This window comes from Entelurus aequoreus, unplaced genomic scaffold (assembly GCF_033978785.1).
Source record: "Entelurus aequoreus isolate RoL-2023_Sb unplaced genomic scaffold, RoL_Eaeq_v1.1 HiC_scaffold_104, whole genome shotgun sequence".
Taxonomy (NCBI): Eukaryota; Metazoa; Chordata; class Actinopteri; order Syngnathiformes; family Syngnathidae; genus Entelurus; species Entelurus aequoreus.
The window spans coordinates 26,643-90,000 of NW_026908036.1; the positions used below are offsets into that span (position 1 = coordinate 26,643).

General features: G+C 43.4%; 3 protein-coding genes across 5 annotated transcripts in view; 1 reads left to right on the forward strand and 2 right to left on the reverse strand.

The window, feature by feature from the left end:
* Positions 1 to 5,988, reverse strand: part of LOC133645453 (uncharacterized) — a 6,101-nt gene extending 113 nt beyond the window's left edge. Inside the window, exons 1-5 of the mRNA XM_062040287.1 lie at positions 5,889 to 5,988; positions 4,605 to 4,666; positions 4,466 to 4,517; positions 4,088 to 4,281; positions 1 to 3,931 (exon numbers count right to left, since the gene is read on the reverse strand). The exon at positions 1 to 3,931 is cut by the window's left edge and continues 113 nt beyond it. Coding sequence (XP_061896271.1) covers positions 3,344 to 3,931; positions 4,088 to 4,281; positions 4,466 to 4,517; positions 4,605 to 4,666; positions 5,889 to 5,988 — 996 coding nt within the window. The 3' untranslated portion in view covers positions 1 to 3,343. The remainder of the gene's footprint in view (positions 3,932 to 4,087; positions 4,282 to 4,465; positions 4,518 to 4,604; positions 4,667 to 5,888) is intronic.
* Positions 5,989 to 19,108: 13,120 nt separating this feature from the next.
* Positions 19,109 to 38,401, reverse strand: LOC133645454 (collagen alpha-2(I) chain-like). Of its 2 annotated transcripts, none has more exons than XM_062040289.1 (10): positions 38,364 to 38,401; positions 31,410 to 31,454; positions 31,303 to 31,342; positions 31,190 to 31,243; positions 31,053 to 31,124; positions 22,815 to 22,955; positions 21,043 to 21,167; positions 20,071 to 20,145; positions 19,835 to 19,968; positions 19,109 to 19,654 (listed from the first exon to the last, which is right to left on the reverse strand). In XM_062040289.1, the coding sequence occupies exons 1-8, from the start codon at positions 38,381 to 38,383 to the stop codon at positions 20,106 to 20,108; spliced, it is 537 nt and encodes a 178-aa protein (XP_061896273.1). In that variant the 5' UTR covers positions 38,384 to 38,401; the 3' UTR covers positions 19,109 to 19,654; positions 19,835 to 19,968; positions 20,071 to 20,105. The 2 variants fall into 2 exon arrangements, with proteins under 2 accessions (XP_061896273.1, XP_061896272.1); XM_062040288.1 differs by having other exon boundaries at positions 20,063 to 20,145; positions 38,364 to 38,398.
* A 2,208-nt stretch (positions 38,402 to 40,609) lies between these two features.
* LOC133645455 (uncharacterized) lies at positions 40,610 to 49,127 on the forward strand. 2 transcript variants are annotated; one of them, XM_062040290.1, is made up of 3 exons: positions 40,610 to 40,904; positions 44,952 to 46,770; positions 47,829 to 49,127. In XM_062040290.1, the coding sequence occupies exons 1-3, from the start codon at positions 40,867 to 40,869 to the stop codon at positions 48,384 to 48,386; spliced, it is 2,415 nt and encodes an 804-aa protein (XP_061896274.1). In that variant the 5' UTR covers positions 40,610 to 40,866; the 3' UTR covers positions 48,387 to 49,127. The 2 variants fall into 2 exon arrangements, with proteins under 2 accessions (XP_061896274.1, XP_061896275.1); XM_062040291.1 differs by having other exon boundaries at positions 40,870 to 41,011; positions 47,829 to 49,126.
* Positions 49,128 to 63,358: the final 14,231 nt, after the last annotated feature.

A 63,358-nucleotide genomic window follows, 5' to 3' on the forward strand; every position in this document is an offset into this window, starting at 1 on the left:
ACCCTCCCTATCCCAGGGGGACTCATAGGGCAAATCATAGGGGTAACAAACAACACAAAACAGCACGGGGAAAACGCCGCAAAGAAAGAACAGCCAAGATTAACCAGGCACATCCCCCCAGGGCATCTTCTCCTGACAATCTGGACCCCGACTTTAGCTCCATAGCTAGAATTATGTACAACATCATTAAAGTGGTACATCATCTAAAAAACGTCAGCAAGGAACAACAACCACTTACCATCACTAGGATGGAACTTGCTTTGACGACGGGAATCAGACCAGCTGTTACCAACCCCGACACAGAAGACCGGATAAAGGGTAATGCAAAAAATTGGGCACATTCTACAATTATAATTCTTAGGGAACATTACCATAAAACACTGCAATCAGAAGCTGATAAACTGGGGGAATTTATTTCACACAATTGGGAAGCCCCATTCAAAGTGGCCTCGGCGTGGGCCAAGACACACCTAGGGCGCAGGCTGACGACTGAGACGCTCCAGCAGGCCCAGTCTCAGGTGGACTCGGTCTTGGTTGACACCCGGGCCGTTGAGGAGGTGTTGCCCCCAGCGCGGCGCCGACGTACCGAGCCTCGAGCGGACTCGGACTCGTTGGACAACCGCGTTGTCATGGAGGTGGTGCACCCCTCGCTGCCCCCGCCGGTCATTCTACCAACTGCCGCTGCACACGCCACGGTGTCCACCATGACCGACCCCATTACCAGGGAGTGGTCCCCTGAGGTGGAGCAGGATCGGGACCCGCGTGGACGGGTGACTCCGGTCCCTTTCCCGGTCTTGTCGCCTTCCTCTCCGGCTACCGAACCATCTGTGGCCCAGAGAGCAACGCGACCTCGCAAGCCGTGCAGCAGACCTGCCGACGACGCTATCGTCGAGGCACCTTTGGTCCGGCCGCATGGGCCGCGATCGCGGGTCGGTGCTGAGATCGGGGTCCTCCCGGTGGTCTCCGACACGCCGCCTCGCCCGGCTCCACCTGTTGAACACAGTGCGTTGATTTTGATACATGGGGATGAGAATGTGCGGGGGACTCCTGACCAGCCAGAGACGGACCAACACTTACCTGAGCAGTCGGGGTCGCCCACACGGGATCAGTCTTCCCCGGACACGCCTCCACCCTGGTACCTACTCTACCCTGAGCGGTCACAGGAACCCCTCCCGGACCCGCCCATCCCGGACGCGCCTCCTCCGGACACGCCTCCTCCGGACGCGCCTCTTCCGGACACGCCTCTTCCGGACACGCCTCTTCCGGACACGCCCCTCCCGGACACGCCCCTCTTGGACCTACCCGTCCCGGATCCACTCCTCCCGGGCGTGCCCCTCCCGGAGACGTCCGTCCCAGACAGGCCTGTCCTGGGTCTGAGAACCCCAAGTTGGGCCCAACTGTTTTCTGGAAGCCAGAAAAAAACAAAAACAGTCACTTCGACTTCACAGCCGACAGAAGACAATAGTACGGCGCAGGTTACCACGCCTACGAGTCCGAGCACTGCCAGAAAGCCCACTGTGCACATCAACTCGGATCGAAAAATGATGGATTGGCACCTGTCTGTCAGCAGGAAGGTCGTGGTGATCGGGGACTCTAACCTCAAGCACCTCCCAGCCTTTCGTCACCAGGACATCCAGATCGACAGCTACCCGGGGGCCAGATTTCTCCATGCAGAGGCCATCCTGAAAAAAACAGCAGTTAGTCCTGAGGTTGAGAAGGTGGTCTTAGCATTCGGTATCAATAATAGGGAACAAAAACCCAAGGTTACCACCTTCAAACAGCTCCGGAGGGCCCTTAAAGCGGCCAAAACGACCTTCCCTAATGCCGAAGTCTTCATCCCCCTCCTCAATTTCTCGGAATCCCTGCCCGAGGAACACAAGGACAACCTCCGGCTGATTAACAATTACATCCAAACCCGCCTCCAATTCTTCCCGGCACTCGCCGACGACGATTTTGAAACGGGGAGGGACAAGATCCATTGGACAAAGGACACAGCCAAGAACATGATGAGGCACTGGTATCACTGTTTAAACTTGACCTCCCCAAAAGCCCGACCTTTCGGGGGGGAAACATAAACACAAACAAAAACATCGTAAATTTATCAAAAAATTTCCTACTTACCTCATCGCAGCATTCCCTCCTCGACAAGGGCCTCAGTTTCGTCCCGTCCACCAGCCTCAGTCCAGAGTGGCACCATCAAGTAAAATTCGACCTGCAGGAATATCATAGAAGTGTCAAAACTGCGGTTTTCTATGAAAAGCAAGAGTCTCTTGGGCCGCGACCTTTCACCCCGAGGTCCGATTGGGAGCCCTCACCGGGACTGCTTCCTCCAGAGGTCCAAACGCTGGTCCTGGCGGACGAACACCCGTCGCTCCTATCGGGCTGCGCCCTCGCGGTCGCGCCCAACCTGACGCGGGACGAAACAGAGGCCCTGCATAGCCTGAAAAACAACAGGAACATAATTATTAAGCCGGCAGACAAGGGTAGCGCAGTGGTCATCATGGATAGGTCTCAATATGTCTGGGAGGGCACCAGACAATTGAGTGACACCACCTACTACCAACCATTGGCCACGCCCATTTACCCACAAACGATCCCTATGGTCGAAAACATAGTCAAAAATTTAATGAAAAAACGATTCATTAACCACAAACAAAAGACTTACCTCTTGGGCGAATCGGAGCCCCGCCCCCGTAGGTTCTACTTGCTCCCCAAGATCCACAAGGAACGACACAAGTGGAGCCGACCCTACGAGATACCCCCGGGCAGGCCCATTGTGTCCGACTGCGGCAGTGAAACCTACAGGACGGCGGCGTTTATAGATTACTTTTTGACCCCACTCTCCATTAAACACGAGAGTTATCTTAAGGACACATATGACTTTATTGACAAAATTAAAAATTTGATCATTCCCCAAGAGGCAATCTTGTTTACCATTGATATTGATAGTTTGTACACGAATATTGACATTGACCAGGGCATCCAAGCCGTCAAAAACATTTTTTATAAATACCGAGATGTTAGCAGGCCCGAGAAGGAACTCCTCCAGCTTCTCGACATCAACCTCAGGAGGAACGACTTTGAGTTCAATGGCCGGTTCTTTCTACAGATCAAGGGCACGGCCATGGGCAAAAAGTTTGCTCCGGCCTATGCTAACATCTTCATGGCAGAATGGGAGACCTCTGCCCTTGCTGCCTGCGCAATCAGGCCCCTCCATTATTTCAGGTATTTGGATGATATCTGGGGGGTGTGGACTCATTCCATGGAGGAATTTGAGGGGTTCCGCCACACCCTGAATACCCACAACCCCAGTATCACCATTAAGTCCACCACCAGCCCCACGTCAGTGGACTTCCTGGACACTACCACCTTCAAGGGTCCGGATTTCACCTCCACTCACCATTTGGACATTAAGGTGTTTTTTAAAGAGACGGATACCCATGCCCTCCTCCACAAAACCAGCTTCCACCCCCGACACACCTACGCGGGATTGGTGAAGTCCCAGCTGCTGAGGTTCCACCGGATCTGCACCAGGCGGGAGGACTTTGTAACGGCCATGGGAGCCCAGTTCACGGCCCTGAGGAAGAGAGGGTATTCCAGATCCTTCCTCAGGAGACAGTTCAGGTGCTTCCTGGACCAGAAGAAGCCTCCCCCTGGTAAACACATGATCCCCCTCATTACAACCTTCTCGCCTGCGGCGGTACAGGTTTCCAGAAGGGTCAAGGGTAACTTTTGTACCTTTGTGGAGAAAAGCGGCAAACTGAAGGACTATTATCTGGTCTCGGCCTACCGCAAAAATCCCAGCCTGGGTGATCTGCTTGTCAGGGCTCGGATCAGTTCCACCGGAGATCCGCCCTCGGCCCGGAGCAGCGCTCCCTTGCGGAACATCCCTTGGCTGGTCAATCGCCACAGCGGTAAGGTCTTCCGGCCGCTGTGCAGAGGAGACGGGCAGGTCAAAAATTGCGTGTATGTTATCCTCTGCCAGCGTTGCCGTGCTATGTATGTTGGTGAAACGGGTAACACCATCGCCACCCGTTTCCACCAACATAAATATAACATTGTCCGGCAGAAGAACACCACCACCTACCTTGTCCAACACTTTATCCGGCACGGGTGGGCTTCTGTCCGGGCGTGTGTGGTCCAAGCCAACTCCAGATGGAGTGCCGCCCAACGGAGGCGGGCGGAAGGCCTCTGGATCCACAGACTGGGTACTAGACACCCGGGGGGGCTCAATGAGACGTGAGTGCGAGCCCGCTGGGCCATAGACGGACCGTGCACACCCTTCTTATTCTTTTTTTTCGCTCTTTTCTATCGCCCCACCCCCACCCTTAGCCCTAACCCTAACCAACTCTCTTTCTCTATGCCTAACCCTAACCAACTCTTTTTCTTTATGCCTAACCCTAACCCTAACTCTAAACCTAACCCTAACCCTAACCCTAACCCTAACCCCAACCCCAACCCTAACCCGCCTGTGCCTCTGGTCCACTCACGGCTCGCGCTCTGCCTTGTGGGCCCACCTGGGCCATTGGTGTACACACAAACAACAAAAACAACATCATATTATTCCCACTTACCCTACTTACCTGCATTGTACAGCTACTTACCTGGGTATTCGGACATTCCGGCGCTGGGGGGGCCCTGGATGTCCCAGCACTCCTACGAGGACCTGCAAAAAAATACAAAAAACATCTTAAAAAATCACAAAAAACCTCAAAAATTCACAAAAACACATTAAAAAACCTGAAAAACTTCCTAAAAACATTGTTGGACCTGTTCGGACTCCATAAAGGAGCCATACTTACCTTGGTCCACGGCTTGGTTCACTGTGCAACTAATAGTGAATTTTTCTAACCTTTTTTTTATATATGGTATAGTATATATCTGTATATGTGGACATAATTGTACATATATATATATATTATATATATATATATAATTTTTTTTATTATATTTTATTATTGATCTTTATTTTAATTCACTATTATAAGCAATTCTATAGGGGTTAATTGTGCTTGGGGCCACACATTCCTGCAGTCACGTGGTTTATCAGTGGAGATTTTTGGCTTTGCAAAAATAATTCCTTATTTTCTGCCAGCCATGACTCCACCCCACCTCTCGCAGCCAATGGCCTCACTTGCCATCGAACCACCAGAGGAGCAACAGCTCACGAAATTGCACGAACAAGCCGATTTTCACACTCATTCAGTTAGACAAGTCTTACGCCTGAAGAAGGTACAGAGAGTACCGAAACGTTGCGAAACAAGACTTGCATTTATCACAAATTTACACTATTTTACCTCCTTTTCTCCCATTTTCCCTCTTTCCCTTTAATTCGGTGCCGTGGCGAGCTGGTCTCCCACGAGGCGAAAAGTCCGTTGACAATTCGCTTACTTACGTTCAGTTTTACAACCCTAAGTTTCTTAGCTAGTTAGTTCAACCCCTTTCCTTGGGGATTTTTTTATCGTTCTTCGCAGAACCGCCCTTAGTTGTTTGTTAATTTGTTTTTTTGTCGAGAGTGCTTCGCATTCTCGGCCATCTTGAGACATCCGGTCCGGGCGGAAGTGCGCCACACAGCGGGCGGAAGCTCGCCGGTTTTCTCTTGTTTCACTTTATATATATATATTTATTATTTCCCATACAATTTTAATTTCTATTTCACCCTACTTACCTTAGTCCCTAATATAATTTTAGCCTACCCACCTTATTCTAATCACCAAAATAACGCATTTTCCAAAAAATGACGGCGTGGGAGGACGAGGAATGGCACCAGGTCCGTCCGCGCGGACGGAAACAGTGCCAGCAGCGCGAGATGGTTCGCGTTCCCGATCCCCGCATCATAACGACCGCCATTACGGCCAAAACACACAATTTTCCGGCCGTTTCAGCACCTAACATATGCTGAAGTGACTCGAGGTTGGCCTCATGATCACGATCATTGTTGCGGGCGGCCATGGCCGCCCCCAAGGGGACACGCGTCGCCGTGATCATGACGCGCGGCACCTTGTGATCATGACGCGCGTCACCGTGATCATGACGCGCGTCACCGTGAGCATGACGCGCGTCACCGTGATCGCGACGCGCATCACCGTGATCGCGACGCGCGTGACCGTAATCATGGCGCGCGTGACCGTGATCGTGGCGCGCGTGACCGGGATCATGACGCGCGTGACCGGGATCATGACGCTCGTGACCGGGATCATGACACGCGTGGCCGGGATCTTGACGCGCGTCGCCGGGATCATGACGCGCGTCACCGGATCATAACGCGCGTGAGATACGAGACAGCGCCCCACAGTGGCGAAACTACGACACTGCACGCCAAAATAATAACACATTTTTCAGAGGCTTCCCAACCGCAACATCCCAATTTTCCGGCAGATGACATGCCCCGCCAAAACAGGGGAAATTTCCACCTACCCATGATAACCCTCCCTATCCCAGGGGACTCATAGGGCAAATCATAGGGGTAACAAACAACACAAAACAGCACGGGGAAAACGCCGCAAAGAAAGAACAGCCAAGATTAACCAGGGCACATCCCCCCAGGGCATCTTCTCCTGACAATCTGGACCCCGACTTTAGCTCCATAGCTAGAATTATGTACAACATCATTAAAGTGGTACATCATCTAAAAAACGTCAGCAAGGAACAACAACCACTTACCATCACTAGGATGGAACTTGCTTTGACGACGGGAATCAGACCAGCTGTTACCAACCCCGACACAGAAGACCGGATAAAGGGTAATGCAAAAAATTGGGCACATTCTACAATTATAATTCTTAGGGAACATTACCATAAAACACTGCAATCAGAAGCTGATAAACTGGGGGAATTTATTTCACACAATTGGGAAGCCCCATTCAAAGTGGCCTCGGCGTGGGCCAAGACACACCTAGGGCGCAGGCTGACGACTGAGACGCTCCAGCAGGCCCAGTCTCAGGTGGACTCGGTCTTGGTTGACACCCGGGCCGTTGAGGAGGTGTTGCCCCCAGCGCGGCGCCGACGTACCGAGCCTCGAGCGGGACTCGGACTCGTTGGACAACCGCGTTGTCATGGAGGTGGTGCACCCCTCGCTGCCCCCGCCGGTCATTCTACCAACTGCCGCTGCACACGCCACGGTGTCCACCATGACCGACCCCCATTACCAGGGAGTGGTCCCCTGAGGTGGAGCAGGATCGGGACCCGCGTGGACGGGTGACTCCGGTCCCTTTCCCGGTCTTGTCGCCTTCCTCTCCGGCTACCGAACCATCTGTGGCCCAGAGAGCAACGCGACCTCGCAAGCCGTGCAGCAGACCTGCCGACGACGCTATCGTCGAGGCACCTTTGGTCCGGCCGCATGGGCCGCGATCGCGGGTCGGTGCTGAGATCGGGGTCCTCCCGGTGGTCTCCGACACGCCGCCTCGCCCGGCTCCACCTGTTGAACACAGTGCGTTGATTTTGATACATGGGGATGAGAATGTGCGGGGGACTCCTGACCAGCCAGAGACGGACCAACACTTACCTGAGCAGTCGGGGTCGCCCACACGGGATCAGTCTTCCCCGGACACGCCTCCACCCTGGTACCTACTCTACCCTGAGCGGTCACAGGAACCCCTCCCGGACCCGCCCATCCCGGACGCGCCTCCTCCGGACACGCCTCCTCCGGACGCGCCTCTTCCGGACACGCCTCTTCCGGACACGCCTCTTCCGGACACGCCCCTCCCGGACACGCCCCTCTTGGACCTACCCGTCCCGGATCCACTCCTCCCGGGCGTGCCCCTCCCGGAGACGTCCGTCCCAGACAGGCCTGTCCTGGGTCTGAGAACCCCAAGTTGGGCCCAACTGTTTTCTGGAAGCCAGAAAAAAACAAAAACAGTCACTTCGACTTCACAGCCGACAGAAGACAATAGTACGGCGCAGGTTACCACGCCTACGAGTCCGAGCACTGCCAGAAAGCCCACTGTGCACATCAACTCGGATCGAAAAATGATGGATTGGCACCTGTCTGTCAGCAGGAAGGTCGTGGTGATCGGGGACTCTAACCTCAAGCACCTCCCAGCCTTTCGTCACCAGGACATCCAGATCGACAGCTACCCGGGGGCCAGATTTCTCCATGCAGAGGCCATCCTGAAAAAAACAGCAGTTAGTCCTGAGGTTGAGAAGGTGGTCTTAGCATTCGGTATCAATAATAGGGAACAAAAACCCAAGGTTACCACCTTCAAACAGCTCCGGAGGGCCCTTAAAGCGGCCAAAACGACCTTCCCTAATGCCGAAGTCTTCATCCCCCTCCTCAATTTCTCGGAATCCCTGCCCGAGGAACACAAGGACAACCTCCGGCTGATTAACAATTACATCCAAACCCGCCTCCAATTCTTCCCGGCACTCGCCGACGACGATTTTGAAACGGGGAGGGACAAGATCCATTGGACAAAGGACACAGCCAAGAACATGATGAGGCACTGGTATCACTGTTTAAACTTGACCTCCCCAAAAGCCCGACCTTTCGGGGGGGAAACATAAACACAAACAAAAACATCGTAAATTTATCAAAAAATTTCCTACTTACCTCATCGCAGCATTCCCTCCTCGACAAGGGCCTCAGTTTCGTCCCGTCCACCAGCCTCAGTCCAGAGTGGCACCATCAAGTAAAATTCGACCTGCAGGAATATCATAGAAGTGTCAAAACTGCGGTTTTCTATGAAAAGCAAGAGTCTCTTGGGCCGCGACCTTTCACCCCGAGGTCCGATTGGGAGCCCTCACCGGGACTGCTTCCTCCAGAGGTCCAAACGCTGGTCCTGGCGGACGAACACCCGTCGCTCCTATCGGGCTGCGCCCTCGCGGTCGCGCCCAACCTGACGCGGGACGAAACAGAGGCCCTGCATAGCCTGAAAAACAACAGGAACATAATTATTAAGCCGGCAGACAAGGGTAGCGCAGTGGTCATCATGGATAGGTCTCAATATGTCTGGGAGGGCACCAGACAATTGAGTGACACCACCTACTACCAACCATTGGCCACGCCCATTTACCCACAAACGATCCCTATGGTCGAAAACATAGTCAAAAATTTAATGAAAAAACGATTCATTAACCACAAACAAAAGACTTACCTCTTGGGCGAATCGGAGCCCCGCCCCCGTAGGTTCTACTTGCTCCCCAAGATCCACAAGGAACGACACAAGTGGAGCCGACCCTACGAGATACCCCCGGGCAGGCCCATTGTGTCCGACTGCGGCAGTGAAACCTACAGGACGGCGGCGTTTATAGATTACTTTTTGACCCCACTCTCCATTAAACACGAGAGTTATCTTAAGGACACATATGACTTTATTGACAAAATTAAAAATTTGATCATTCCCCAAGAGGCAATCTTGTTTACCATTGATATTGATAGTTTGTACACGAATATTGACATTGACCAGGGCATCCAAGCCGTCAAAAACATTTTTTATAAATACCGAGATGTTAGCAGGCCCGAGAAGGAACTCCTCCAGCTTCTCGACATCAACCTCAGGAGGAACGACTTTGAGTTCAATGGCCGGTTCTTTCTACAGATCAAGGGCACGGCCATGGGCAAAAAGTTTGCTCCGGCCTATGCTAACATCTTCATGGCAGAATGGGAGACCTCTGCCCTTGCTGCCTGCGCAATCAGGCCCCTCCATTATTTCAGGTATTTGGATGATATCTGGGGGGTGTGGACTCATTCCATGGAGGAATTTGAGGGGTTCCGCCACACCCTGAATACCCACAACCCCAGTATCACCATTAAGTCCACCACCAGCCCCACGTCAGTGGACTTCCTGGACACTACCACCTTCAAGGGTCCGGATTTCACCTCCACTCACCATTTGGACATTAAGGTGTTTTTTAAAGAGACGGATACCCATGCCCTCCTCCACAAAACCAGCTTCCACCCCCGACACACCTACGCGGGATTGGTGAAGTCCCAGCTGCTGAGGTTCCACCGGATCTGCACCAGGCGGGAGGACTTTGTAACGGCCATGGGAGCCCAGTTCACGGCCCTGAGGAAGAGAGGGTATTCCAGATCCTTCCTCAGGAGACAGTTCAGGTGCTTCCTGGACCAGAAGAAGCCTCCCCCTGGTAAACACATGATCCCCCTCATTACAACCTTCTCGCCTGCGGCGGTACAGGTTTCCAGAAGGGTCAAGGGTAACTTTTGTACCTTTGTGGAGAAAAGCGGCAAACTGAAGGACTATTATCTGGTCTCGGCCTACCGCAAAAATCCCAGCCTGGGTGATCTGCTTGTCAGGGCTCGGATCAGTTCCACCGGAGATCCGCCCTCGGCCCGGAGCAGCGCTCCCTTGCGGAACATCCCTTGGCTGGTCAATCGCCACAGCGGTAAGGTCTTCCGGCCGCTGTGCAGAGGAGACGGGCAGGTCAAAAATTGCGTGTATGTTATCCTCTGCCAGCGTTGCCGTGCTATGTATGTTGGTGAAACGGGTAACACCATCGCCACCCGTTTCCACCAACATAAATATAACATTGTCCGGCAGAAGAACACCACCACCTACCTTGTCCAACACTTTATCCGGCACGGGTGGGCTTCTGTCCGGGCGTGTGTGGTCCAAGCCAACTCCAGATGGAGTGCCGCCCAACGGAGGCGGGCGGAAGGCCTCTGGATCCACAGACTGGGTACTAGACACCCGGGGGGGCTCAATGAGACGTGAGTGCGAGCCCGCTGGGCCATAGACGGACCGTGCACACCCTTCTTATTCTTTTTTTTCGCTCTTTTCTATCGCCCCACCCCCACCCTTAGCCCTAACCCTAACCAACTCTCTTTCTCTATGCCTAACCCTAACCAACTCTTTTTCTTTATGCCTAACCCTAACCCTAACTCTAAACCTAACCCTAACCCTAACCCTAACCCTAACCCCAACCCCAACCCTAACCCTAACCCTAACCCTAACCCTAACCCTAACCCTAACCCTAACCCTAACCCTAACCCCTAACTTGAAAGACTTGTTTTAAACACATTGTAAATAGGAGTTTGAGGGAGATCAAGGCATATATCTTTTTGCCTTGATGTGGAGGGTGTCAGCCCCGCCCCCTTCCTGCTCAAAACCTCCTCCATTCCTGAGACAGGCACATCTCCCTCACAGCGCTCGATGAGAGGACATCACGCTGCAGAGAAAACATGGAGAAGCCAAAGCCAGCCTGATGAGGCTTGACAAGCCGAAACGCGTCGCTGGAATCAGGTCCAACAATGTGTTTGACATCACATCTAATGCTTTTGTGATTTCTTTCTTGCAGGGTGCCCTGAGGGCCTACCGTTGGAGCTTGACGTTACCGGCACGGGCTGAAGCAGGACAGTGCATCCTTGCCCATCCCCCTACCCCTAACCCTAACCCAACAACACCTAACTTGGCCAGTGCCGCCAGTCCGTGCGCAGGTGTCTTGTCTCCTCGGTGGACCTGACGGGTGCCTTGTGGGTGAGTTGTCCTTTTGCGGCAGGTGTGATGGGGGCAGCAAGTCATAAACTTGAAAGACTTGTTTTAAACACATTGTAAATAGGAGTTTGAGGGAGATCAAGGCATATATCTTTTTGCCTTGATGTGGAGGGTGTCAGCCCCGCCCCCTTCCTGCTCAAAACCTCCTCCATTCCTGAGACAGGCACATCTCCCTCACAGCGCTCGATGAGAGGACATCACGCTGCAGAGAAAACATGGAGAAGCCAAAGCCAGCCTGATGAGGCTTGACAAGCCGAAACGCGTCGCTGGAATCAGGTCCAACAATGTGTTTGACATCACATCTAATGCTTTTGTGATTTCTTTCTTGCAGGGTGCCCTGAGGGCCTACCGTTGGAGCTTGACGTTACCGGCACGGGCTGAAGCAGGACAGTGCATCCTTGCCCATCCCCCTACCCCTAACCCTAACCCAACAACACCTAACTTGGCCAGTGCCGCCAGTCCGTGCGCAGGTGTCTTGTCTCCTCGGTGGACCTGACGGGTGCCTTGTGGGTGAGTTGTCCTTTTGCGGCAGGTGTGATGGGGGCAGCAAGTCATAAACTTGAAAGACTTGTTTTAAACACATTGTAAATAGGAGTTTGAGGGAGATCAAGGCATATATCTTTTTGCCTTGATGTGGAGGGTGTCAGCCCCGCCCCCTTCCTGCTCAAAACCTCCTCCATTCCTGAGACAGGCACATCTCCCTCACAGCGCTCGATGAGAGGACATCACGCTGCAGAGAAAACATGGAGAAGCCAAAGCCAGCCTGATGAGGCTTGACAAGCCGAAACGCGTCGCTGGAATCAGGTCCAACAATGTGTTTGACATCACATCTAATGCTTTTGTGATTTCTTTCTTGCAGGGTGCCCTGAGGGCCTACCGTTGGAGCTTGACGTTACCGGCACGGGCTGAAGCAGGACAGTGCATCCTTGCCCATCCCCCTACCCCTAACCCTAACCCAACAACACCTAACTTGGCCAGTGCCGCCAGTCCGTGCGCAGGTGTCTTGTCTCCTCGGTGGACCTGACGGGTGCCTTGTGGGTGAGTTGTCCTTTTGCGGCAGGTGTGATGGGGGCAGCAAGTCATAAACTTGAAAGACTTGTTTTAAACACATTGTAAATAGGAGTTTGAGGGAGATCAAGGCATATATCTTTTTGCCTTGATGTGGAGGGTGTCAGCCCCGCCCCCTTCCTGCTCAAAACCTCCTCCATTCCTGAGACAGGCACATCTCCCTCACAGCGCTCGATGAGAGGACATCACGCTGCAGAGAAAACATGGAGAAGCCAAAGCCAGCCTGATGAGGCTTGACAAGCCGAAACGCGTCGCTGGAATCAGGTCCAACAATGTGTTTGACATCACATCTAATGCTTTTGTGATTTCTTTCTTGCAGGGTGCCCTGAGGGCCTACCGTTGGAGCTTGACGTTACCGGCACGGGCTGAAGCAGGACAGTGCATCCTTGCCCATCCCCCTACCCCTAACCCTAACCCAACAACACCTAACTTGGCCAGTGCCGCCAGTCCGTGCGCAGGTGTCTTGTCTCCTCGGTGGACCTGACGGGTGCCTTGTGGGTGAGTTGTCCTTTTGCGGCAGGTGTGATGGGGGCAGCAAGTCATAAACTTGAAAGACTTGTTTTAAACACATTGTAAATAGGAGTTTGAGGGAGATCAAGGCATATATCTTTTTGCCTTGATGTGGAGGGTGTCAGCCCCGCCCCCTTCCTGCTCAAAACCTCCTCCATTCCTGAGACAGGCACATCTCCCTCACAGCGCTCGATGAGAGGACATCACGCTGCAGAGAAAACATGGAGAAGCCAAAGCCAGCCTGATGAGGCTTGACAAGCCGAAACGCGTCGCTGGAATCAGGTCCAACAATGTGTTTGACATCACATCTAATGCTTTTGTGATTTCTTTCTTGCAGGGTGCCCTGAGGGCCTACCGTTGGAGCTTGACGTTACCGGCACGGGCTGAAGCAGGACAGTGCATCCTTGCCCATCCCCCTACCCCTAACCCTAACCCAACAACACCTAACTTGGCCAGTGCCGCCAGTCCGTGCGCAGGTGTCTTGTCTCCTCGGTGGACCTGACGGGTGCCTTGTGGGTGAGTTGTCCTTTTGCGGCAGGTGTGATGGGGGCAGCAAGTCATAAACTTGAAAGACTTGTTTTAAACACATTGTAAATAGGAGTTTGAGGGAGATCAAGGCATATATCTTTTTGCCTTGATGTGGAGGGTGTCAGCCCCGCCCCCTTCCTGCTCAAAACCTCCTCCATTCCTGAGACAGGCACATCTCCCTCACAGCGCTCGATGAGAGGACATCACGCTGCAGAGAAAACATGGAGAAGCCAAAGCCAGCCTGATGAGGCTTGACAAGCCGAAACGCGTCGCTGGAATCAGGTCCAACAATGTGTTTGACATCACATCTAATGCTTTTGTGATTTCTTTCTTGCAGGGTGCCCTGAGGGCCTACCGTTGGAGCTTGACGTTACCGGCACGGGCTGAAGCAGGACAGTGCATCCTTGCCCATCCCCATTCCCCTAACCCTAACCCAACAACACCTAACCCTAACCCTAACCCTAACCCTAACCCTAACCCTAACCCCTAACCCTAACCCTAACCCTAACCCTAACCCTAACCCTAACCCTAACCCTAACCCTAACACCCTAACCCTAACCCTAACCCTAACCCTAACCCTAACCCTAACCCTAACCCTAACCCTAACCCTAACCCTAACCAGGTGTGAGCTGTAGCCCCGCCCCCTGCAGAGCTCTAGTAAAATCCTCCCCCTTCCACAGCTCCATTTGGAAAAAGGCTCCAGCGGATGAGGTGGCCATCTTGCTGGAGACCTCAAGTGTGGAAGCTTTACATGCCTGATGAGGCCAAACAGGCCGAAACGCGTCGCATGTTCATAAAAATAATGAAGAAATTGGTTGATGTGTCTGACACCGCTCTCGGCGTTGTCCGATTGGGGTCCCCTGGGGGGGTGTGCTCTGGGTGTGGGGTCACTCTGGCAGGCTGTAGACGGACAGCGCATATTCCCTTTTCCCTCCCCCTAACCCTAACCCTAACCCCCCAACACCTAACTAGCCAGTGCCTCCAGTCTGCCGTTGGGGTGGCATCCTGCCCTTTGTGCGCCCCCCCCTTGGGGCTCTGTTGGGCATTGCTGGGATGTGGTGAAGGGCTGATGATAATCAGACACATTCTAAAATTGGGGTCAGAGGTCACAGACGCCGAGGAACCATCTGGACGTGTGTTTATGAAATACTTACCTGGATTTGTTTGAGTTTTCCTGTATATTTTTGCAGTGATACTTACCTGTACATATTTTGCAGTGTTTTTCCTATCTGTATATACTTTGCAGTGATTTGTTTAGTTTAGTGTGTGGTGTGATTATTGTCTTATTTTGGATTGATTTTCCCACACCTGGCTTCTTCCTCGGCTCTCTGACGAGCAAACTAAACGACTGCAGGTGTGAGCTGTAGCCCCGCCCCCTGCAGAGCTCTAGTAAAATCCTCCCCCTTCCACAGCTCCATTTGGAAAAAGGCTCCAGCGGATGAGGTGGCCATCTTGCTGGAGACCTCAAGTGTGGAAGCTTTACATGCCTGATGAGGCCAAACAGGCCGAAACGCGTCGCATGTTCATAAAAATAATGAAGAAATTGGTTGATGTGTCTGACACCGCTCTCGGCGTTGTCCGATTGGGGTCCCCTGGGGGGGTGTGCTCTGGGTGTGGGGTCACTCTGGCAGGCTGTAGACGGACAGCGCATATTCCCTTTTCCCTCCCCCTAACCCTAACCCTAACCCCCCAACACCTAACCCTAACCCTAACCCTAACCCTAACCCTAACCCCTAACCCTAACCCTAACCCTAACCCTAACCCTAACCCTAACCCTAACCCTAACCCTAACCCTCAATGAGACGTGAGTGCGAGCCCGCTGGGCCATAGACGGACCGTGCACACCCTTCTTATTCTTTTTTTCGCTCTTTTCTATCGCCCCACCCCCACCCTTAGCCCTAACCCTAACCAACTCTCTTTCTCTATGCCTAACCCTAACCAACTCTTTTTCTTTATGCCTAACCCTAACCCTAACTCTAAACCTAACCCTAACCCTAACCCTAACCCTAACCCCAACCCCAACCCCAACCCTAACCCTAACCCTAACCCTAACCCTAACCCTAACCCTAACCCTAACCCTAACCCTTTTAAACACATTGTAAATAGGAGTTTGAGGGAGATCAAGGCATATATCTTTTTGCCTTGATGTGGAGGGTGTCAGCCCCGCCCCCTTCCTGCTCAAAACCTCCTCCATTCCTGAGACAGGCACATCTCCCTCACAGCGCTCGATGAGAGGACATCACGCTGCAGAGAAAACATGGAGAAGCCAAAGCCAGCCTGATGAGGCTTGACAGGCCGAAACGCGTCGCTGGAATCAGGTCCAACATGTGTTTGACATCACATCTAATGCTTTTGTGATTTCTTTCTTGCAGGGTGCCCTGAGGGCCTACCGTTGGAGCTTGACGTTACCGGCACGGGCTGAAGCAGGACAGTGCATCCTTGCCCATCCCCCTTACCCTAACCCTAACCCAACAACACCTAACCCTAACCCTAACCCTAACCCTAACCCTAACCCCTCCCCCAACCCTAACCCTAACCCTCCCCCAACCCTAACCCTAACCCTAACCCTAACCCTAACCCTAACCCTAACCCTCTTCACTTGTGTTTGGGTCAAAACTTCTATTTTGAAGGCCAACTTGTGTATGACGTGGACCCCACCCCTTTATTCGAATGTTTTACGGCTATTGACACCTTACGACTGCACTACCTCTTGCAAACGGCAAGGTTAAAAGGCTGACCTTAGCCTACAGTATATTGGGACCTTTACTGTTCCTAATATACATAAACGACATGTCATCGGCATGTGACTGTGAATTGTTTTTGTTTGCGGATGACTCTGCCCTGCTGGTATCCGGCAAGGACAAGTCACAGGTGGAGAAAATCCTCAGTGCTGAGCTCTGTAGAATTTGCACCTGGCTCGCTGACAACAAGCTATCCATCCACTTGGGTAAAACAGAATCCATCCTGTTTGGGTCCCACATCAAACTTAAGAGAGTCAATCACTTCACCATAAAAGTAGGTGACAGTGTCATCACCAGGAAAGATGAGGTCACCTACCTAGGTTCCATTCTAGAGGCTAACCTTTCCTGTGATAAAATGGCAACCAAGGTAATCAAAAAGGTTAACCAACGAACGAGATTTCTCTACAGAATTTCCTCTCTGGTCAACAAAAGCACCTTGAGGATTCTGGCGGGAACTCTCGTTCAACCCTTTTTCGATTACGCATGCACCTCCTGGTACCCTAGCACCTCCAAAACCCTCAAATCTAAACTCCAAACATCTCAGAACAAGCTAGTCAGGTTACTTCTAGACCTCCACCCCAGATCCCACCTCACTCCTACCCACTTCTCTAAAGTGGGCTGGCTCAAGGTGGAGGACAGAGTTAAACAACTTGCACTGAGCCTAGTCTATAAAATCCGCTACACCTCCCTGATACCGAAGTACATGTCAAACTACTTCCTTAACGTAAATGACCGCCATAACCACAACACCAGGGGGTGCTCCACTAACCACGTTAAACCCAGATTCCGAACTAACAAAGGTCTTAACTCATTCTCTTTCTATGCCACATCAATGTGGAATGCGCTCCCAACAGGTATAAAAGAAAGGGCATCTCTATCCTCCTTCAAAACCGCTATAAAAGTTCACCTCCAGGCAGCTTCAACCCTAAACTAACACCCTCCCCGGATTGCTAATAATCAAATGTAAACAATCAAATGCAGATTCTTTTTCTTATGCCTTCTGATCTCTCTCTCTCTCTCTCTCTCTCTCTCTATGTCCACTACTTGATGTCCATATCCCCCCCCCCCCCCACCCCACCCCCCCTCCACACTCCTGATTGTAAATAATGTAAATAATTCAATGTGATTATCTTGTGCGATGACTGTATTATGATGATAGTATATATGATAGTATATATCTGTATCATGAATCAATTTAAGTGGACCCCGACTTAAACAAGTTGAAAAACTTATTCGGGTGTTACCATTTAGTGGTCAATTGTACGGAATATGTACTTCACTGTGCAACCTACTAATAAAAGTCTCAATCAATCAATCAATCAATACCTGTCGTGCTAACCTGCTAACTCTTTACAAACGAGTCAGGCCTGATGAAGGTATTCTACCGAAACGTTGCCATCTGACTCGTTTCATGTAAATATACTTCTTTTCTACTTTTCATATTTTTTATACACATTGTAGTATTTTTTCTCTGTTTGTTTACTCACCGAGTCCAGCTGGCCTGGGCGAGGAGCGACGCTTTCGTTCCTCTAGTCGCTATTTTCTGTAAATAAACAGCCTATTTTTGATACTACATGTGCTATGATTATTCACGATATTGTCCGGTGGCTTATTAGCGCGATGTTTAGCATATTTTTGCAACCAAAGACATCGGTTGCTTGCTAAATGCTATCAGCCATAGACCGGAAGTGCTCCCCTTGACCCCGGCGGAAGTCCCGCCCACGAGCACGCCGTTCCTCTTTGTTTACAAAAGGAACGGATAAAGACAATTTTTGTTTTTACAAAGCGAACGCATTTTTGTTTCGCAAACCATTTTCACTACCATCTACACCAGCGGCATTAAAATTATAATTTTAAATAATGTCACGATGGTACGATGGTGCACGGCTTCCTGTTTGGTCGGGGCGAAGGCGCGGACCGGGACAGCAGGCTGCGCCTCCAGAGTGGCCTACTTATTCAGAGGATTATTATGATGACCATCAGGATTATTATGATTATGAGGATAATTTTCCTGAGCCGCACGAGCAGCTGCCCCCAATGACTTATGCGGATGTGGTACGGGGATACCTCAATTCCCTTCCCGTTCGCCCCTACCCGCAGACACGCCGCCATTTTGAAGACGAATTCCAAGAGGAGCGCGCCAGCGCCCCCCAGTGGAATGATGTGGGTGGAACACACGCCCAGCACAAAATAACTTTGTGCCTTCAAGACATCACTCTCCTGGATATTTGAGACCACATTTTTCACCTCCAAGACGTCCCCGCAATCCTCCTCGTCCACTCGGGAGGCGCCAGGACTCTTCCAGGAGGGAGGGGCCGCGTCAATATTCCAGCAGAGACAGGGACTTTGTACCTTCAAGGCAATATGTCTTACCGGAATATTCACCTCAAGGACGTCCCCGCGTTCCTCCCCGTCCCAAGAAGAAGGGCAAAAAGGGCAAGAAGCAACAGAACGCTTCTCGGAAGAAGGCACCCCCGGACAATTCCCCAATTTCCATGGAGGGGAATTTAAAAGCCCAGTGTTTTTATAACATTGTTAAAATCACACATCACCTTATCAATGTTACTAAAGACACTTACCCCCAATCCATAATAAAAATGCGTGAGACGCTGGCCACTATGATTAAACCAGCGGTCACCAACATTGAGATTGAGGTTTTGATCAGGGCCAATGCCAATACTTGGGCATCAACAACTGTCGAAATTTTAAGACAACATTACAATGACACTCTGGAAAAAGAATTGGGCAAGATAACCAGTTTTATTCACGAGAGTTGGAGACCCGCTTTTGAGCTGGCTGTTACATGGGCAAAAAAACACTTGGGGAAGAGATTGTTGGGGGACACCCTCAAGCAGGCCGAGGCCCTCATTGTCGCAGCCTTTGCCGACCCCTCTGTCAACGCTGGGGGGGCACGCCCGGCCCAGCCCTTACCAGTCCAGGCTGCCACCCCGGCACCGGAGGTGGTACACCCGGCCCGGTCTATACCGGTCCAGACTACCACCCTGGTATCGGTGGGTACCCTCACTGACCCTATGGGCCCAGTTGGGGCTCCTGACTTGGCACGGGCAAGAAGCCCCCCAGCTCAGATAGTCACTCGGGCTTCGGTGGCTACCAGCACCGACGCTGTCGCCCCAGATTGGTCTCCCGAGGCGGACCGTCCAGCAATCCCTCCAATCCGGATGGCCCCCATCTTCCTTCCTCGCCGGCCGCCGACTCCTGCAGTGGCGGAACCTCCCAAGGAGCAGAGGATGACCACGCGCCGAGCTCCGGACAGCAGACCCGCCAAAGACAGCATCGGTGAGGATCTCCCGACCCGGCCCATTCCTGCACGTCGCAGGCTACTTCCTCTGGGATCACCTGCAAGACAAGACACACAGGACACCCCCACTCAGACCGAGGACGACGATGAATCACCACGTGGGTCCACAGTCTCTGGGCAAAACAACACCCAGGATACCCCCACAAGTGGGTTCACAGTCTCCGGGGAAAGCAAAACCCAGGAGACCCCCACTCAGACTGAGTACTACGGTTACTCACCAATGGGGCCCACGCTTCATTCGCCCCTCCTCATTGATCTTCAGGACCAGGAACAGGGACAGGATCTTGCTTCGATGCTGTCCCCAAGCATCTCTCCTGTGGCCGCCGCTACCCCCGTCTCATCCCCGCTCCAGCTTCACATGGAAGATGAGACGACACCACAAGGTGAATTTTCACCACAGGGGCCCACACTTTCCGGGACCCCTAGGGAGGACTGTGAAGACTCACCTTCATACCTTTTGCGGAAGACGCTCCCTGGGGAGATGCTTCCTCAGGAGTCCCCCGATTGGTCACATTTGTTCCCCGGGACACTAAAAAAGAAACCACATGGGGAGCCTTTGGTCCCAGGTACTCCACTGTCTATTTCAGATTGTGTCCAGTTGGTAGAGGATGTTACCTGCTCCTCCCCCCGTAGACCCACTAGACATATGGGCTCTCAGAGGAGGATGATGGATTGGAAGTTGTCGGCCACCAAGAAGTACTTGATGATCGGCGACTGCAATCTCTCTCATCTTCCTCCTTTTTATATCGACGACCTTCAGATCGATAGTTACCCGGACGCCAATTTTCGACACGCGGAGGCCATCCTGCGCAAAACCATAATTGCTGTCCCGGTGGAAGTGTTGGTACTTTCCTTTGGGATCCATCACCGTGAGCAGAAAGTGAAGGAGACTGCTATTAAGCAGCTCCAAGGGGCACTCAGGGCAGCCGCGCTTACCTTCCCACGGGCCCGAGTGCTAATCCCCCTGATCAATTTTTCGGCAGCCCTGCCCGCTGAGCAAAAAGCCAACCTTGGGCTGCTGAATCTTTGCATCAGGAACAATTACGCTCACATCCCGGCTCTCGACGGCCGGGACTTTGAGACCCAACCTGACCTGATCCACTGGACTCAGGACACTGCCAAGTCGATGCTCAAGCACTGGCTTGAGTTTTTAAACTTGGCATCCCCATAATCCCGTTGGTTCGGGGGGGTAATAAGAACGTGATAAATTTGGCCCGTAATTTCACGCCAACCCCGTCACACATCTCCCTCCTTAATAAGGGCCTCAACTTTATTCCTTCCACTAACCTCAGTAGCGACTGGCATCATCAACTTCAATTTGACCTCCAGCGCTACCATAGACGTGTCAAACTTGAGGTGTATTATGAGAATCAAGATTCTCCAGGACCCACACCTTTCACAGCCCGCTCCGGCTGGGAGCCCTCACCTGGACTTATGCCTCCGGAATTCCAGGCTATGGTCCGGTCCGATGGGCTTTCCGTGTCCGGTTCGGGCTGCGCACCTGCGGTCGCTCCCAATTTGACACCGGAAGAAGTTGAGGCCCTTCAAAATCTAAAAAGAAACAAGCACATTGTCATCAAACCAGCTGACAAGGGGAGTGCTGTTGTCATTTTTGACAGGTCACAATATTTATGGGAGGGTTCCCGGCAGTTGAGTGACATGACGTATTACAAACCACTGCCGGAACCAATTTATCCCCAGACCATCCCCATGGTAGGCAAGATTCTGGATAATCTTCGCCTCAAAAAATTCATAAATTTTAAACAACAGAGGTATCTCATGGGGGAGCGTGATCCTCGCCCCCGCAGGTTTTACATGCTCCCTAAAATTCACAAGGAGCCAGACAAGTGGAGCAAGCCCCACGAGATCCCTCCGGGCCGCCCCATTGTGTCTGACTGCGGCAGCGAGACGTACAGAACGGCAGAGTTTATCGACCATTTTTTAACTCCGCTCTCCGTTCTGCACGACAGCTACCTCAGAGATACCTATGACTTTATAGATAAAATCAAGAGTGTGAACATTCCCCCAGATGCCATCCTGTTCACCATAGACATTGACAGCCTGTATACAAACATCGACATCGATGAGGGTATTCAGGCTGTCAAAAATGTCTTCTACAAGTACCGCGACGTCAGCAGGCCCGAGAAGGAGATCCTACAGCTCCTTGAAATTAATTTGAGGAGAAACGACTTTGAGTTTGACGGTCGTTTCTACCTCCAAATTAAGGGCACTGCTATGGGCAAGAAATTTGCACCGGCGTATGCCAACATTTTTATGGCAGAGTGGGAGACCTCTGCTTTGGCCGCCTGCCCAAAACGTCCCCTTTATTATTTTCGGTACCTGGATGACATCTGGGGTGTTTGGACGCATTCCAGTGAGGAGTTCAGCGTGTTTTTGAACACGCTTAACACTCACAACAAAAATATCACCATCAAGTCGACCATTAGCAGTACTTCTGTCGACTTTTTGGACACCACTACATTCAAGGGTCCCGACTTTGCTATTACGCAACACTTGGACATCCGGGTGTTCTTCAAGGAGACCGACACCCATGCGCTCCTTTACAGAAGCAGCTTCCACCCCACGCATACCTTTGCGGGGTTGGTGAAATCCCAATTATTGAGGTTTCATCGTATCTAAACCAGACGGGAGGACTTCCTGGGGGCCTCGAGGACCCTCTTTTCTGCTCTGATGAGGAGGGGCTATTCCAGGTCCTTCCTCAGACGGCAGTTGAGGGGCTTCTTGGACCCTAGGGGACCTCCCCCTGGGACAGACATGATTCCTCTGATCACCACCTACTCTCCCTCGGCTGCGCGGGCCGCCTGGAAGGTCAAAAACCACTTCCGGGTCTTTGTGGAGAGTAGTGGGAGGCTGCCTGGTCGCTATGTGGTGCCGGCCTACCGCAAGAACCCCAACTTGAATGATCAGTTGGTCAGGGCCAGGGTCTGCTCATTGAGAGACCCGCCCTCCACCAAGAGGGACGCCCTTGTCCGCCACTCACAATGGTTGGTGAACCCCCATAACCGCAAGGTTTTCCAGCCGTTGTGCCGTGGCGGCCGACACACACAGAACTGTGTGTATGTCATCCGTTGTCAGCAATGTGGGTGTATGTACGTGGGCGAGACGGGCAATACCTTAGCCAGGAGATTCGCCCAGCACAAATACAACATTGTTAGACAAAAAAATACCAACACTCACCTGGTTCAGCATTTCCTCCTGCACGGATGGTCTTCCGTCCGGGTGACTGTCGCAGAGACGGATCCTAAATGGAGCCTCGCCCAACGTCACAGGGCAGAGCTCCTGTGGATCTCCAAATTGGGCACCAGACATCCGGGGGGCCTAAATGAGATGTAAGTGTCAGTCCGTTGGATTGTAGACGGACAGTGCACATCCCCTTCTCCTAACCCTAACCCTAACCCCTCCCCCAACCCTAACCCTAACCCTAACCCCTCCCCCAACCCTAACCCTAACCCTAACCCTAACCCTAACCCTAAATCCTTACCATAAACCTAACCCTAACCCTAACCCTAACCCTAACCCTACCCCTAACCCTAACCCTTGTTTTAAACACATTGTAAATAGGAGTTTGAGGGAGATCAAGGCATATATCTTTTTGCCTTGATGTGGAGGGTGTCAGCCCCGCCCCCTTCCTGCTCAAAACCTCCTCCATTCCTGAGACAGGCACATCTCCCTCACAGCGCTCGATGAGAGGACATCACGCTGCAGAGAAAACATGGAGAAGCCGCAGCCAGCCTGATGAGGCCTGACAGGCCGAAACGCGTCGCTGGAATCAGGTCCAACATGTGTTTGACATCACATCTAATGCTTTTGTGATTTCTTTCTTGCAGGGTGCCCTGAGGGCCTACCGTTGGAGCTTGACGTTACCGGCACGGGCTGAAGCAGGACAGTGCATCCTTGCCCATCCCCCTTTCCCTAACCCTAACCCAACAACACCTAACCCTAACCCTAACCCTAACCCTAACCCTAACCCCTCCCCCAACCCTAACCCTAACCCTAACCCTAACCCCAACCCTAACCCTAACCCTAACCCTAAATCCTTACCATAACCCTAACCCTAACCCCTAACCCTAACCCTAACCCTAACCGTGTTATTAGCCGCACCTACGCTGCGCTAAAGGGAACGTCAAAAAAACAGTCAGATAGGTCAGTCAAACTTTAATAATATATTACAAACCAGCGTTCTAACAACTCTGTTCACTCCCAAAATGTAATGTGCTAATGTGCAATCACAAAAATAGTAACACTCAAAATAGTGCAGAGCAATAGCAACATCAATAACTCAACGTTGCTCATACGTTAGTGTCACACAACACACAAAATAAACATTTAAAGCTCACTTTCTGAAGTTATTACTCATCCACAAATCCCTCAAATTCTTCTTCTTCGGTGTGCTTCACTTGTTTTTTGGCACCATCTGTGATGTGGACGCGCATGCAGTCGTAGATCAACAGGGACGGAGCTGCGTGAAAAAAGTCACTCGGTCTCTTCGCGTAAACGTCTATCAACCATCTTTTCTTCATCCATCCATCCCTTCCAGTTAGCTTTTATGATGACGCCGGCTGGAAAGTTCTCTTTTGGCAAGGTCTTCCTTTTGAATATCACCGTGGGTGGAAGTTTCTGGCCGTTAGCATGGCTAGCTAGAACCACAGTAAAAGACGACTTCTCATTCCCTGTGGTGCGAATATTCACCGTACGTGTTCCCGTTGTATACACAGTGCGGTTCACATGAATATCAAAAGTCAGTGGAACCTTGTACGCGTGTCTCTTAGTAGGAGACATTTTGTGGTCTTTACAGAAACACACAAATGAAATGAAATATCCGCACGCTTCTTCTTCTACGGGGGCGGGTGCTCACCTTGGCGGTTGCTTACAGTAGAAGAAGAAGCGCTTCCTCTTCTATGGAGGCGGTTGCTTACCGTAGAAGAAGAAGCGCTTCCTCTTCTTCGGGGAAAAAAGATGGCGGCTGTTTACCGTAGTTGCGAGACCTAAACTTTATGAAAATAAATATTAATATTAATCCATATATAAAGCGCACCGGGTTATAAGCCGCACTGTCAGCTTTTGAGAAAATGTGTGGTTTTTAGGTGCGGCTTATGGTGCGGAAAATACGGTACAATCTTTACAAAAAAGTGTATGTATTGATGTACTGAAATACTTATGTAGTATACTACCTTTAGGAGAAAGTGTAAGTACTGATGTGCAAGGACAGAATCACTTTTATAATATACTATCTTTAGAAGAAGTGTAAGTATTGATGTACTGAAATACTTACATAATATATTACCTTAAGGAGAAAGTGTAAGTATTGATGTACTACAGTGCAAGGACAGAAATACATATAATATACTACCTTTAGGAGAAAGTGCAAGTATTGAAGTACTGAAATAATTATATAATACACTATCTTTAGAGGAAAGTGTAAGTATTGATGTACTACAGTACAAGGACAGAAACACACAATTTAAGTAATGATGTACTACAATACAAGGAGAGAAATACTTATATAATCTTTAGAAGAAAGTTTATGTATTGATGTTCTACAGTACAACGACATAAATACTTACACATTGTATCTTTAGAAGAAACTAAGTATTGATATACTGAAATACTTATATAATTTACTATCTTTAGAAAAAAGTGTAGGTATTTATGTACTGAAGTACTTATATAGAAGAAAGTGTATGTATTGATGTACTGAAATACTTACATAATATACTACATTTAGGACAATTTAGTATTGATGTACAATACAAAGACGTATAATATACTATCTTTAGAAGAAAGTTTATGTATTGATATACTGCAATACTTATATAATATACTACTTTAGAAGAGTGTATTAATTACAGTACAAGGACATAATTACTTATATATTATACTATCTTTAGGAGAAAGTGTAAATACATACGTATATGCTATCTTTGGGAGTATTGATGTACTACAGTACAAGGATAGAAACACATACTATATTTCAAAGACAGTGTATGTATTGATGCACTACAGTACAAGGACAGAAATACGTATATAATATACCAAGTTTAAAAGCGAGCATAATGGTTTAGGGTTAGGCCGCCGTGAGCAACGTGAGCTGAGACCGTCTCTACACAAGTCCCAGTATGTAATGTTATAAATGGCATCAACGCGCCAGTGACACAAGATTTGAAGTGGTTTACGCTATATATATCCACCTCTCTGCAATTGGTGAGATATATACTACTCACAAGGGTGATTTGGCTGAAGATAAGGTGCCTCGAACGCCGAGTGGCCCATCGTTCCCCTGCAACCATGCCACAGCGCGGATCAAAAGAATCTAAACGCGTCCGTGATCAATTGTCCTCTAGTGATTTGGACGAAAATACAACGTTTATTCCGGACGATCGAAAAATGTTGCAAGCTATGGTTGAAAAACTTTGAAAACTGGACATTTTGGATGAACTAAAAACTGACGTTTCAGAACTGTAAAAAATCAGTCGAGTACAATCACGCTGAAATGGTGGAGATAAAAAAGGAACAGATAACACTAAAAGTTGAGTTAACAAGCCTGAAACTCAAAACTACTAGACTGACTACGGAGAGCGAGAAATTAAAGGCGGTGTAGCTGCTGACAGAAGCACATTGTATTTATGTTATATCATTTCATAGTTAGTTAGAATAAATAAATACAATGTATAAATATAAGTTCATATTTACATAAAATGTGATTAAAAATGTATTTTCTTTGGTAATTTCATGCAAGTATACGTTAACTTTATTTTTGTTACAAAACCCATGTAAATTGGAGAGGAACATATTTTTTGTTCCGGTTTGGTCACATTGTTGGGGGGACAATGAATATGTGACGGAATAAGGGAAGCAGCATGAGACAGCAAGCATTTGATGAAAGAAGTTAATGGAGGGAAACTTTATTCCCTCAGAGTTTGTGAGGCCAATGAGGTAAGTTTCTTTCTGATATGTATGTGAAATCAATGTGTTTTATGTTATTGGATGTCAGACTAATTGTAAGTTCTGTTTTTCTTATTTATTAGTTCTGACGGCATTATTTTTGGCATTGTGTTGGCATCGTTGTTACGAGAAGAAGGCGTGGCTGAAAATAAATGTCTGAGAAAAATGAACAACTTGAGCCTAGATTAAGACCTCGGAGGGAGTAACAGGCGGACTTGTTAGAACTCCGCTGCAGGAGCATGCGAGACAAGCTGCTGATCATGAAGATGTAGGAGAAACTTACAGCATCACGGAGAACCTCGTCAGAGCCTTTCTGCAGGAGCAACTCGGCATCTCGGAGGAAGAAGTCAAGAGGATCCAAATGGAACGAGCAAACAGGATTGGCAAACGCAAGGAGGATGCTAGACCGAGACCTATGCTTGTAAAGTTTACTAACTCCAAATGCAAAGATGGAGTGCTTGCTCTCTCCAGAAGACTGAAAGTTACTACATTCTTCATGACCAGCCAATACCCAATCCAGGTGGTGGAGAAACCACGTAAGTTAATTCCAATTATGAAGTCCTTTAGGCAGAAAGGACAACAAGCTCGTCTTGTTTTCCATAAACTGTACGTTAACGGTGAGCTGTACAGAAGCATGTGAGGAACAATAATGTAGAGCAGTGATTGCGTCATCGCGACATCGCCGTGGTGACAACTTGACGGATAAGAATTGACATTTTGTTTTGGAGCTTTTTAGTTTATTCTGGGACTGGACAATATAGATAGATGTTGGGAATTGGTCAGCGAATAATATATGTTGGGGTGTACGTGTTTGTTTGTCTTGTATACTGTGGTGTGAATGGTGTGTCTGTGGCTTTATTAGAGGGGATCTTGGTTTCCTGGTAAATAGCAGGTGATGCTGCAGTTTTTAGTTACAAGATTTTCATGTCTATGAAACTTATGGTGTTAAGACATTCAATAAAATATATAATGAATTTACTCAGGTCATGTGGTTTATAGGAACGATAATGAAGTTGGAATAATTAGTTATAATTGCAATGGTCTTGCAGACAACAGAAAAAGAAAACTTATATTTATGTGGCTGAAGGAAAAAAAACAAGTTGGTTTTTTTTGTTGTTTTTTTTTGTCCTGTCCAGCTCCTCAGGCAAATCATATAGTAGATGTAGATGATCATATAGTAGATGTAGATGATCATATAGTAGATGTAGATGATCATATAGTAGATGTAGATGATCATATAGTAGATGTAGATGATCATATAGTAGATGTAGATGATCATATAGTAGATGTAGATGATCATATAGTAGATGTAGATGATCATATAGTAGATGTAGATGCCCATATCGGCTGTTCACATTTACTTTACAAAAGAGAAGTGTAGGATACTTCTCTTGTTGCCTTATTTGTATTTGACTTTATTAAATGTATTTATATTATCATTTGGTGCAGCCGGGCCGGAGCAGGAGGGGATAGAAAGAGAAAAAGGAAGACAGAGGGGGGAATTGTGGGGACAAGAGGGGGATTAGACAGAGAGACAAAAACAACAACAGCAAACACAACAACAACAACAGAGCAACATCAGCAAATAGGACATGTACAAATATGATGGTAAAAGTAATAGCAAATTGTTCCAAAGACGTATTAAAACACTGAGTGGTACACAAGTGTCCTGTTGGACAAAAAGCATGCACTGTATCAAAATAAATTGTATCCGTTTTTAAAAGTGATGCCCTCCCATTTTCCTTATGTAGAGAGTCTGCTGGGAAACATGGCGGGCTTCATTAAGGAAACAATCCACTCATGAAACATGGCGGGCTTCATTAAGGAAACAATCCACTCATGAAACATGGCGGGCTTCATTAAGGAAACAATCCACTCATGAAACATGGCGGGCTTCATAAAGGAAACAATCCACTCATGAAACATGGCGGGCTTCATAAAGGAAACAATCCACTCATGAAACATGGCGGGCTTCATAAAGGAAACAATCCACTCATGAAACATGGCGGGCTTCATAAAGGAAACAATCCACTCATGAAACATGGCGGGCTTCATAAAGGAAACAATCCACTCATGAAACATGGCGGGCTTCATAAAGGAAACAATCCACTCATGAAACATGGCGGGCTTCATAAAGGAAACAATCCACTCATGAAACATGGCGGGCTTCATAAAGGAAACAATCCACTCATGAAACATGGCAGGCTTCATAAAGGAAACAATCCACTCATGAAACATGGCGGGCTTCATAAAGGAAACAATCCACTCATGAAACATGGCGGGCTTCATAAAGGAAACAATCCACTCATGAAACATGGCGGGCTTCATAAAGGAAACAATCCACTCATGAAACATGGTGGGCTTCATAAAGGAAACAATCCACTCATGAAACATGGCGGGCTTCATAAAGGAAACAATCCACTCATGAAACATGGCGGGCTTCATAAAGGAAACAATCCACTCATGGTGGTGTTTTCAATTTCATGTGCCAGAAAAAAGAGATGACATTTTGCAGCAGATAATATGAATAAACTCTAATATTGTAATGGATGGAAAGCCTTTCTTTTGGAAAAATATGTTTGAAAGAGGAATCATTTTTGTCAATATTATCATCAATGAGAACGGTAAGATTATGAAGTATGATGAATGATATATTTGTCAATGATATCATCAATGAGAATGGTAAGATGATGAAGTATGATGAATTTACAACTACCGTATTTTTCGGACTATAAGTCGCAGTTTTTTTCATAGTTTGGCCAGTGCGATTTATATATGTTTTTTTCCTTCTTTATTATGCATTTTCGGCAGGTGCGACTTATACTTCGGTGCGATTTATACTCCGAAAAATATGGTATGTATGGTGATGCTTGTTCAAGCTTTTCTTTTAATCAACTAACTGGAGTAATTGGGAAAAGATGGAAACAAATAATTAATTATGGAACTACTAAATTATTAGTTTGTAAACCTCTAATAAGAAATTCTAGTTGGCAAAAAGGAACTAAAATAAATAGAAAAATATATTTTTTTTTTTAATAGAGAAATCGTTGAAGGCTGCCTCATATAACTCATGGAAAATGGGAGGACTTTTTTGACTGATGCCATATTCAAATTAATCTACAAAACTACTATCCATGTGCAAAATCGTTATTTTCAAATTAATATTATTTTTAACTTCTTACCCATGAGAAAAATGTTAAAACTATGGAATGCGACAGAGTCGGATGATTGCCGATTTTGTTGTCAGGAGTCTGAATCCACCCTGCATTTGTTTTGGTATTGTCATATTGTGTCTTCCTTTTGTCATATTGTGTCTTTGTTTTGTCATATTGTGTCTTCCTTTTGGGTGGAAGTAGAAAAAATGTGTTTAAGGATTGGTTTGTTTATGAAGCTTGATGTGGTTTGTTATTTTAGGAGAGTTCATTGACAGTCATGACTTAGTCAATTTAATTATAGTACTCGGTAAAAGATTTATTTTTAAGGCCAAAAACAGATATTCACTTAGTATTATTCTCTTTAAAACATGTATTCAGTATTTCTTAACTTTAAGAAAGTTACATGGTTGAAACCGATAATGAGGCCAAAAAACATTAAAAAAAAGATGGGAAGTCCTCAAATGCTTATTTTGAAAATGTAATTTTGTTTACAGATATATGCAATGTGTTGTTGTGTTTCCTCATTTGAGTGGACATAAATGAAGGTGTGTTACTGAGTCCCACCTGGACATAATCTGAACTGTAAATAAATGCTTATTTTGAAAATGTAATTTTGTTTATAGATTATATGCAATCGGTTGTTGTGCGACCTGGACATAATCTGGACTGGACCTGGTTTTAAGAACCCTTTAAACAATCTAATTTCATTGGCAACCAGGTCTGGTAAAGAGAAGATCCTTTTTTTTTACATTAATAAAATAAAATAAGATAAATATATTAAAAACATTTTCTTGAATAAAAAAGAAAGTAAAACAATATAAAAACAGTTACAGATAAACTAGTAATGAATGAAAATGAGTCAAATTAACTGTTAAAGGTTAGTACTATTAGTGGAGCAGCAGCACGCACAATCATGTGTGCTTACGGACTGTATCCCTTGCAGACTGTATTGATATATATTGTAGGAAGCAGAATATTAATAACAGAAAGAAACAACCCTTTTGTGTGAATGAGTGTAAATGGGGGAGGGAGATTTTGTGGGTTGGTGCACTAATTGTAAGTGTATCTTGTGTTTTTTATGATTTAATAAAAAATAAAGACAGCATAATGATGTACTACAAGGACAGAAACACATGTTATACTATCTTTAGAAGAAATTGTAAGTATTGCTAAATACTTATATAATATACTATCTTCAGAATAAATTCAAAGTACTGAAGCACTACAAAGACAGAACTATTTCATCTTGCTTGAATGTATGACTTGTATTTAACTCCTGGGTAAACACTGCCCCCTGGTGGACTCTTTCACCACATACCTTGTCTCCTTTGGTTCCACTCAGACCTTGAGCACCTGGAACACCCATCGGTCCTCTCTCTCCTTTGCTTCCCTGTCATATATGAGAACAATGAATAAGTATTGTACTTTCAACACAATGTATTGCAAAAAACTTACAGCCTTTCCGACTAATCCTTGTGGAGCCACTGGACCGCGCTGACCTCGGTCTCCCTGCAGTTACACATATGAGGTGAGTATCTGGAGTCAGTGTTATTGACAAAAGTATTTACCTCTGGACATGCCGGCATGACCTCTGGGACCAGGCTCACCCTAGCAAGAGAAAAAGTGGTTAAAAGTGAAGTACATGATGTAGAAAGTTTGATTGAATAGTGCTTACTTGAACTCCAGGTCCACCTTTGGCCCCTGGACTACCAGGTAATCCCTAGAGAGAGAAACGCAGCACAATCATACACATGTACTAGTACATAGTCTTTATTTAGGACCACATGTTACAGTGCATTTGAATGTATAATCACCTCATGATAGTATTACACAATTCCCTAAGCCAGTGATTCTCTAACTGTGGTACGACAAAGAATGACATAAATATGCAAACACAGTGTTACTGTTCAAACTGTGGGCAAAAATATTCAATGAATACTTATGGCCACTACACAACTGTATTTCAATGTTGGTCATTATGGTGGCACTTGGAGAGCAAAGTTGTTTTTCCTGAAGTGGTACTTGGAGAACAACCTTTACATGTTTGCTTTTAAAGTCATAAGTCAGGGGAACAAGCATTTCAACAAAAAAATTATTGGAATATAAATGTTGACACACGGGTGTCTAAACTTTTTCACCAAAAAGTCAAAGTATGCGGGCACCGTTTTGATAATTTTTTTTTTTGTAAAAAAAATACTCAACAGACATTAAAGACCAAACTTACACAAACACATACACCTGCTGTCATGCACATGTTGTCCAATCAGAAGCCTGACAAATGGTGGCATTACACCTCTTACTATTTGTATTGTGAAATACTAGACGCACAATGACATGTACATTATCTTTAAACCCAGCCTGCACGTACACAGAGCCCTGGGAACATTATTAAAGAGCGAATGATAGAATTATAACATGTTCAGCAACATGGTGATGTATTACATGTGCAGTGAAGTCCACAATATTTATCAAATCAGCACGCACTAAGGAAACCATTTTGCATGTTTAAGGGAATTATAAAGCATTTAATCATGGATATAATGATATGGTATATGTGTAATGAAGTGTATATTGTCTTTAACATCAGTACACACTACAAGGATGACGTTACATTGTTTTTTTGTTGTTGCTTGGTCGCTCTTTAAGTGCGTGCACGGTCGCGCCCGGCTCAATCTACAATAATGGTAGCAAGACACGCAAGTTAACTTCATGACTTGTCGTTAAACAAGGACTAAAAACATAAGATAATGTTGCACCTTTCTTATGACACAGAGCAAAAAGTCTTGCTTGTCAAAGTTGTGCCATCAGGTGGAGGTTCCATAGCCATCATATCCAAAACAGTGTCGCAAAGCCCATTTTAATGTGTCTTTTTTTAATTCATGTTGAGTGAAAATAGCAGCACATTTACGTTCAAACATACAATAAATCATCTTGTAGTGTGTTTAAAGGCAGCAAGGCAGTGTTGTTGAGCTTGGAAATGACACAACCGTGACGTCATCACAAGTTGTGCCGTGTACACGCATACGCTCAGCGGAGGGTTTTGGAACTCTACACTTTGACCTGCGCTTGCAAAAGTCTGCATTTTTAAAGAGGACAAGAGGCCTAAACACAGAGTTTATTTATTATGTGTTTATTAGGTATCTCTGTTCAAGTGGACATGGCCTTAGTGTCAGCTTTGTGTTATGGATGACAAAGTGTACCAAAGTATTACAGTAAAAAAATAGAACATAAGTGGTTCAACATAGCACATTTTGGTGTCTATATTTTTCACATTTACTAATAGGGTGTCCAGAGCCGCAACGGTCGGCAAAATGGACTTACACAAAATATTCAATATGAACAGTCCTGCAATGCGTTCACTTGTGGAAATGTCTAAACATAAAAGCTAAATGTCCTTCAATAAGCACACAAGTCTGGCTGGGTAATATGGCCCAAAACTGATAGCATTTATGCATTTATAGTCTGAATGGCAATATATGCTATATGTTGGTACCTGAAACAAAAGGTGCAAGGTGCTTGAGGCCGCTGACCTACCTATCTCTATTGCAGCGGCCGTTTGCGATGCGTATCGTTACTTACTGTGCGTGGGGTTATTTTTGGAGCAATTGAAAAGCAGAGACTTGGAAATTCAGAAATCTAAGCTGAAGAAGTAGAATAAATCAACATGCAATAAGCTTCCATAAAATCTTTTTGTGAGGCTGCCGGCGCCGCCTCGGACAAACAAAACAAACATTGTAACATTTCATCCGGAAAAAAGTCCACTGCTATGGTCCGATAGTTTTATACTAATGCTAAATGATTCACTGCAAAACTCTCTTTGAAAATTCAACAAAATATGGAAGTTACAGCTATTTTTAATTGTAACGTCGGTACTTGGTTCATTAAATAAAAAATAACCTATCAAGTTTTAAAATATTGCATGAAGTGATTTTCTTTAAGTTACTTACTTTTTATTCATGCATTTATTATGTTTTGAAGCTCACTTTCCAAAAAGTAGGTCATTTATTTTCTTAGTCTTAAAAAGCGACAAGTTTTGAGCTTCAAAAATGCCTAGCTCCTTTAATATCATTATGGTTCAAATACCATTGAAACACTGTTTCCCTTTGCACTAGTGTCATTTTTTTAAAGATATTTAGCATTTTAAATTTTGAGAGTGCTCAGATTAATTTTTGCTGTATGTAGTAACCAAACGTGTTGCTTATAAAGTCATTAATTAGCAGTTTTTGTTATTTTTTTCATTAACGCTAGGTTTATAGCCTGAAGGCTGCTGGCTATTCAGTTTGAAACTACTCTTCAGCTGCTATACGACACACGGGCTATGGGGAGAGACATTTTCAAGCCAAGGACTAGCTAAACATTTGCAGGCATGTGAGCACACTTTAAAAAAAAAGAGAAAGGCTGACAAAAAAATTTAAGAATAAATTTCCTGCAATGGGGTACCCCGCCTTCCTTCCGCCCGATTGTAGCTGAGATAGGCTCCAGCGCCCCCCGCGACCCCGAAGGGAACAAGCGGTAGAAAATGGATGGATGGATGGGGTACACATCTACACTATTTTTTTTGAACAACAAACATGTCCACAATGTACATAAAAGGGGGCGGCATGGCGTAGTGGGTAGAGCGCCCGTGTCAGAAACCTGAGGGTTGCAGGTTCGCTCCCCGCCTCTTACCATGCCGTTGTGTCCTTGGGCAGGACACTTCACCCTTGCCCCCGGTGCCGCTCACACCGGTGAATGAATGATGAATGAATGAATGATAGGTGGTGGTCGGAGGGGCCGTAGGCGCAAATTGGCAGCCACGCTTCCGTCAGTCTACCCCAGGGCAGCTGTGGCTACGAAAGTAGCTTACCACATGTAAAGCGGCTTTGGGTACTTAGAAAAGCGCTATATAAATCCCAGGTATTATTAAAAGTCAAGGCACTTTCAACATATTTTTTACACATCAGGTTGAGCAAATTATGACTTTAACAAAACATGTCAAGGAAAGAAAATAAAAGCAAATACAAAGACAGTGTTAAAAATAATAAAACAACATGGTAAAATACAAAATTCAAAGAGAAAAAAAGGGCTACATTCAACCCCTAACCCTTTAAATGTTTTCAATAAAGATATCAATTTAAGGTATTTGGTACTTTTAATCATTTTCCAAGATTTAATTGGTAATTTCAAACCATTAAGCCAATTAAAACATGTAGGTTTTAACTTCAGAAATCAACATGTATGTATAAAAATTGTTGCTTGCAGCATAATAGTGTTGACAAACATGTCTAAGGGTGTGGTGATGTCCCCATTCACAATAAGAGATCAAATTTGACATATATATAAATGATAGTAACATATAAATGTTTGTCAACATTATTATGCTGCAAGCAAAAATGTGTATACATAATGATTTCTGAAAGTAAAAACATTTTCTAATTGGCTTTCAAATTATCAATTATATCTGGGAAAATGGTTAAAAGTACAAAAACCCTTAAATAGATATTTTTATGAAAAAGTTTTCAAGTGACTTAATTTAACCCTTTTTTTTAAATTGTATCATATTTTTTATTATTTTTAATTCTCTTTGTATTTGCTTTTATTTTCTTTCCTTGACATGGATGTGTAAAATTGTTGAATATAAAAAACAATTTGACAAGGGTTAGGGTTAGGGTGATAATATATATAGTTCTGATGTTGTGACCTCTGTTTATAATAAACCTTTTCGCTGGTTACTAATAAACATACTTGCCAACCTTGAGACCTCCGATTTCGGGAGGTGGGGGCGTGGGGGGTGTGGGCGTGGTTAAGAGGGGAGGAGTATATTTACAGCTAGAATTCATCAAGTCAAGTATTTCATATATATATATATATACAGTATACATGTATATACCGTATTTTCCGCACCATAAGCCGCACCTAAAAACCACAATTTTTGTCAAAAGCAGACAGTGCGGCTAATAACCCGGTGCGCCTTATATATGGATTAATATTCATATTTATTTTCATAAGGTTTAGGTCTCGCAACTACGGTAAACAGTCGCCATCTTTTTTCCCCGTAAAAGAGGAAGCGCTTCTTCTTCTACGGTAAGCAACCGCCCCCATAGAAGAGGAAGCGCTTCTTCTTCTACTGTAAGCAACCGCCAAGGTGAGCACCCGCCCCCGTAGAAGAAGAAGCTCGCGGATATTTAATTTCATTTGTTTTTCTGTAAAGACAACAAAATGTCTCCTACTAAGAGACACGCGTACAAGGTTCCACTGACTTTTGATATTCATGTGAACCGCACTGTGGATACAACGGGAACACGTACGGTGGATATTCGCACCACAGGGAATGAGAAGTCGTCTTTTACTGTGGTTCTAGCTTGCCATGCTAACGGCCAGAAACTTCCGCCCACGGTGATATTCAAAAGGAAGACCTTGCCAAAAGAGAACTTTCCAGCCGGCGTCATCATAAAAGCTAACTCGAAGGGATGGATGGATGAAGAAAAGATGAGCGAGTGGTTGATAGACGTTTACGCGAAGACACCGGGTGACTTTTTTCACGCAGCGCCGTTCCTGTTGATCTATGACTGCATGCGCGTCCACATCACAGATGGTGTCAAAAAACAAGTGAAGCACACCGAAGAAGAAGAATTTGAGGGATTTGTAGATGAGTAATAACTTCAGAAAGTGAGCTTTAAATGTTTATTTTGTGTGTTGCGTGACACTAACGTATGAGCAACGTTGAGTTATTGATGTTGCTATTGCTCTGCACTATTTTGAGTGTTACTATTTTTGTGATTGCACATTTGCACATTACATTTTGGGAGTGAACAGAGTTGTTAGAACGCTGGTTTGTAATATATTATTAAAGTTTGACTGACCTATCTGACTGTTTTGTTGACATTCCCTTTAGCGTAGCGTAGGTGCGGCTAATAGCACGGGGCGGCTAATAGGTAAACAAAGTTTTGAAATATGCCGTTCATTAAACGTGCGGCTAATAACACGGGGCGCCTTATGGTGCGGAAAATACGGTACATATATATGAAATACTTGACTTTCAGTGAATTCTAGCTATATATATATATATATATTATTATATATATATTATATATATATTATATATAAATAAAAGAAATACTTCAATTTCAGTGTTCATTTATTTACACGTATACACACACATAATACTCATCTACTCCTTGAAAGTACAATGCTTTGCAGCCAGTAGCACAGCCTTTGAAGGAGCACAGGTGTGGGCAGCATCTGTGAAATGTATTTTGCAGGAAAGGAGTGAGTTAAGGGTTGAATTGTCCATCCTCGTTCTATTGTCTGTCACTATTTTTAAAAGTAGAAATAACACTAATTTCACTGTGTAACGTTGTTGTTTTTTTAAATCATGTGTTATTAAATTAATTATTAGTTTAATTCAAATGAAAACTTTGAACGTTATCCTTTATGCTTTCATGCTATTTACATACAGATATATATGCTGTTAAATGTAAATTTAGCACATTTAAACGATCAACTACAAGTTAGCGCAACAGTCTGACGTCACCTGGTATGCCCATTGGCGCCACCTTGTGGTGCAGATAGCGCACGACGCTTCAGAGTTCACGGGGAGGTCCTGTACTGCTGAAAGCCATCCAGCCGTAGATGTTATAGACTTCGACTTCCTTTTTATTGTCATTCAAATGTGAACTTTACAGTACAGATAAGAACATCATTTTGTTACATAAGCTCATGGTAGTGCAGGATAAAAGAAGCAGTAAGGTGCATATATAAATAAATAAATAGGTTACTGTACAGATAAATATATTGCACTTTTTCACATGCATCCACGTTTATGGATGTATGTTATATTGTCTTTTTTTCACGTTTTATAACATGATTGGGCAGGCACGCTGTTTATATAGTGGGAAAGCGGACATGAAAACAGACTGTCCTCACTCAGGTCCGCATGGAGCTGGAAGGGGCGTGGCCTCCAGCTCCGCCTGAAAATCGGGAGATTTTCGGGAGAAAATTTGTACCGGGAGGTTTTTTGATTGATTGAGACTTTTATTAGTAGGTTGCACAGTGAAGTACATATTCCGTACAATTGACCACTAAAAGGTAACACCCCAATAAGTTTTTCAACTTGTTTAAGTCGGGGTCCACTTAAATTGATTGATGATACAGATATATACTATCATATATACTATCGTCATAATACAGTCATCACACAAGATAATCACATTGAATTAAGGTTTTCGGAAGAGGCGCTGAATTTCGGGAGTCTCCCGGAAAATCCGGGAGGGTTGGCAAGAATGCTAATAAATAGTCGAAAACTTCACGATAGTAATTATACATCAAGGGCCGGGGTCCGCGCATGCGCGAAGACAACGTCACTTTTTGACGGCATTCCGTGACGTCACGTTTTCTTATTTTAGAATATTTTATGAATGTGTTATCTAAAAACTAGCTTACCTAAAAGTAAAGGAGAACAAGAATATAAATATGAAGGGGGAATATTAAAACAATTATTGAATAATTATAATGCAATAGTAATCGTCCAAATATGATTAGCAGTTTGACGCGAACATCAATGTTTAAAACGCGAGATTTTAGCTGTTGTGCTAAGTCGCTACAAGGAGAGATAGAGGTTATATATGTAAATAAAGCTATAGTCACTCACCAATCTCCAAACCAAAACATTGCATCACTCGGGAGTAGAGAAGCAAGTAGGACCCGCCATTTTCATTCGAAATGTTTGGTAGTTGTTCCACGCATGCGCGGAGAGGACGTCACTTCCGTCAAATTGTGTTTGTTTACTTAACATATTTTCATATATATTTATTTTATATGTATACATTCAAGCGGTAGAAATGGATGGATGGAATATTCAATGTTTCTTGTTCTGTTATTATTGTTTCAGCAGGCATGTTGCAATAGCAGCTTGGGGCCACAGAGGGTCGCCGTGTTGGCTTTTGATTTACACTTTTGTTTTTGGTAAAACTTCTATTTTGAAGTCCAACACAGTGAATTACGGAGACCCTACCCCCTGGTTTATAGCTATCCGCACCTAGCCATTTACATGACCTTTATTCGACGAAGGACAATTTCTCCTACCTGTCGTGCTAGTCTACGAGTCAAGCCTGATGAAGGTTTTCTACCGAAACATTGCCAACTGACTTGTCGCATGTAAATAAACATTTCCTTCCTAGTTATTTTTTCAATAACTACTTACTAGTGATGGGTCCGGCAATACCGATGCATCGGCGCATGCGTCGAGCTCATAGAGCAAAACCCTGTGTCGGTGCGCGTACCGCTTTTAGGAAGTCACGTGACCGATCATGAGCTGTTTTGGTCATGTGACCGATACGCGAACTGTGTCGCACTGACGCCTCCTCTGTGCCCTGTGAGCGGCTCTTTTCTACAGCCGGAGAAATAATAACTAAGAAGAGAAATCGTCTAAAATTGAATACGTTGAAAAAACTGTTTTTTTTTTAAATAAAAATGTGTAAAAAATAATAATAATAATTTCCCAGTCCACAAGCATCCTCATTCACAACACGTTCTCTTAGATGTCCATCATGTTCACATTTTTTATTGACTGTATCTAAAAAAGATAAAAAATATATTTTTATTTAAATGAAGTTATGAAATAATCCTAAATGAAATACAATGACTTGGTTTATATTATTGTATATACTAGGTCATAAAATCAGTATCAGTTGAGTCGGTCCATATGTTGCCTGTAGGGATTTTTAATGTCCAGCAGATGGCAGTATTTAGTGACACAGTATCGACACAGTATCAATACAGTTTTAGAATGTAGTGATGGGTCCGGCAACACCGATGCATCGGCGCATGCATCGACCTCATAGAGCAAACCCTGTGTCGGTGCGCGTACCACTTTTAGAAAGTCACGTGACCGATCATGAGCTGTTTTGGTCGCGAACTGTGTCGCACTCTGTGCCCTGTGAGCGGCTCTTTTCTACAGCCGGAGAAATAATAACTAAGAAGAGACGACTGAAGTGTTGATAACAACCAAACCTAACACCCCACCCCACCCCCCTCCTGTATATCCCACACCCCGGATTGTAAATAATGTAAATAATTAAATGTATATACTCTGATGATTAACTTGTGTGATATGACTGTATTATGATGATAGTATATATTTGTATCATGATTCAATTTAAGAGGACCACGACTTAAACAAGTTGAAAAACTTATTCGGGTGTTACCATTAAGTGGTCAATTGTACGGAATTCGGAATATGTACTTCACTGTGCAATCTACTAATAAAAGTTTTACTCAAACAATGAAAGAAATCGTCTAAAATTGAATACGTTGGAAAAACTGTTTTTTTTTAAATAAAAATGTGTAAAAAATAAATTTAAAAAAGTCCCAGTCCACAAGCATCCTCATTCACAACACGTTCTCTTAGATTTCCATGTTATGATACATGTTCACATTTTTTATTGACTGTATCTAAAAAAGATTAACATATATTTGTATTTAAATAAAGATATGAAATAATCCTAAATGAAATACAATGACTTGGTTTATATTATTGTACTAATTCATAAAATCAGTGTCAGTTGAGTCGGTCCATAGGTTCCCTGTAGGGATTTTTAATGTCCAGCAGATGTCAGTATTTAGTGACACAGTCTCAATACAGTTTTGCAATGTGTCGAAACCCTTCATGACGCCACATCAACCCATCACTACAATCTACTAATAAAAGTCTCAATCAATCAATCAATCAAAAAAGCATGGTGCAGTTGAAAAGGGACTTCTTTCATGAAGGTTTGTGATAAACCATCAAACTCATTCGTTAAAGGGACTGTATAGTAATATCAAGTGTCCAGAGGGGGCAGTATGACTACTTTAAGGTTGCTGGAGCTTATTTAATATCCGAAGAAGAAGGGGGAAAACCCTACCTCCTTCCGGTTGTTAAAAAATGGCTGCTTGAAAGAACAATAACGTCCGAAATGTTTTGCCTTGAATTGATTTGAACGTGTGATTATGACAAGGCCGTGTAGATCCAAAAAGCTGGAGGCAAATATGGATGAAGAAAGGTGGACGTTGTGTTTAGTGGCTCACTAACTAAACTAGCAAGAATGGATCATTAGTATGTCTCCCGCAAGTTGTTGATCAATTCCCGCAAGTGTTGGAGAAGAAGAAGAAGCATGTATTCATCTTGTAGCGAACATCATGCAGCTCAAAGGTACCAATTCTGCTTTAATGACGCAAGTTGTTGTTTAATTCCCGCAAGTGTTGGAGAAGAAGAAGAAGCATGTATTCATCTTGTAGCGAACATCATGCAGCTCAAAGGTACCAATTCTGCTTTAATGACGCAAGTTGTTGTTTAATTCCCGCAAGTGTTGGAGAAGAAGAAGAAGCATGTATTCATCTCGTTAGGATCTCATTGGAGAATAAGCATGTATTCATCTCGTTAGGATCTCATTGGAGAAGAAGAAGCATGTATTTATCTCGTTAGGATCTCATTGGAGAAGAAGAAGCATGTATTCATCTTGTTAGGATCTCATTGAAGAATAAGCATGTATTCATCTTGTTAGGATCTCATTGGAGAAGAAGAAGCATGTATTCATCTTGTTAGGATCTCATTGGAGAAGAAGAAGCATGTATTCATCTTGTTAGGATCTCATTGGAGAAGAAGAAGCATGTATTCATCTTGTTAGGATCTCATTGGAGAAGAAGAAGCATGTATTCATCTTGTTAGGATCTCATTGGAGAAGAAGAAGCATGTATTCATCTTGTTAGGATCTCATTGAAGAATAAGCATGTATTCATCTTGTTAGGATCTCATTGGAGAAGAAGAAGCATGTATTCATCTTGTTAGGATCTCATTGGAGAAGAAGAAGCATGTATTCATCTTGTTAGGATCTCATTGGAGAAGAAGAAGCATGTATTCATCTTGTTAGGATCTCATTGGAGAAGAAGAAGCATGTATTCATCTTGTTAGGATCTCATTGGAGATGAAGAAGCATGTATTCATCTCGTTAGGATCTCATTGGAGAAGAAGAAGCATGTGTTCATCTTGTTAGGATCTCATTGGAGAATAAGCATGTATTCATCTCGTTAGGATCTCATTGGAGAAGAAGAAGCATGTATTCATCTCGTTAGGATCTCATTGGAGAATAAGCATGTATTTATCTTGTTAGGATCTCATTGGAGATGAAGAAGCATGTATTCATCTCGTTAGGATCTCATTGGAGAAGAAGAAGCATGTATTCATCTTGTTAGGATCTCATTGGAGAAGAAGAAGCATGTATTCATCTTGTTAGGATCTCATTGGAGAAGAAGAAGCATGTATTCATCTTGTTAGGATCTCATTGGAGATGAATAAGCATGTATTCATCTTGTTAGGATCTCATTGGAGAAGAAGAAGCATGTATTCATCTTGTTAGGATCTCATTGGAGAAGAAGAAGCATGTATTCATCTTGTTAGGTTCTCATTGGAGAAGAAGAAGCATGTATTCATCTTGTTAGGATCTCATTGGAGAAGAAGAAGCATGTATTCATCTTGTTAGGATCTCATTGGAGAAGAAGAAGCATGTATTTATCTCGTAGCGAACATCATGCTGCTCAAAGGTACCAATTCTGCTTTAATGATATACAAGTGTGACTGGAAAGACAACATAAAAGCAGAGCTCTATTTTTGATCGTTTGCCATGAGGGGGCGACTTGTCCAGGGTGTACACATGCAGCTGAGATAGGCTCCAGCACCCCCCGCTACCCCGAAAGGGACAAGCGGTAGAAAATGGATGGATGGATGTGTGTTGATTGATATTTCTCAAGAGGTGTTCGTAAGGCGGGGCGATATGGCGGAAAATCGTATCGCGATATTAGTGATTTATATCGGTCGATATCGATAAATATTGATTATTTGTATGATCTATCGAAAAATATATGGAATGTAAACATTTTTTATTTCAAATGCAAACTTTTTCTGATTAGAATCCCCTCAGCTATCGAGGCAGAAAGGAAAGGAAATGTCAACAACATTCCCAAATAGCACTTACCAATAACTTCCTAAATTGAAGGTGCAAAAATAAGGAATGTGTAGGAACTGCTTAGTAAAGTGTAACAAAATAGTACAAAGTGTGTAAATGTAAACATAGAGAAAGCTGAAAGAACTATGGTCTGCAGGTTTAGGGAGGGAACTTTGGTTCACACTCCAATAGAGTAGGTGGCAGTAATGCTCCTTTAAAGTTTAAAGTTGCCCCACCATAAAAAAGTGCAAGTACTTGCACTTTTGTCTATGAAGGTTCTAGTGCAAGTCCTTGTGCTTTTGTCTATGAAGGTTCTAGTGCAAGTACTTACGCTTTTGTCTATGAAGGTTCTAGTGCAAGTACTTGTGCTTTTGTCTATGAAGGTTCTAGTGCAAGTACTTACGCTTTTGTCTATGAAGGTTCTAGTGCAAGTACTTGCGCTTTTGTCTATGAAGGTTCTAGTGCAAGTACTTGCGCTTTTGTCTATGAAGGTTCTAGTGCAAGTACTTGCGCTTTTGTCTATGAAGGTTCTCATTCGTCCACGTCAAAAACCAGGAGGGTGTGCCTGGGCAAGGATGATTTTGCCCTATCGTAGTGGGAAAAAACAACTGTTTTGGACTAGACATGAGCAATCTAAGTCTATCAATTTACGCTTTCTTCCGAAGATTCAAAAAAATAATCGGTCGTTTAATTTTTTATTTCTATCGATTCCTTGTCTATCGTGATATATATTGATATTGTTTATCGAGTATGCATTATACTATACTACTGAGCTGGTTCTTATATTTTGGAGTTGTCTTTACAATTATTGTGAAGTTACATTCCTAACAACCGGGTTACAGCCCCATTTAACTACAAAAGAAAGGCAAAATATTACCCATATATGCATTGTAGTTCTACACCACTGCAAACTACAAATAACCACAACTGCATTCGACTCTGTTATAGTTGAAAAATAAATGTATATTGACATGATTCTTTATGAAGACAGATACCTTTAACAACTCAGATTATATATAAAATATGAGAAGCAATGATGCTGATAATCTGACAAAACAGCCTGCATACAAATTGTTCTGATCTTCTATTTTAGCACATTTGCCTTCACAATCTAAACTACTTTGATATACTTCAAGTGGTGATACAAGGTGTACAGAATTTGAACTAAATGTTTTCCTGCATGATCGAGTGATGTGATTAATTCATATTATATTTGGTACAGTTTGTTCCAGACATGTTAAACATATAGGGACTGTTTTGAAAGTTGACTAATCATCGACCATCCTACTGTTAGTCGACTAATCAGATTATGAAACATAGTTTTTTCCGCATCCCAAACTTAAAGCATGAGTAAAAAACTCACTACCAACCAAATAAAACTTGATAAATCCGAAAGAGAAAGAAAAGATACAGTATTATCTGCTCACAGATGGGGTTGTTTGAGCGTACTGCAGCCAGTCCTGGATAGTCTCACTCCTTAATGTTGTAATTCTCACAGAAATTAGGCAAAAATACAACCTTATCACTGCAAATTCATCTTGAGATACGTTTAGGCATGTGCTAACTTACACTAAAGATTACCACTTCATTTACAAAAAAATATTTACACTAACAGTGCCGTTCATTACATTCCCTGAAAAGTAGATGAAAATCGGCCCTTTTTGAGCTATGTGTAGCGCATTGAAAGAAGCCTCTGGTCTGTCATCCACTGACTGTTTTTGTCTCTAAGGGTGGAGGCGGAGGCGCTAGCATACACAGTTGAGGTTCGTAACGTAAACGTGAGGTAACAAAGTAGAAATGATCCAGATCAGCCCAAAAATGTGAGGACGTGTCTCTTATCCCATTTCCTGAAATTTAAATGAAACACTGCCCATAAACTTTTGAGCTATCTAAAGCGGAATGAAAGACTCCACTTTCTGTCTCTGCTAGGCCGCTAGCATACACACACACAGAAGAGTAAACTTAAGGTAACATTGTACAAATCTAATCGGTTGTTCCTCATTCCAATTCCTGAAAGTTTCATGAAAATCTGCCCATGACTTTTTGCTAACAGACAGACAAACCTACATACGACTACATATTTTACTGGCACAGGTAACAAGGATTTAAAAAATGAATATGATAAAGTGAAAACCTACTATGACATCAATTAATTATTAATTGTGTTTTATAAAGATTAGTGAAGCAAAAGCAATAAGACTAAACATAGAAATATATTGGAGTAATATGTCTGTTAATTTTATTTTCTCTCTCTGCAGGACAGGTATCTTCTACCAGGCCATGCCTGCCATAGGAGCTGATGGCAAGAACGTCATGTCGCTGATCCCTGTTCAAATGGTTAATGGAAATATTGTCCAAACTCAAAAAAACAAGCCTCAAACATGCAAGTTTATACCAGTAACCGTTGGACCTGCACCTGTTCCCAATGGAAGAAAGGCACTCATGGCTTCTTTAGCCACCCAACACACAGTCAGCAGTCCGGCTTCCTTTGGGAATTCCTTGCCCAATCAACTTGGTATAGCAGACCAAAGGCTGGCGCTTGGCGTGTCGTTAAATCACCACCCGTTAAGGATTGTTGAACCGCACCGCAGAAGCCATGTGCAAGAAGTTCCAGCATCTCAACCTCCCTCTTGCAGAAGGAGACAGATTTTCACTCCATTAACGAACACCTTATCGACTTCAGACCCGACCTGTAGGACCAATGGATCGTCCAAGACATCCGTCTATGAAAGCAATGCTGTTTCAAACCATTCCGAAGCTGAGAGTATTTGGTCTGCATCGCCTCAGACGTCACTGTCACTGGGCATATCCAATGCACATTTGAAATTAATTCCAAAGGTATCCCATAGGTCCAACAGCCCAATGAAGTGGGTGATCGAAGAAGTTAACTCCAATGAGTCATCTACTGAACTTTCACATTCTTTGACAGTTAGTTCCAATTCATTTCAAACAACGGAACAGGGCAGCAAGAATGTTGGGATAGTGCCAAGTCTTAGTTCCAAAACTTTTCCAACAACGGAACAGGGCAGCAAGAATGTTGGGATAGTGCCAAGTCTTAGTTCCAAAACTTTTCCAACAACGGAACAGGGCAGCAAGAATGTTGGGATAGTGCCAAGTCTTAGTTCCAAAACTTTTCCAACAATGGAACAGGGCAGCAAGAATGTTGGGATAGTGGAAAGTCTTAGTTCCAAGACTTTTCCAACAATGGAACAGGGCAGCAAGAATTTGGGGATAGTGGAAAGTTTTAGTTCCAAGACTTTCCAAATAATGCAACAAGGCAGCAAGAATGTTGGGGTAGTGCAAAGTCTTAGTTCCAAGACTTTCCAAACAATGGAACTGGGCCCCAAGAACGATGGGGTAGTGGAAATAATGAAGCCTGTTCATCCATCGGGCTTGACAAGAAACTCTCGAAGTGAAGCTGATTGTCATAAAGCCTTGGTCATATATGACGGCACTGTGTTTTTTGCATCCACAAAGTGCAACGTTTCACTTCCAACAGGGAGCCAGGAAACCTTTTCGACCGCTGCAGCTGAAAAAGTTTGCCGTTGCAAAGAATTCCCAGTAGCATCATCCCAGAGTTCACTCATTATTTCAAAGGAGCCAAATGAAGTGATCGACCTTTGCAATGACAATAATCCAGAGGATTTGTGTCAGACAACACCATTAGCTGTTCCTTTGGATGAAGATAATGTGATATTTGTGTCCTATATTCCACCAAACCCGAAGTCTGTGCCAACACTGTGCCCGGTAGCTGAAACACTTGAGAATGAAACCGACCAGACAAGCATAAAGAGCCTGAACAGTGTGACTGAACACAACAAGGCAAACCTCAATGGTTCCAGTTCTGTCCTTAATCAACTAACACGCAAACACACAAACGGAATCCCTACTGAAAGAAGACTACAACCTGACCAGAGCATGTTGGCCAGCACAGAAACTCATAAAATTGATGTCATAAGCAGTCAATACAGGACGAAGCAACAGATGGACAACGTGGAGCTGGCCTTAGAAATGAAGAGTTTGTCAGATTCCAGTATTTCAGATCACAACAACAGAGGATCCACGGATGAAATCAAGGTAAGGAAACTGTCTTCCAAGTGGGTTTTCCCCCTGGTTCAGGTCAAAGTTTGTCCCCCTAATTTCCATTTTTATATTATTACTAGCTCCCCATTGGGATGATCTAACATTTTGGGTAGAAATGCACCACAATAAAATTGTGGTCCGAAACCGAAAGTGACCAAACCAAGGACACAAAAAACATTATTACCTTTGACTATGTTTCCAAGCACTAAATTAGTCAGATTTCTCAAATAGTAGCAGATGAGCTTCCCTGAGACGGCTTCTCACAGTTTGTGCAGAAATTCTTTGGTTATCCAAACCACTTGTTCCAACAGCTGTCCGGGTAGCTGGTCTCAGATCATGAAGGTGCACCTGCTGGATTTGGAGGTCCTGGGTTGGTGTGGTTACACGTGGTCTTCGGTTGTGAGGCCGGATGGATGTACTGCCCAATTCTCTGAGACGCCTTTGGAGACGGCTTATAGTAGAGAAATGAACATTCAATTCACTGGCAACAGCTCTGGTGGACACTCCTGCAGTCAGCATGCCGACTGCACGCTCCCTCGAAACTTGTGGCATTGTGCTGTGTGATAAAACTGCCCATTTCAGAGGGGCCTTTTATTGTGGGCACACCTGTGCAATGATCATGCTGTTTAATCAGCATTCTAATATGTCACACCTGTGAGGTGGGATGGATTATCTTGGCAAAGAAGAAATGCTCGCTAACAGATTTATGAGCAGTATTTGAGAGGAATAGGTATTTTATTAATAATAATAATAATGGATTAGATTTTATATCGCACTTTTCTATTATTAGATACTCAAAGCGCTCACAGAGAAGTGGGATATAGTATAGTGTATATAGTAAAAGTTTCTAGATCTTTGAGTTCAACTCATGAAAAATGGGAGCAAAAACAAAAATGTTGCGTTTATTTTTTTGTTCAGTAAATTCCTAAAATTGGTCAAATAACATATTGATCAAATTGGAATAAGTTACATAAGGAACTTTAGGGAGACTGTTGACTTGTGTTTTCCATATTGTGTCAGACTTGCTCAATTAAAGTTGAGCTTTTTTCCAGATCTCGACAAATGCAGAACCAGTGTGCAGATCTTCCAGAAACCACAAAAGTGACCACCTTTACAGGAAAATGTTTGGGATTACATCTGAGGTGAACATTTGCCTGCAGAAGATGAACACTGTATCATCTGAGGAGTCTGAAGAGAAGAGATCCTTGTTGAAACGGAAGGAACTTTGTTGGCAGGACTCTGACATTAAAAAAAGGAAACTCTCAGACAAAGATCATTTGCCAGGAGTTACAATTACTCTAAGTCCGGATGCACATGCTTTGTGTGATCTGGACCCGGATTCAGTGGTTGGTTACGTGGAGCCGATAGATGACGATCTCCCCGACATGGCTGAATCACACGCCACCAACTCCCAGGACTCGGCTGTCCAGCACCTCAACAGTGTTCCTACGGACACAAGCAGAATGGGAAGGGCCAGGAAGCGCACAAAGTGTCCATGTTGTGTCTCCGGCGGTCTGAGGGTGGACGTCCCGGCCAGGCCAAGAGTGCTCAAAGTAAGGAAAGAGTGTAAAAGTGGTGGACGTCAGCAAAAGTTCAAATCAAACAAGTGAATGTAAGAACCGACCTGAATCAGAAACACTTGAAGTTCTAAAAGCAGCACATTTTGTTGTACTATTTGAAGTTAGACTGCAATGCACCAGTTTGTGTTATTTGGAAATGTTACACAACAGATGTCCTACACTGACCATCCCTGTCAACATTTACACTCAAGTAAGGAAATCCCTTTTTGCAATTCCATCCCTATTTTTGCTGGTATATTTTCCTATGCTGCTGAAATATGAACTTTAATTCTCGTCTGCACTATATTGTAAGTTTCATAGAATTGTGTAAGTATTTTTAAAAAAGGGATATTTCTAAAACCTTGATTGTATCGTTCTCAAGTGTTGTTCTCATAACGCTACGTTTAGACGAGTGTAAAAATAGTGAATAATGTCCCTGTTACTGTCTCGGCAGCCTCAGGTCTAACGCCACTGGTCTGTAATGTTACCAGCCAGGACTCCTCCTGATGACAACACTAACATTTCTTTGCACGCTTTGTATTAGTTCTTTCAAGTCTCTATGTCGACACGTTGGCTTGATTTCTTTGCCTTGGCCCGTTATTTCAGGATAGGATGTTACTGAAGGAATCAATAAAGTACTATCTACTTATCAAACCAACTGTTAGCAAATGACACGTTTGTTTAATTCAGTACTGTACAGGCATGTATGTCAAAGATACGCTTACCTCTCTAATAAAATTGTTGAAGCACTTTTATATTAACATTATTTTATACAATAAAAACAGGTAACTGACAAAGTTGTTGCGGTAAATAGTTGTTTCATGATGGGGTAAAAACGGGGGTTTTGAATAGCGATGTGACGTTCGTAAACAAATTGAGTCTTTTGAACGACTTAAGTGAACGATGACAGTGGGTTTGCAGTTGTGAGCCGTTTGTTTAGTAGTCGTTTTTTAACTGGACTAGAAAATGAGTCCAAGTCAACGGTAAACAGCCCTCGGCACAGTTGTTAGCATTCTAAGAGCAGCATCTTTTTGTAATTGTGCAGGTATACACCGGAGTGTACAATATTTTGTTACTTGACAAATTATATCTGTTAGCATGCCCGCATTCGTATGCTAGCTTTGGAAAAAAAAAAAGGCACATTTTGTAGGTATACATATCAAACATATTTTGGTACTTGGCACATGTTAGTTGACATTTTAACATGCTAACATTAGCATGCTAAATATTTCCCCTGCTAATTTAGCAGGTGTACACCTCAGTGTCATCCATCCATCCATTTTCTACCACTTGTCCCGTTCGGGATCGCGGTGGGTGCTGGAGCCTATCTCAGCTGCATTTGGGCGGAAATCGCCACCTCATCACAGGGCCAACATTCACACACTAGGGACCATTTAGTGTTGCCAATCAACCTATCCCCAGGTGCATGTCTTTGGAGGGGGGAGGGGCCTATCCCCAGGTGCATGTCTTTGGAGGGGGGAGGGGCCTATCCCCAGGTGCATGTCTTTGGAGGGGGGAGGGGCCTATCCCCAGGTGCATGTCTTTGGAGGTGGGAGGGGCCTATCCCCAGGTGCATGTCTTTGGAGGTGGGAGGGGCCTATCCCCAGGTGCATGTCTTTGGAGGGGGGAGGGGCCTATCCCCAGGTGCATGTCTTTGGAGGTGGGAGGGGCCTATCCCCAGGTGCATGTCTTTGGAGGTGGGAGGGGCCTCTCCCCAGGTGCATGTCTTTGGAGGTGGGAGGAAGCCGGAGTATCCGGAGGGAACCCACGCAGTCACGGGGAGAACATGCAAACTCCACACAAAGTTCCTGGGATTGAACCCAGGACCTTCGTATTGTGAGGCACATGCACTAACCACTGGGCCACCGTGCTGCCCCCTCAGTGTCATATTAATCAATTTCACTAATGCTAACTAAATTAGCATGTAAACTTTTTTCTCTTTTTGTACCTTATTTTGCTACCTGGTCAGTGTGCTAGCTGTTAGCATTTCAGTTAGGCTTTGGATTTTCAGCATTTACAGTAAATTTCTACAGAAATGGCATTTTCCAGTACTTTGAAAAAAGTTTTTATTGTACTGGTTTTGAAGTCGACAACTACTTATTTACACCTTATTTAAATAAACATTGAAAAAGTTTTTGCTTTTCTTTAGATTCACTTTTCTGGATATTGTTCTGTAGTAGTTCAAGGATTTTAGTATGTTATTCTTACTTTTAGTTTTTGAATGTATTTTTTCCGTATAGTTAAAATGCTGTCACTGTCAAAGCTTAGGGATATGCTACCAATTTCTGAAATGTTTACAATGAGAAAACACAAAACATTAAATAATCAATATTTCAGAATAATTCCCACCAATGTGATACCTTATTCTGATCCACATCTTTATCGCATAACTGCTATCAGTGATTGGTTAGGTTTGGTTGATATCAGCCACCAATGTGATACCTTATTCTGATCCACATCTTTATCGCATAACTGCTATCAGTGATTGGTTAGGTTTGGTTGATATCAGCCACCAATGTGATACCTTATTCTGATCCACATCTTTATCGCATAACTGCTATCAGTGATTGGTTAGGTTTGGTTGATATCGGCACTTCAGTCATCAACAATTGCATCATCAGAGAAATGGACATTGAAACAAACTTAGAAGGATATGTACAGCGAGCAGTGACCAGATATGTTCTTGAAGAATATATTATTTAATTTAAGTATCACATATAAAACAAATATGCTCATAAGTTTATTTTTGAAAGATAGGAGTTGACTTATTGTAATCAAATTTGGACTTTTCGCCATAGCGCTCACGACAATCTGCACTTCCGGTTTCTGCTGTAAGATTTGTGACGGCGTTTGTCGTGAGATTTGCTTTGGTCGTTAAGAAGGGGGAACTTGAACTGGAAAGGTAAGAAATATAAATGAGGACGCACAACAGTGAATAATCGTTTGGTAAATCTACAGACTGAAATATAGTCAAATACTATCACCGGAAGCGGAAGTGCGAGCAAGAAGGCCGCCGAGAAGCACACAACAGCAAGAAAGGTACGTCGTCTTTTATTTACCTTTCTTTTATTTTATTTACCTTTCTTTTATGTACCTTTTTTTGCCAATGACGTTGCCACAAAACATTTGACAGACGTTAAATTCCTTTTTCAACCGACTGGCTAAATACATTTTCAAGTGCGAATAAATGTGTCAAACTAAGTTGTTTAGAAAGGTATTCCACTACTTTGTTTACAACTGTAACATGTCAAAAAGACAATAATCATCTAATTAATGACAACCATTTGATCTTAAACATTGAACGGGGTGTAACTTTTATTCACGATGTATACAACTAACTAAAAAAGTGAAAATCTAAGTAACGTGTTAGTAATGTAATGGAAATAATTCAATGTATATACTCTGATGATTATCTTGTGTGATGACTGTATTATGATGATAGTATATATCTGTATCATGAATCCATTTAAGTGCACCCCGACTTAAACAAGTTGAAGAACTTATTGGGGTGTTACCATTTAGTGGTCAATTGTAGGGAATATGTACTGTACTGTGCAATCTACTAATACAAGTTTCACTCAATCAATCAATCCGTTATTAGCCTAATATTTGCCAGTAAATGTGAAGGAAAAGTGAACTATCGGTAGGACAATAACAGCAATGTTGTTGTTTTTATGACATGAATTACATTCTTCTATCAACAACATCTGAGGTGGACAATGGTTATATTTAGATATGTTTTACAAACAGATTATTAATGTTAGTCGAAACTTACACCTAAAAAATTAACAATTGAAGGTGAACTGCATTTTGGGGGAATTTCACCAATCATTCACAATCCTTATGTCAGACATATATTTTTCTTTCTTTATGCATCCTAATTCGTAAATAAACCACTTAGGTCGAAACTAAATATTAAAGTAGCAGTAGAGTGGAAAAACAAGATTACTTTATATGTTTGTTGTGTGTCATTGTATCCATTAAACCTTATCAAATTATATTTACAGTCCGCAAAGTGTGTGAAAATACCATCTAAAATGTCACAAAATGCCACCAATTCAGTCAGCCATTTTTAATATTCCGCTCCGAACACCTTTTGTAATTTCCGTAGATTCCACGTCACGGTAGTAACACTTCTGCCCTCGCACCGTGTTGTCAGGTCAGTCATACTGGAAATACTCTCACCGTGTTGTCAGGTCAGTCATACTGGAAATACTCTCACCGTGTTGTCAGGTCAGTCATACTGGAAATACTCTCACCGTGTTGTCAGGTCAGTCATACTGGAAATACTCTCACCGTGTTGTCAGGTCAGTCATACTGGAAATACTCTCACCGTGTTGTCAGGTCAGTCATACTGGAAATACTCTCACCGTGTTGTCAGGTCAGTCATACTGGAAATACTCTCACCGTGTTGTCAGGTCAGTCATACTGGAAATACTCTCACCGTGTTGTCAGGTCAGTCATACTGGAAATACTCTCACCGTGTTGTCGGGTCAGTCATACTGGAAATACTCTCACCGTGTTGTCAGGTCAGTCATACTGGAAATACTCTCACCGTGTTGTCAGGTCAGTCATACTGGAAATACTCTCACCGTGTTGTCAGGTCAGTCATACTGGAAATACTCTCACCGTGTTGTCAGGTCAGTCATACTGGAAATACTCTCACCGTGTTGTCAGGTCAGTCATACTGGAAATACTCTCACCGTGTTGTCAGGTCAGTCATACTGGAAATACTCTCACCGTGTTGTCAGGTCAGTCATACTGGAAATACTCTCACCGTGTTGTCAGGTCAGTCATACTGGAAATACTCTCACCGTGTTGTCAGGTCAGTCATACTGGAAATACTCTCACCGTGTTGTCAGGTCAGTCATACTGGAAATACTCTCACCGTGTTGTCAGGTCAGTCATACTGGAAATACTCTCACCGTGTTGTCAGGTCAGTCATACTGGAAATACTCTCACCGTGTTGTCAGGTCAGTCATACTGGAAATACTCTCACCGTGTTGTCAGGTCAGTCATACTGGAAATACTCTCACCGTGTTGTCAGGTCAGTCATACTGGAAATACTCTCACCGTGTTGTCAGGTCAGTCATACTGGAAATACTCTCACCGTGTTGTCAGGTCAGTCATACTGGAAATACTCTCACCGTGTTGTCAGGTCAGTCATACTGGAAATACTCTCACCGTGTTGTCAGGTCAGTCATACTGGAAATAATAATTGGAAAGAGATGCGCTGTTTATCATTCACAATTTTTATGTAAGACAAGAACACATATGTTTGGCTCTTTTATGCATTCTAAATCGTAAATAAATAGTTAACAATTGAGTCAACAGATTGAGGGTCCTCTCATTATACTCTCTAAAACATCCAGAAACTGCCAACAATATTCCACTGACATGTCGTTACATGAAAATGAGCCAAATATGAGTGATATTGTTATTATAAGCGCCAACGCAGACAAACTTTTGGTAGAAGTGAGCTAGCATTAGCTCACTGCTATAGTTGACACACTGAGCCGACGGTCTCAAACGTATTAAAAGTCAATTCTAGATGATATTTTACGCATCTCTCACCTGCTAGTAGACACTTGTGGCCATGGATTGACAGGCATTTCGACTTTCACATACCTGATGTGGCGAAAAAGACACAAAACGACGCTTGTTGCAGTTTGTTTAACCCTTCATGAGGATTGTGAGTGAATCTTCATCTAAAAGAGATTATGTGAGCGTGCTGTCGGTCGGCATTCCAGCGAGAGTGGAAATATTACAGTAAGTGTTAGTTTTATTCTGGTTTAGCAGCTAGCAATGCTGCGTATGCTAGTGTCACTATGAAACTGCATCCATCACTCTGCTTCTAAAACTTATTGCTCTTCCTCTTTGTGTTCGGGCTCAAAAATATAAGGTTCTGGATCATAATTGTTCCCAAAGTAATTGTTGGCTGTCACAAAGTGTTTGATTAGCATATTGTTGTTGATGGGGAAGGGATCTGTGGTTCCTCATCTAGGTCACGTGACTGGCTTCCTCGTTATCTCTCCAAATGGCACAGGAATCTCCGTCAGATTGATACTATTTTGATCATATGTAATTATCCACAAACTTTGGAAGTGTCATAAATCAGATTGACACGATAATAGCTTCATTATAGAGGCAACTCGTTTTTCCGCTGTACTGGTACTTGAAGTCATTTATGAGAGTGCGTCGTAACCACGGAATGTCAGAAAGCAAAGACCTCCGCTAGAAATAATCTGATAAGGAAACTCAAAAGTGCACGCAGCTCTTCAGGTTGAAGTCTAAAATGGTGATTGATTATTTTTTCTGAAATATTGTCAGACTATATGTAGCATCAGGAGTGTTCTGACATGATGAGTTATGACAAGCTGATAAACTGTCGGTGTCCTCAGGAAAGATGAACGTCCTAGATGGATTAGAGATATACATCCCAGAAGAGGCTCAAATAAAGAACATAGCAATTTGGAGTTTACCGCCCTCAGTGGTGAGAGGACTGGGCCTCCCCGCCATGGACCCTAATTGCGTGAAGGTACTTGCAGATTCCCCACGAGGCATATGGATCTGTCCAGCAGTCTTGCGAAGCTCGGCGACACACGACGCCCGCTCGCTGCTCACAGCTGAGTTCCAGCTTTCCCAGAGTCCCTTGAAAATCTACTCAACCTCGTCTAGTTTGGAAGCGTATAACGTGTTGAGGAACAATATGCCGGGGACCTGCCGCCCTCGTACCGCCCTCTTGTCTCACGTGGAGAAGGCACCTCACATCTCTGAGGATGCCATCATCATCTACAAGCAACACATTTACCTGATGATGAGGGTCCCTACACCAGGCCGACAGGGGACATGTGAAGCCCGGGAGCCCATCCCTCATTCAGCAACACCAGATGAGGACCAGAAGAAGGTAAGCATGAAGACGTTTGGATCATGAAAAAATGTATCTAATAAAGAGTCGTGTGTTGTATATCTTTGTGTTCGTCTACTCGGAAGTACAGCTACACCATTATGGCAAAATTGATTGATATTGTAATCACGATTATTGATTTGAAAACATGAGTATTGTACCACCAAAACTCTACTTTGAAATTAGTTTTATAAACCCTGGATATATATTATTAAGGAATAAACCACAACAAATAACAGTAATAGCAATAATAGTCCGTTTAAATAACAATAGCAGTATAAAACAATACAATTCAGTTTTTCCTTTTTAATTGTTTTTCATTTAGTTTTTGACCTTTTACACTTAATTTACCACAATAGAGTGTGTGCTTAATGTGTCAAATAAAATGTTTGTGAATTATATGCAAAAAAATCCTCACATTTCTTGGTACAATACATCTTTGGACAATTTTGAGAAGTATTTGAAGTTAAAGCATAATAATTGTGTAAATGTATCAATAAGGGTTTAAAATACATTACGCTAGTGCAAGGTACTTTTTTGCAGCCTTTATTTTGTTAGCACAGTTAGACCGGATGTGGCGCACCAAGCTAATATTTTAAAGGGAGACGTTGCAACCACTGTTTGTACATGAATGTTTTTATCTCTGATGTCGTTCACAAGCAGATGAAATGTGTATGGATTCTTCTTGTAAACATTAGCTTGGTAGTTTAGTGGCTGTTTCAAGTGTTGTTTGCCTGAGCACGGGGCGGTTGGATGAATCAGTGCTACCGGACACATCATTTTCACAAAGAAATGTTTCTTCTTCTCACAATGACATCATTTCACTCACATTTATGTCACTTTCCCTGATGTAACAGCCGTTTTCCTTTTATTGGCCAATTCCGTGACTCTGTCTGCGGTTAAATCAATGCAAAAATTAGATATGCCGTACTTTTTTCAATTGAGTTTGGTGATTATTGATTAGGCATATTAGAGCAGTGACAAATAAAAAGTAGCAAGCATGGTGACATCCAAAACTTCTCATAGATGTTTTCTTTTTTGTGTGTGTACATTTAGTAAGACCAGCTGGTTTGGGTCGGCACCAAAAATGTACCAGATTCTATGCCCGTTCCTATTTGCTGTCCACTGTTTTGTCATTCATACTTTGACCTGCACTAGAATTGTTCTTTATTCAAATGTTTGACATTATTTCTCATTGCACAAATATTTTGGGCTCCCGTACGATTAGTATTTTGTCTAACCCTTTGGAACAAATGACTAAGGAATTACTGCTTACTTCCCGTGAAGTGACGTGCGTCTGTATTGTTTTGCAGCTGGATGAGCAGCACGCTGCACCCCAGGACCAAGTGGAACATTTCAGTGACAACCAAAACCATTTGGAACAGGCTCATTCTGTCATGACCTATGAACCGCAAGAAGTTCATCCACCCGACAGCTATAAGTGGCTCAGCAGCGAGTCTCCGCATTCAGACTTTTGCTCAACTCCCAAAGAAGACTTTGACTTTAAAGAGCTGGAGCAACAGGAAAAGATTGCTCGAATGAAGGCCCTATTAAAAGAGAAGATCAGCAGCCTGTGTGCCACTAAGTGAACCCTCTTTCAGGCTGAGGAAAACTGCATGTGTCATGCAGACAAGGATTTTTCTGAAGGAACTAATCACATTCAAGTGTTGAAAGGCTACAGTCCAACCCACCATTAAAAATGTCAGGAAGATTGAAGCATGTGGAAGGAAGTTACGTTTGTTATCATTTGCCACCACAAGGGGGCGATATTGGTGCACGTGTAGTGATCAGACCCCAACCTAAATCACTTTGGAATAAATCAATAATAAATAAGATGTGATCATCTAAAGTGCAGATGTGTAGTGATCAGACCCTAACCTAAACCACTTTGGAATAAGATGTGATCATCTAAAGTGCAGATGTGTAGTGATCAGACCCTAACCTAAACCACTTTGGAATAAGATGTGATCATCTAAAGTGCAGATGTGTAGTGATCAGACCCTAACCTAAACCACTTTGGAATAAGATGTGATCATCTAAAGTGCAGATGTGTAGTGATCAGACCCTAACCCAGACCTGGGCATTCTGCGGCCCTTTGTACGTCCCTGTCCGGCCCGCGTGAGGCCAATTATAAATTACAAAATAAATTTCAAAAAGTATCTATGTCGAGTGTGCAATACAACGGTGCTGCTTTTGTTTTGAAAATCGTTATTTGTATTACTTCCGTGTGGACGTATGCGTGTGCGTGATTGTGAGTGAATGTGAACAGCTGCAATTACAAATTACAAAATAAAGTTGAAAAAACATCTATGTCGTGCGCGCAATACAACTGTGCTACTTTTATTTTGAAAAGTATTATTTATGGGCGTGTGTCCGTGTGTAACCTGCGAGTGAAGGTGCACATGCAGCGACAAGTGATGCACGGTTTACACCCGAGACACTAAAAAGAGAAAAGTTGATGAAGAATGACGTGTTTCCAACAAGACATGGACTGCAAAGCAACGCTGCTCAAGCGTCCGCTGCGCACAGCAAATATATGCCGCGCACCAAATCAAATCCCATCTGAATTCTAAACAAAATAAACATATTTATTCTATGTAATTTTGCAATGCAACTTTGAGTGACAGTGACAACAAGCGGCCCTAACGGTGTTCGTCAACACCGTTCAATTATTGTAACGTCTATTGAGATGCTTCGAGGACAGGAATTATATCGATCACTTTATTGAGCAAAACTGTTTATATTCGGACATAACCACACCAAAAACATGAGTTTTCACACTTCTATCTCGAAAAACTAGTCATTTTCTGCCGTACAAACCAGGCCAAAAGCAACTTGTCATCTGTCACCAACACGCATAGCACTAAACCACTGGTGCGTTTATGGCCACACAAAAAGTCAGACAACTCAAACACCACACAAAGTTACACTATGACTCCTCAGTCATACGTGTGCTTATTTTACTGTCATTTATTATTAATGTTAATTTATTTATATTAGTCATGGAATGCTGTTACACACACTATGTTGAAGTATTACTATTATTATTAATTATTATTATTATTTATCTTACGGTATATATCAAAAATAATATTGAGCAAAATTTAATTGAAATATTGTCGATGTGGCCCTCCAGCAGTGCTCAGGTTGCTCATGCGGCCCCCGGTAAAAATTAATTGCCCACCCCTGCCCTAACCTAAACCACTTTGGAATAAGATGTGATCATCTAAAGTGCAGACGTGTAGTGATCAGACCCTAACCTAAACCACTTTGGAATAAGATGTGATCATCTAAAGTGCAGATGTGTAGTGATCAGACCCTAACCTAAACCACTTTGGAATAAGATGTGATCATCTAAAGTGCAGATGTGTAGTGATCAGACCCTAACCTAAACCACTTTGGAATAAGATGTGATCATCTAAAGTGCAGAAATGACACTTGAATGCTTGTTGGCCATGAGCACTTTTTAAGCTGTTTTGATGGCCAGAGTTAAACAGCCAAAAAGTGAAAATAAATGATGATCATTTGGAATATAGAAATATCTATGCGAGTGCTTATTAAGGAATTTAGTGAGTCAAACACCTCCTCCTCAAGACTACTCTGCATTACTTTATTGTTATTTTTTCCAATTTTTTGGTAGCCGCTACACATCTCATCAGCTTGACAACACATTGTGTCCAATATTTACCAGCAATAAGTCATATTTTAGCTTCATTTAATAATACTTATCTTTTAATATTTACCAGCAATAAGTCATATTTTAGCTTCATTTAATAATACTTATCTTTTAATCTTTACCAGCAATAAGTAGGAATGATACTCGAAACCGGTTTTCCCGGTTGTTCGATAAGAAAAGAACCGAGTCCTCGGACTCGAATCCCTTTTTAAAAACCGTTATCGAGACCACTATAGTAAAGAAAGAGTTGGTTCTATATTCGAATCCCTCGGAAAGAATCCCGTCCCGACCAGAAATGCTCCGTGGGACATCACAAGAATTGACGTCATGTAGCTCAGTCATTAGGCGCAGATAGCGAAAGCAGGAAAACAATGGACGGGAAAAAGCGCTCCAAGGTGTAATAAAGTTCTAAACAAAAAGGTATAATCCAATAAATAACTTTACTGAGAGATTTGAGCAGACTACAAACACATGAAGAACACTTTTACGACCCACCGGAAACATAGCAACGCACCTCCTTTACGGCAGCTGTCGCAACGTTCTTATAGCAACCGCAGCACATACATATATGACATGATCTCCCTTTTTCAACTTTTGTTTTTCTTTCCTTGTAAACGTTACAAAATCACACTGTAGACGTGTTGTCTGTCTAATGATAAATAATGCAGACGAGGCGTGTTGGCTGACTTCTTGACGTTTACTTTCACAGCGTGGCAACATGCAACACTTTTCGGGGCTACCGCGCATGCTCGTCACTCCCGTTGCATGCTGGGTAGTGTAGTTGTTATATTCCCTAGCTCAGGGGTCGGCAACCCGCGGCTCCTTGACCACTCTGATGCGGCTCAGCTACATACATGCCCTAACCCTATGCCCAAGTCATATTTTAGCTTCATTTAATAATACTTATCTTTTAATATTTACCAGCAATAAGTCATATTTTAGCTTCATTTAATAATACTTATCTTTTAATATTTTAATATTTACCAGCAATAAGTAATATTTTAGCTTCATTTAATAATACTTATCTTTTAATATTTACCAGCAATAAGTCATATTTTAGCTTCATTTAATAATACTTATCTTTTAATATTTTAATATTTACCAGCAATAAGTAATATTTTAGCTTCATTTAATAATACTTATCTTTTAATATTTACCAGCAATAAGTCATATTTTAACTTCATACCAGTCAGTATGTATTATGTGTGTATACCAGTCAGTATGTATTATGTGTGTATACCAGTCAGTATGTATTATGTGTGTATACCAGTCAGTATGTATTATGTGTGTATACCAGTCAGTATGTATTATGTGTGTATACCAGTCAGTATGTATTAGGTGTGTATACCAGTCAATATTTATTATGTGTGTATACCAGTCAATATTTATTATGTGTGTATACCAGTCAGTATGTATTATGTGTGTATACCAGTCAGTATGTATTATGTGTGTATACCAGTCAGTATGTATTATGTGTGTATACCAGTCAGTATGTATTATGTGTGTATACCAGTCAGTATGTATTATGTGTGTATACCAGTCAGTATTTATTATGTGTGTATACCAGTCAGTATGTATTATGTGTGTCTACCAGTCAGTATGTATTATGTGTGTATACCAGTCAGTATGTATTATGTGTGTATACCAGTCAATATTTATTATGTGTGTCTACCAGTCAGTATGTATTATGTGTGTCTACCAGTCAGTATTTATTATGTGTGTATACCAGTCAATATTTATTATGTGTGTATACCAGTCAGTATGTATTATGTGTGTATACCAGTCAGTATGTATTATGTGTGTCTACCAGTCAGTATGTATTATGTGTGTATACCAGTCAGTATGTATTATGTGTGTATACCAGTCAGTATTTATTATGTGTGTATACCAGTCAATATTTATTATGTGTGTCTACCAGTCAGTATGTATTATGTGTATATACCAGTCAGTATGTATTATGTGTGTATACCAGTCAGTATGTATTATGTGTGTATACCAGTCAGTATGTGTGTATACCAGTCAGTATGTATTATGTGTGTATACCAGTCAGTATTTATTATGTGTGTATACCAGTCAGTATTTATTATGTGTGTCTACCAGTCAATATTTATTATGTGTGTATACCAGTCAGTATGTATTATGTGTGTATACCAGTCAGTATGTATTATGTGTGTATACCAGTCAGTATTTATTATGTGTGTATACCAGTCAATATTTATTATGTGTGTATACCAGTCAATATTTATTATGTGTGTATACCAGTCAGTATTTATTATGTGTGTCTACCAGTCAATATTTATTATGTGTGTATACCAGTCAGTATTTATTATGTGTGTATACCAGTCAGTATTTATTATGTGTGTATACCAGTCAGTATTTATTATGTGTGTATACCAGTCTATAGGAGTTGGAATATCAACATCTAACCATTGTTTTAATATTACCGTTTTTGTTATGATGCATATTGAAATAAATGCATTTTTACTGTTAAATGACATGTTACTAAATGAACTATATATATAAATGAATAACTGAAAAGACAAATATTTCTCTTTGATGATCTTTTGGAACTGTAATATCATGAGTCCAGCGTCTTATCGCGTGCGACAAAGAAAGAAGGAACATTTTTCGCCAAAGTGCAGCTGAATGTTCTGATAAGGGAATGATGTCAGACTTGAAGGACACCCTCCACACTATAATAGACAAGGTGTGCACAGTCAGCTGCACAGTCAGCATGGACGCTTCTCCCGCCAGATGCTGGCCTTTCAAGGTAAGAGTCCCATTCACCTTCTTTCAAAGTAAGAGTCCCATTCACCTTCTTTCAAGTCAACATGGCTGACTTTAAAGACATCTTTCTATTTTCATCTCAATGTTCATAGAAAGTCTTGACAGTGGCCTGATATTGACATGCTACTGCGTGTATACCAGTCAGTATGTACAGTATTATGTGTGTATACCAGTCAGTATGTACAGTATTATGTGTGTATACCAGTCAGTATGTACAGTATTATGTGTGTATACCAGTCAGTATGTACAGTATTATGTGTGTATACCAGTCAGTATGTACAGTATTATGTGTGTATACCAGTCAGTATGTACAGTATTATGTGTGTATACCAGTCAGTATGTATTATGTGTGTATACCAGTCAGTATGTATTATGTGTGTCTACCAGTCAGTATGTATTATGTGTGTATACCAGTCAGTATGTATTATGTGTGTCTACCAGTCAATATGTATTATGTGTGTCTACCAGTCAGTATGTACAGTATTATGTGTGTATACCAGTCAGTATGTACAGTATTATGTGTGTATACCAGTCAGTATGTACAGTATTATGTGTGTATACCAGTCAGTATGTATTATGTGTGTATACCAGTCAGTATGTATTATGTGTGTCTACCAGTCAGTATGTATTATGTGTGTATACCAGTCAGTATGTATTATGTGTGTATACCAGTCAGTATGTATTATGTGTGTCTACCAGTCAGTATGTATTATGTGTGTATACCAGTCAGTATGTATTATGTGTGTATACCAGTCAGTATGTATTATGTGTGTCTACCAGTCAATATGTATTATGTGTGTCTACCAGTCAGTATGTATTATGTGTGTCTACCAGTCAGTATGTATTATGTGTGTCTACCAGTCAGTATGTATTATGTGTGTATACCAGTCAGTATGTATTATGTGTGTCTACCAGTCAGTATGTATTATGTGTGTCTACCAGTCAGTATGTATTATGTGTGTCTACCAGTCAATATTTATTATGTGTGTCTACCAGTCAGTATGTATTATGTGTGTCTACCAGTCAGTATGTATTATGTGTGTATACCAGTCAGTATGTATTATGTGTGTATACCAGTCAGTATGTATTATGTGTGTCTACCAGTCAGTATGTATTATGTGTGTCTACCAGTCAGTATGTATTATGTGTGTATACCAGTCAGTATGTATTATGTGTGTATACCAGTCAGTATGTATTATGTGTGTATACCAGTCAGTATGTATTATGTGTGTATACCAGTCAGTATGTATTATGTGTGTATACCAGTCAGTATGTATTATGTGTGTATACCAGTCAGTATGTATTATGTGTGTATACCAGTCAGTATGTATTATGTGTGTCTACCAGTCAGTATGTATTATGTGTGTCTACCAGTCAGTATGTATTATGTGTGTATACCAGTCAGTATGTATTATGTGTGTATACCAGTCAGTATGTGTGTATACCAGTCAGTATGTAAAAAAATAAAATAAAATGTAAAAATGAACTTTGTATGGCCAGATAGACGTGAAGTTGATCTCGAGATTCAATGGCTGAAAGTTTAAAAGACACTAAGTGGGACCCTTTTGGGACCCCAAGTGGGATCTTTTTTTAAACTGTCATTGCTTAAAAAACAATAATGAATCAAAATATTTTTAAATGAATTATTGACTT

Excerpts from the sequence above, each read along its gene's own strand:
- LOC133645454 (XM_062040289.1), bottom strand. The coding sequence starts at position 38,383 with ATGTTTTGGTTTGGAGATTG. Across the intron at positions 31,244-31,302 it reads TCATGCCGGCATGTCCAGAG|GGAGACCGAGGTCAGCGCGG; the intron begins GTAAATACTTTT and ends GTGTAACTGCAG. Across the intron at positions 21,168-22,814 it reads AGGAGGAAATGCTGAACCAG|ATTTTGAAGGGCCTCAACTT; the intron begins GTGAGTGTTGGT and ends GTTTCTTTTTAG.
- LOC133645455 (XM_062040290.1), top strand. The coding sequence starts at position 40,867 with ATGTATTCATCTTGTAGCGAACATCATGCAGCTCAAAG. Across the intron at positions 40,905-44,951 it reads GAACATCATGCAGCTCAAAG|GACAGGTATCTTCTACCAGG; the intron begins GTACCAATTCTG and ends CTCTCTCTGCAG. Across the intron at positions 46,771-47,828 it reads GATCCACGGATGAAATCAAG|ATCTCGACAAATGCAGAACC; the intron begins GTAAGGAAACTG and ends GCTTTTTTCCAG.